This window comes from Rhododendron vialii, chromosome 4a, assembly GCF_030253575.1.
Source record: "Rhododendron vialii isolate Sample 1 chromosome 4a, ASM3025357v1".
Lineage (NCBI taxonomy): Eukaryota > Viridiplantae > Streptophyta > Magnoliopsida > Ericales > Ericaceae > Rhododendron > Rhododendron vialii.
In genome coordinates, this window is record NC_080560.1 from 31,941,749 (window position 1) to 32,012,873 (window position 71,125).

At 38.3% G+C, this 71,125-nt stretch overlaps 5 protein-coding genes and 2 long non-coding RNA genes across 13 annotated transcripts; 3 read left to right on the forward strand and 4 right to left on the reverse strand.

Moving 5' to 3' along the window:
• Positions 1–1,396: 1,396 nt before the first annotated feature.
• LOC131322262 (thiosulfate/3-mercaptopyruvate sulfurtransferase 1, mitochondrial-like) lies at positions 1,397–15,566 on the reverse strand. Of its 6 annotated transcripts, XM_058353507.1 has the most exons (16): positions 15,437–15,566; positions 15,273–15,329; positions 14,156–14,385; positions 13,806–14,036; positions 12,808–12,857; positions 12,634–12,709; positions 10,744–10,807; positions 6,970–7,718; positions 6,727–6,884; positions 5,822–5,899; positions 5,627–5,668; positions 5,570–5,589; positions 2,920–3,103; positions 2,115–2,174; positions 1,882–1,944; positions 1,397–1,739 (listed from the first exon to the last, which is right to left on the reverse strand). In XM_058353507.1, exons 9-16 carry the CDS (start codon positions 6,814–6,816, stop codon positions 1,644–1,646), a joined length of 633 nt encoding a protein of 210 aa, XP_058209490.1. In that variant the 5' UTR covers positions 6,817–6,884; positions 6,970–7,718; positions 10,744–10,807; positions 12,634–12,709; positions 12,808–12,857; positions 13,806–14,036; positions 14,156–14,385; positions 15,273–15,329; positions 15,437–15,566; the 3' UTR covers positions 1,397–1,643. The 6 variants fall into 6 exon arrangements, with proteins under 6 accessions (XP_058209490.1, XP_058209491.1, XP_058209492.1 ...); XM_058353508.1 differs by lacking the exons at positions 10,744–10,807; positions 12,634–12,709; positions 12,808–12,857; ... (2 more) ...; positions 15,273–15,329; positions 15,437–15,566 and adding an exon at positions 8,154–8,488 and having other exon boundaries at positions 6,970–7,854; XM_058353509.1 differs by lacking the exons at positions 10,744–10,807; positions 12,634–12,709; positions 12,808–12,857; ... (2 more) ...; positions 15,273–15,329; positions 15,437–15,566 and adding an exon at positions 6,007–6,127 and having other exon boundaries at positions 6,727–6,843; positions 6,970–6,985.
• LOC131322263 (uncharacterized) lies at positions 9,226–10,059 on the reverse strand. Its single transcript, XM_058353513.1, has 2 exons — positions 9,590–10,059; positions 9,226–9,496 (listed from the first exon to the last, which is right to left on the reverse strand). Exons 1-2 carry the CDS (start codon positions 9,731–9,733, stop codon positions 9,323–9,325), a joined length of 318 nt encoding a protein of 105 aa, XP_058209496.1. The 5' UTR covers positions 9,734–10,059; the 3' UTR covers positions 9,226–9,322.
• A 2,437-nt stretch (positions 15,567–18,003) lies between the features above and the next one.
• Positions 18,004–21,549, forward strand: LOC131322265 (uncharacterized). The gene is made up of 2 exons (XR_009198792.1): positions 18,004–18,203; positions 20,072–21,549. It is a non-coding gene; the product is annotated as an uncharacterized LOC131322265 (long non-coding RNA).
• A 5,716-nt stretch (positions 21,550–27,265) lies between these two features.
• LOC131323115 (uncharacterized) lies at positions 27,266–28,870 on the reverse strand. The gene has a single exon (XM_058354745.1). It carries the CDS (start codon positions 28,854–28,856, stop codon positions 27,663–27,665), a length of 1,194 nt encoding a protein of 397 aa, XP_058210728.1. The 5' UTR covers positions 28,857–28,870; the 3' UTR covers positions 27,266–27,662.
• A 2,728-nt stretch (positions 28,871–31,598) lies between these two features.
• LOC131322624 (uncharacterized) lies at positions 31,599–32,568 on the forward strand. The gene is made up of 2 exons (XR_009198903.1): positions 31,599–32,144; positions 32,284–32,568. It is a non-coding gene; the product is annotated as an uncharacterized LOC131322624 (long non-coding RNA).
• Positions 32,569–35,000: 2,432 nt separating this feature from the next.
• Positions 35,001–37,094, reverse strand: LOC131322703 (uncharacterized). Of its 2 annotated transcripts, XR_009198924.1 has the most exons (3): positions 36,640–37,094; positions 35,764–36,269; positions 35,001–35,634 (listed from the first exon to the last, which is right to left on the reverse strand). XR_009198924.1 is itself a non-coding variant. In XM_058354126.1 (2 exons), exons 1-2 carry the CDS (start codon positions 36,836–36,838, stop codon positions 35,525–35,527), a joined length of 309 nt encoding a protein of 102 aa, XP_058210109.1. In that variant the 5' UTR covers positions 36,839–37,094; the 3' UTR covers positions 35,003–35,524. The 2 variants fall into 2 exon arrangements, 1 of the variants encoding a protein (XP_058210109.1); XM_058354126.1 differs by lacking the exon at positions 35,764–36,269 and having other exon boundaries at positions 35,003–35,634.
• A 3,224-nt stretch (positions 37,095–40,318) lies between these two features.
• On the forward strand, positions 40,319–45,688 carry LOC131321998 (large ribosomal subunit protein uL23-like). Its single transcript, XM_058353076.1, has 4 exons — positions 40,319–40,444; positions 40,535–40,595; positions 44,021–44,399; positions 45,347–45,688. The coding sequence occupies exons 2-4, from the start codon at positions 40,580–40,582 to the stop codon at positions 45,429–45,431; spliced, it is 480 nt and encodes a 159-aa protein (XP_058209059.1). The 5' UTR covers positions 40,319–40,444; positions 40,535–40,579; the 3' UTR covers positions 45,432–45,688.
• The last annotated feature ends 25,437 nt before the right edge of the window (positions 45,689–71,125 follow it).

The following is a 71,125-nucleotide window of genomic DNA, read 5'->3' on the forward strand; positions in this document are numbered from 1 at the left end:
TTATCTACTTTCAGGGGCAAAATGGAAAATGTACCTACTTTTACCCATTAACTTTACAAAATAGACATTTATTAAGGGACAGCCCAAAATGGAATACTGGACTTTAAAAAATGGACGGAGGGAGTACCTTCTATGGAATCCAACATATTTCGTATTTATGAGGTTTCAACCTCACTGAGCCCGCCCACTTCTCATCTTAAACTAATGGTTATGCTTCATACCATGTCTCAAATTATTTCTTTGACATAAGGTTCATCCACTTACGTGTGTGAAATGTAGAACAACTCAAAAAATACTTCATTAGAAGTTAATCCAACAAAGCAGTATATCAACGTGCCCAAATGCACTAAAGCACTCCAAAGTTTAGAATATTAAATGCACATGATAAAATTCTTCAGAGTTCAAAATATTAAATGCACACGAGAAAACAACCCCAAATCATTCTCACGACCATAGGGTAACACGAAGAAAAGAAGAGAACAATGATACCTATATTGATTTAACCTTTTTAAGTCTTTAGATGATTTGCTTTTGTATATTTTCAACACACAACGCAAAATCCAGCATCAATGCACATTCACAATTTCAGCACAATATGAAAATGTACTTGCGCAAACCCGTCTTTCTTATTTAGTCAACCTTCCAACTATGAGTATGGTTATCAAGAATGTAAAGCAACTACAGCAACTACAATAAGCAACTAAATTCCTATACTAAAGACAATCTTGATGGAACCTTTTTTTTGTAATGTTTTAGGTCGATGAAGATGGTGGTTTGACCAATGCCTGTTGAACCATGGGTTTGATGAAAATACTGGCAGAGATGAAGTTCCAGAGAGAGAGAATGTGGGTTATTTGTGGAAAAGGAAGAAAGACATGGGGTCTGTTGAGAGCGTGAGGAGAGTTCGACTACAGGGGAAGGAGGTAATAGCTTATAATGAAAAAGACCTAGCTAAGAGGCTCGCCCAAAAGCCGTTTAACAACTAAGAACATTCACACAAATAAACCACAGATGGTTAAAACTGGATTAGCCAAAGTAACATTATTTGAGAAAAAGAGGTTAATCAAGGAAGCATACTCACTCAATATTGGCAGTGCCCAAACAGGTGCATTGTTGCTTGTGTATTGCCGTCCAAGTAGACGCGTGTAGCTGCAAAAATTTGAGAGAGAGAGGATGCCAGCCTGTAATTCCAGAAACCAAATAACATTAAACAGCGACAATATCTATGAAAATTTTACCTCCGTCATTTTAACAACTTAACATTCCTAGCCTACTAACTCACTCAATATTAGAGAAAAAGAGGTTAATCGAGACAGCATACTCACTCAAAATTGGCAATGCCCAAACAGGTGCGCATGCATTGTTGCTTGTGTACTAGGGGCAAAGCACGTGCCTCGCACAAAAATATCGTGCCCGTTGGATTAAATTTGCCAAACACTCGGTCTTGCATCTCCAGTGATTAGTTCGACTTTTTTCTTTCCCTACTTTTACAGACATAAACATTGAAGGAGTTTGGTGTTAGTTTTGTGCACATGTAGCACGACATATTACAGATAAACATTGGAGGAGTTTGATGCTATATAACACTTGGAACCAAGATTACACAAAATAATTTCTGCTTCAATGGCATCAACTGCGACCATTTAGCCCCAAGAAAATTCACCACCGAACTCGAGCTGCGCTGCAAATTCCCTTTCCATCATAAACAACCACGCCGTCTTTATTCTGAATACCAAGGGCTGAAAATTTAATCATATAATGTGTAAACAAAGATGACAGTAATGTCTTATGTTTAACAATGCAGATGCGTAATAGCACCACTTTTTTTGGCAAATGTCATTTCCGAAACAAATGAACATCTGTCTCCAAGAAACCTCTTACTTTAGTGGGTTGGTCTGATATTCCATCTACGTCAAAGAAAAGGGCACCTGGAATGTGCGCAACCTATTCAAGCAACACCAAAACAAGACCAAAAGAAACAACAGAAACGAAAATGAATTAGAGGAAAAAAGTAATTAAAGTCATAAAAAACCTTAAACAAGTAATCTTAAGTTACACTACCAAAGACGAATGAAAGCTCAGAAATAGATTAAGAGTATCATCGCATACAATACCTTATACTCTTGAAGTGGATTCTTTTGTTCATCTGTCATGTACCAGGATGCATCCAGCACCTTAAAAAGGAAATAAAATGATCTCATCATTCTGATTAAATGCATTAAAACACAAAAATAAGGGTGCTGTAAACTTGTTCATTTCATATGTAAGGGTACTTTAAACTATTACAGATGTTCCAAGTAAAAAGTAACTACCACAGGCACACGAATGAGGTAAACTTTCAAAATCTAATTTCCTTGTGGCACCAAATGGGGAAAGTATCACAACCAAACGGGGCAAGTATCAAAATCTAATTTCCTTGTGCCAAGAGTACGCAACTACACTCACTAAAATCCACTGAGGGATCCTATCACTCTTTCGTAACGTTGCATCTACTGGGTATCATTGTATATGACTAAAGTCACCAAACTATCTTTGTGTTAGCTCAACTAATCCTCAATTGGTTTTACTCTTTCATTCCCCATTGTTATTTCTAACCATATTTCCTGGTTAGCGATAGGAGTAGCGGCTAAGGGAAAGGTATTGGTACTTTGTTAGCCCTTTAAGGCGATGGAAAACAATGCATTAAGAGGCTGCATTCTTCAATGGATCTTTGTTGACGTTTAGGTCCTGGGTTCAAACATGAAGGCAGCCAATTAGTGCATATAATGGCAATGATTGGGCCACCACAAAATGTACCTGGGGTGAGTGGGGAAGTAGGCATTAAAATGGCCAAACTTCGGAAATCATACTAAACTACTTACAATACGTTGAGACTTCTACCCTCCTAAAGATACAATAAAAACAAGCTCAATCGCATACCTTCATATCAGGCTCTTTGAGGTTAGCATGGAGCCAGTCAACAGAAACAACAGGTTCATTAGATGACATAGATTGAGTTGAAATAGAAGCTTTTGACCCAACAAATAATGTAGTGCAAGATGCAAGACCAGGAGGTCCTATACACCAAGTAGGCAGAGGAAGCACAAAAGTGAGACGGTCTATTCTGCAAGGAATAGTCAAGAATTATAGCAATGGTTGAAAGTAACTGATAGTCAAAGACCATCTCAAAATAGATACTAGATTTCACAAATCTATTTCTATTCCAGAATTGGATTCAAATGTTAAACCTCCATTGGATCAACTGAAGAAAACGCTATAAAATATAGATTCCTAGAAACAAAAGACTTATGATTAGATCACTACTAAGATATGAAATGAAGGTCGTCCTGATTATCTATGGTAGAGAGAAAAGAGAAATGAAGAACAAAAACACATCGAACTTTATATCTTCTCAGACTTTAAAAAAGGTGACACAATGCAACAAGGCTCCCACTAAAGCTTCCGGATTGGGCAAGATGTATCAGCCTAACCCATTGCTGAAGAGGCTGCTCTGTGACGGGAACCCACACCAACAATGACGCTAATGGACAGCCTTAGGGTTGAGCCAAGGTTCCCTTTGAAATGGTTATATACAATTTGACCATACGAGTTGGTTAACAAAACAGAACTTGCCTATCAAAAAACAAAAACAAAACAGAGCTTACTCTTGTGTGCCATTTCACTTGTGGGACGGACAACTAATAGGTGACCTTGTTTTTGAAAATGATGATGAGTGCAGAAACAACACAACCAAAAAGTAATAATTTCTGTAGTGCTTAGGCTGACCTATTTGAAGCCATCAGTTCATTAATTTACTCATCTGACGATGGATTCAAAAACCTTAAGGTGCTGCTTGTTTACCTGATATACAGTTTGTCAATGTCAATCTGGCATTGTCTGTTTTGTATTTTTATAGTTTTTGCTCTTTATGTATCAAACTAGATTACTGGACACAGTATACATATAAGGAACAATAAAATTGGACCACTATTATCCATGCTAAATTCCTCAGAACACATCCAATAAAAATACATCTTTAGTGTTCTTATTCTAAATGAAATGATACTTTAGTCTTTGTATATTAATCTGGGAGAGCCTAATGTTGGGATTTGTCCCACATTGGTTAATTATCTCCTCCAAAACTAGTATATGAGCTTGGACGGCCTCTCCACTCTTTGCCAATTGGTTTGGAGTTGGATGCTTTAACATGGTATCAAAGGTAGGGTTTCGGAGAATTTGTTCCCCCTTGTTTGTGCCATAAGTGCACCATTGTTTGTTGTGATCCAAGTGTTATGGATCCTTTGTTTACCTCTCCACGTGTGAGTCAGGGGTCGCATGTGCGGGAGAGTGTTGGATTTGTCCCACATTGGTTAATTATCTCCTCCAAAACTAGTATATGAGCTTGGGCGGCCTCTCCACTTTTTGCCAATTGGTTTGGAGTTGGATGCTTTAACACCTAAAACCTGCAAAATATGACAAACAATTATAACAATCAGACAATAACAGCACCAAAGAAAATGAAAGCAAACCTAGTTACTCCCCCAGCTACAACTTGTATTTTGTCTAATTAATGGGATTTTTAACTCCCCTTGATATTCCAGTGGGCAAACCCAAAAAAATGTCATAATAATTGAAAAAGAGTACAGGAGCAGAAAATGAAAGCAAACCTAGTTAGGCATGATCAACAATGCAAACAGAAAAAGCAAAATCTTGGTTAAGGCCTAGGCTCAGATTAGTGTATGATCAGAAAAGAGTTCAAATCGCCATGGCTGCAACCACAGTTACTCTTGTGAGAATAAGAAGAAAGAAACCCCTCAATCTCCCACAGCTGTACATGCCCCGTCAAGAGATGATCAGGTCAAAAATTCCTCAAACACGGACCAATTTACACTGCATACAAACAGAAACTAACCATAATCCACAACAATAAAGATTTAAAACAAGAAACAGCAATGCTTCGGAGAGTTTACCAAGAATAATCTAACTACAAGTACCAAAATAAGAGCGAGAAGCCCTAAACACAACCCATATTTTCAGTTCACATTCAATGAAAAAGGGTGAATGAGGCCCACATATAAGGTACCTGAAACGTGTGAGCAGGTAGCTCCCACTCGTGACGCCTAGCCATGTCAAAAACCCAGTCTAAGCTTGTCAATCAATAGAGTCTTATACAATAAACCATCCAAAGAATGAAAGAACTCTTTTTGCTAACTAAACCCAGGCTTGCTTTCTACCTAATCAGATCATGGGGGAAAAAAGCTGCTAATGGGTTTAGTGAGACTTCCATCTTGACCCAGATATTCAAAGTCAATCATTGTGGGTACGTTCATCAGGATACATTCAGATCATGAACACATTGGGAACATTGGTTTTAGTTCAATGTCAGCTGAGATTCAAGATAAAACATTTGCACATTCCACATTTCCAAACATGAGGCCATTTGAAGACAAGCTTTGTTTTTGACCTTTTGTGTATGCCATGTACCAGCTAAGCAAGACTTAATAGTGAGGCATGCGAAGATCTAAAAAATGTATATTTGATAAACAAGATCAAATAAGAAGAAAGAGGCCAATAAAATAAAATTGCTCACCTCCATCTGTCCCTTCTTAACAAATCTTGCCCTTCCCAGCAACACCAGATTTCAAATCAAATCTTGTCCCTCGCAACAACCCCAGAACGTCATCACCGACTTGTGATCAGCGTGTCCAAAAACAAGCCATTTATTTTTTTTGGTAAGTTACATGGGCCAATCTCCATGCAAAAACTTCTTTTTTTGTTACTGGCATTTTGCAATCAAACGACGATCAACAAGTAGAATAGGGAGATGTTGACGATAAATTACCTGCATTACTACATTGAGAACATGTTCACAAGACCTTGAAGAGGCTCCTGTGAGACTTGAGTCAAGTATCTCGGCTAGCTGCCACAAATCTTTTTGAAGTTAATGAGATTTTTGGCAAGCCAAAATATGACTGAACAGAGGTTTAAGCATGAGACGAGCTGATCAGCATCTTGGAACAGTGTTACCTTATTTACTAAGCATGATAAACCTATCAGCATTTTTCACAATTTTACGCGTAGCACTGCCTTCAAGGTCGCTAGTTGCCTGATCCAACTCAACGAATACAAGTTTCATTCCTTCAACAGACTGCAGCAAAAACATTTTACTTAGAACTGGATGTTGGTTGAGAGAGAGAGAGAGAGTAAAAAAGGGGGGGAAATGTCAATGAGACCATAAAACAAAAACCAAAAATTAATGGCTCTAAACTCAATCTAGCAACAGATTCTACACAGCACATATCTGAAAAATAAATGACACCAAAGGAGTACACCATTTATAAATTAAAAAAACCTGTTCAGGGGAGCCATATTCAATAATATTTAGTACTTCATTCCAATCTCTATTCTGTGAATAAAATGTCTCTCCATGTGCTTCTCAAAATATCCTAAAGGTAGAGATTGTTATAAACCTTGAGCTTGGAATATTTCACATCTCTGCTTCCCATACTAGTTTCAGTGTGAGTTTGGCAAATCTTTCATTACAAAAATGGTTTCTATTTGGGGAATTCCATCCAACTTTTTTCCCTCCAACACCTTTTCCACTAATTCCGACTTTTGATGCTTGTAAAAAACTCCACTGGCAAAAACATTGGGAGGAACTCCGCTCCTCTTCTTTCCCCTAGCATGCTTTAACTTTCTTTTGATTTTAGTAAAAGAAAATTGGGAAGCAATTCTTTCAGTGCGCACCTTGTGATGAGAAGATTGCCCTGACGAATGCTTCACTTCAGGTTGAGAAATACGATCATTTGCCGGTCCAGGCTTCAAAAAGACAACCATATTTGATGTTTGGCAATTTCCATGTCCCTTCAACAATAATCATCATGTCCACTCCTTCCTACCCACATCTCCACGGGAAAAAAAAAAAAAAAACTATTATTCTGATTTGCAAGGGAGGATTACAATCCACTACAGATTCAAGTTACCACTTACCAGCACTTACAAAAAAAACTCGAGAGGACCCATTTGGGTTTGTCAGCTTCTGCAGTTTACACCAGTAATATCCCAGACCTGTGGAAATGGAAAAGTATATATTAGATGTGGAAAGACGACGTGGAAAAAAGCTCAAACTCCTTAAGATATGAATCCATCTCTTTTGATTCAAAGGGAAGGAAATCAGCTATGGAAAATAAATGAATCAATTGCATTAAAACAAAACTATTAGTGGCAAATGAGGACTGCTACAATTCAAGAGGAATGAAACACGGTGAGAGTAAGTGTAGCAAGTGAACAGTTTGAAAAAAAAGAAGAGAGTGAGAGATGTGATATGAGGAGACTGGAGTAGGTGTACTTCTCTTCTCGTGCCCCACACGACAAAAAAGTAAAGATTATGTAAGAGTGGTAGAAAAACTATGCTTTTGGATTTCGTAATCCAAACAAAGTTAACCGACGATTAGTTTAAAACCGATGTGCTAGAAAAATAAATAAACAAAAATCAAAGAAAACCCTTATTGTATATGAGTCCATGCTTTCGACCAGAGGAAAACAAAAACAACTAACAAAATAGGGGAATACAATTGAGAAACAATAACTGGTTTCTGGAGAGTGGTTACTAACTTTGAGCAGGAGGATTCAATTGAGAGCTTGAAAGAAGTGAGATTTAGAGGAAATGGAAGCATATCTACAGACAAATAGAGTGACGTAACCTCTTACTGATTGAAAGGCACCAATGCCCAATACAGCTGAAAAATCAGTAAGGAGCACTGGAGCAACCTTTGGTTCTTCAAAGTAATGGCAAAAAAACATTAGAAACCAAACGACGGAGGAGCACGAAACCAATCCACTTGAAGATCCTATCCATCTCAATGACCAGGGTTGCTACATCATATGTAAAGCAAAATGATGGTCTAATTAAAGTCAGATATGCCATTTCAATAAGATTTTCAAAATTGGAGCAAAACCCGAATTGTAAAAATTTTCTAGATATCCGGGTCTATTTGGCGCACATGGCATTACATGGACTGTACATCAATTAGCACAGGGATGGAGTGCTATGACGTGTAATGGAGCCGATTTCAATCCTGATTTGAATGCTTTAAGGGAGACAGGAGAACAGAGCGACACTTGAATGTTACAAAAATGATAAGCCAAATAATGTCAAAAGGTCGGGAAAATACCTAGTATGAAAGAGCAGCCTGGTTTGACAATGGACAAGACCGTAGAGACGATGTCGTCAGAGAAAAATGAGATCAATGGATTGCAGATGAACTTCTACAAACGGAATAGGCAGGATGCCTATTAATCATTTCTTCTTTTCGGAAAACATAATGATCAGTAAATCATTTCCCCTCATTTAACAAGCAAAATCCTCTCTTTTTAATTGATGACTTGGCTATCTCAATGCCACATCATTCTGCTCATATATTCTATGTGGATGGCATTTCCCTGGATAATATTGGAGAATGCTGGATAGGAACCAAAGAAACACACTTAGCTTCTCACTTCCATATCTTCATATGGTAGCTTGCTTACTCGCTAGCATCCCATTAACTCAGCGATCTTCCATCGCTTCATTCTTCTCTTTTAGCGATGGAAGGGGCAGTGCATTCGGCTGCTCTTTCTCTCTTCTATCCTTATGGACGAGGGGCCCTAAAGCTAGCTAGAACAAGGGCGCGAAGGGCCTCTAAGCTACACTTTCTTTATTCTTTGGAAAGAATGAATAACTACCCCAAAAAGCTATAGCAATAGAGCAGATGGACCAAATGAGCTAGAGAAAAAGGCATGTTGAAAGAGTGCCAGAAGCAAAAACGAAAATCTTTCGTTGAAAGTTTGAACGAATGTATGTTGATGGGCTTGGAGTTCTAGTCTAGCCGCTTGAGATGGGATCTTTCTTCCATTGCAAGGGTTAGGCTTTGAAATCGATGTTGAGGCCCTTTGAGTGATGGGACGACCACCAACCCGCGTCCTTTATATATAAACATAGCCAACAATAAAATATGGCGAAAATAGCCCAAGGGTGGAAGTTGAGGATTCCAATTCCAATCAGTGAAACCAGAGAAATGGGGGACCGGAGTTCACATAGGTCGCTTCTATAGCTCAATCCAAGAGTAATCAATGGAGATAGAGTCCAACGGTTCAACCAATGCTTACCTCCATACAAATCCTTGATCCCAAGTAGCATTCAAGAAGTTTCTTCCGTTCAAAAAAAAGTACAGCATTCGCAAAACCCGTCACAGATCCATGATCCTTGATCCCAAGTAGCATTCGAGAAGTTTCTTCCATTCAAAAAAAATACAGCATTCGCAAAACCCGTCACAGATCCATGATCCGAACACAACCTCAATGGTCAAATACACGCAATCAGAGTCCCAATCAGCAATCCAGAAGTATGTGGAGGGTCTAACCACTGCTGAATGTGGACTCCAGTGGCATCCAAGTACATGCCAATACTCCCATGGAAGCCGACCACCTCCCAAGTTGAAATTATGGTACGTAATAGTTTGTTTAGAGAACGATGCCGCTTCCGCCAGAATAAGGAGAGAATGAGAAAAATATACAGGAAAGAAATGGAAGTAGGGAAGAAAACAATCCCAAAGTGATCAAAGAATAATACGTTTAGAGTTTCAGAAAGCTTATCAAGAGCAACATATTGGGATTCTGAAAATAGTCCTGTCACTTGTCCCACAATGTTGCAAACCATACCAGTCTGCTGCTGAGATACAGGACGATGGTGAAAGAACAACGTAGGATCCATCATGTTTACATTTCAGAGCATGATTGTCATCAGACATACCCATGCCAAGGAATATCTATGTACAAGGGCATCACTCAAACAAACAAATTCAGATAGCAATCTTAATTTCAAGAAAGTACATGAAACAGACACCTAGACCTTACCCTGAGTCAAGGTAATGTAGCCTACAGAAGGCATATATTTGATATGACACAAAATACCAAGAATGTACAACTACCAAATAGTCAATATGTAAATAAAGTAGAAATATCTCAAAGCCCTTGACAATTTGAGTAACACTGAAATAGAAAATCCTTCACCGAGTTGATGTTTTCCTTAACTGCTCGAAAACTACACGTCAGTCTCTGTGAATACCAATTATCAATTTTCAAATCCGAAAATCAGTATATATAGTGTTTTCGTGTCTAATTGTTTGAGTGGTGGTGTTTTTTCCTTCGGTCACTTTACTCCTCAGATATTAAACTTCCCTACTATCTAAAACAATGTTGGAAATTACTTTGACATACCTTTCAACAATACAAATCCAAGACGACTACACCTACATAATTAGCATTTTATTAAAATGGTCTAAATAGCATCATAATGCTTATCATTCCAATGTCAAGGGTAACATTTGCTTTACATTCCAACGTTGCTTGATGCCAATAAAAACAAAATCCCAAAGGGAAGAAAAGTCTTAGCATACAACAATTCAAAGAACCACAATGTTGGGACAACAATAATCAAACTGTACCCTCCTAGACTGAACAATTAAAAGAACTAAACAATAGAAAGAAACAAAAATCAAGCTGAACATAACATATCACCTCCAATTTGTCTAATAAGATCATATACACCAATTAGTCCCACATTACTTTTTTTTCATAAGTCCAATTAGTCCCAGATTACCTTAACTTGGCAAAGGGGAGTCCAACAATTCATAGGACTATCACATATCATTAGATCAATTCTACCATTAAAACATGAAAATAAAGGTTGGATAGGCAATAAGTAAGGCCATTTCACTTACTCACCAACCACTTGGGTTCTACTGCAGGCATTCTTGTTCTCCAGTACTAAATCCACAATGGTCTTGTCCTAAAATAACATACCAAGAGCAAGTTTTGAGTTGAAAGAGTACAGCACAAAGCGGCACTTTTTTGGGCAAATCTAACATGTGGCACTATGAATTCAAACCAAACACTTGACTTTTTAATTAAAGTGCATGAACAGAATATTGACAAAACAGGAGGGAAAAATAGAACAATAAACCTTCATGAAAAAAGAGGGAAAAATATATTCAAACCCCTTCTTTGATACCCTATTTAAAAAAAGTTGTATTAACATCCATCCGAAACTACTAAAATTATAACGAGCAACAATGGGGATAATGACTCGAACAGAAGTTATCTTAGTTGCACATTGTTAAGTAGTATTATTTACCTAGTCTCTACTTTTGAGTGCAGAGGTGAGTAACGAAAAATATTAAAACTCTAATTGCAAAGAGAATTTGAATAGACCAAACAGCATTCCATCGATTCAACTTTGAAAGGAGCATCCAACCCAAAACTTTTTTCCTGACTATGGGCCCTCTCTTATTTCATGGAACCCAATTTATTAGCACAAAATTTGATAAATAAAGAAGTTGTAAAACAATTAGGTTGATTATGAACATAGACACATTCTGGAAAACAAAATTCGGAGTGAACCTACAATATTCAAAAAAATTAAATCGTCAAAAGACTCAAAACTCAACTTTAAGTGACAGACAAAAAAAAAAAACTCAAAACTCCATGTTGTTTATTGGAGTGGGTAAAAATTGGTATTGATAGTCGGCAATAAAGAAAATAGTCATACCCCATCAAATAGCAATGCTCACTGCTAGAAAGTCATAAAAGCAATTCTCTGTGAACACAACTTAGTACATAAAAGCATTATGTGATAGTCGGCACCTTTTTGGGCAAATTTTTTGCCCAGTTCGATGACAGTTTTGTTTTTGTTGGTGTATAGGTGATGGATGTTATACAAGTATAGTGTGTGAGTGGTTTCCTTTTCTTTTGTTGGGAATTTTTTTCCTTCGAAGGCAACGTATAGCGGAGGTATGCCCCTAAGAGATTGTATTGTGTTTGAGCTTTTGTGAAAGAAAGTACTTATCCAAAAAACAAACTTAGTATTGCCAAACATCTAACCGTAATCACTAAATTAGACCTTACAAATTTACACTTGGACATTTCATGAGAAAGGTCTACAGAATATATGCTTCAATTAGCAGCTTGATTTTGATCGGAATAAACTAATATATTGTATTTCTTACTGAAATTTTTTATGGTTTTGTGGGCACTTATTTTCTCTTCCTACAACCGATGGGCTGGTTCTTAATAACATCAATATTTGTTACATGAATTACATCCACCCACCAAGACATCCATCCTAATTTCTAAAAGGCTTAGTTGACTGGATATAGCTATTGCATCCTAATGTAGTGTAATATCAAAATTCATCGACTACTCAACTTGTACATGAATTGGGCACCAGACCTTTTTTTCCCCGCATGACTCAAGTATGTCGAAGAGATGACCTTTGTTTTCCCATGTTGGATGTAGGAACTCATGGCTTCATTATCCTACAATGCATAATTGGAAGACGCCTTTCGTAGCTCCCATTTTTTACAAAATCGGCATATTTCGAAGAGAGACAGGAAAATGTTCTATAGTACTCGAGTTCGAGCCTTTTCAATGAAATTAAACAAAGTCTTCCATTTGAAATCAGATACTCAACTAAATATGAGAATCAATCTATTCTTTTATCCCTTGCCAATTTTTTCACTTTAAATATAGTGTACCAATTCCATAGACATGTCGTTATCTGGTATGAGATGAAGAGAATCGAATAATAATAGAAAAATTAATGTATATTATATATACGTCCCCCATGTCTGAGAGGATGCACCGAATCAAGTTGCAATGAGCATAACCCAAGGGAAGGTAGCACCTACAGCAACTGAATTTTGCAAACAGTCAACAGACACTGAAAATGGAAAGGAAATAACAGGAAACACAAAAGGGGGATATCGAAATACAGTACTTCTTAGTTCTTACCGAAAGGGAAAATATACTCTTCCAATCTCGAAACAAACCAAGAAATAACCCTACAAATTCAGCGCAACAATTGTTGGGTTGGTTCAAATTCCCAATAAATGAAAATTCTCAAAGTCTTGCACATGGTTGAGTTTCTGTTTTTCCCAGAGTGCTAGCTGTTGTGCTAGCTGGCTCATTTTGCCGTGTGACCTTCCATTCACTCATGGGAACATGTATTATGCTTTTAATGCATGGGTCAATAGATGTATATACAATGTCATGAGGGAATTCCTTTTCGGTAGAGAGAGAGCGAGGTGAGGTGAAAAACAGTGAGTGCAAGTGTCAAGTCTTGTGCTTGGTGTGAGAGTGGGTTCTTGGTGAGAGTGGGTGTATAAGGGGTTGGGTTTGGGTTTTCAAACTCGGGTGTTCTCTTGTACTAATTCTCTCATAGTGAAAGAACGGGATCCTCTCCGTGGAGTAGGCGTGTTTTGCCGAACCACGTAATTCTTGCGTCTCTCTCTATTTTACTTTTCATCGTACTTCCATTGGTTGTGATTGTGGTTGTGTTTCGAATCTCGGTTCTTGGGTGCTTCCGCGTTTAATCCCAACAACAATGAAAATTAACATAAACATAGCAAAACAACTAAACTCTATTTTACCTAAAAATGTAACTAACAGTCACATAAACTCACTTTTTTTTGCATCAAAACTCAAGAAATTAGAAAACCCTAGGCTGAAAAGTTTTATAAACTAAGAGCCATACTCCCAGCCATACGTATTTTTTGGTACCCTCTTCCATTTTCAGCCCCATAACAGCCGGACAAAACGCCCTGCCAATTTTGGTCCCAGCCATTTCTTTGGCCAAATTTGGGGGGAGAAAATGGTTGTGGCCATTACTGACACTTCATATCTCCCCCCCCTCTTTTCACAACCACCGAATCAGACTACCCAAAAAAAAAAAATCATCAGATTCATCGGAAAAAGTCATCCTGAAAAACCCTAAAAATTGGAAATCCTACCTAATCGGAAAATTTTGAACTTCATTCACTAGATCGTGTGGCAATTGAAGTCACCAAAGACATTAACAACGGCAGCCGTTGCTGTCGCCGGAGCGATTGACAGCTCTAGCCACCTGAGATGGATGGGTCACCACGACACGCCGACTTCGAACGGCAAAAAAGCACAAACCGCTGAGCCTTGTAAATCAAGCTGTGCGTGAATTTGTTTCAAATACCAGCAGTGAGCAACACCTAGAAGCAAGGAAGAAGCCAATGTAGAGAAGGAGTAAATGCCAATTTTTTTTTTTTGATAACCAAGTAAATGCCAACCTGAACGATATTAAGTGTAAAACCAAATAGTAATGCATCACCTATACTGCTATAGCGCATGAACGAGTTATGAACCAGAGCATCTAACCACACTACCACCTGACTTTCCAGATTCCAGGTCAGATTATCAGCAAGACCAAGATGTTCGTATAGTCACGCTAGAAGTCATGGCAGGCTTGGTAAATCACATGATCCGTTCCTTGGTGCTCTGCTTGGGCAGCAATCCTTATAGAACCAAAGGATGAAGGGAGCATGAATCACCATAAGAATACTGCAGCACCAAAAGAACACGGACATAAAACACAGAACCAAAAAACTATCTGGGCTTATTAATCTGATTATCTTGACTATTGGATTTAAAAATAAACTTAAGCACAGATGTGAACATTATCAGGTATATAAATAACAAATTATAAACGGAGAGAATGCTACATTCATAGGGATATAAAAACTAATGCAATGGACGGTCTAATGCATAATTATTTTATTCCCACAGAGCATTCATATATCCACTTCTACATTTGTAATTAGCAACAGACTTTGTTAATAAAAGAATCAATATACAAAGATAAGAGAGATAGTAGCACATGGTGAGAACCATATATGTTACTGATCCAAATTTGGGGAGGAAGAATCTACAGAATTCTTCAGCAACAAAAAACATAGGGTTGTGTGCGTGGTTCATTCTTCACAAAATAATCATAACTCTTAAACTCCACCACAACGCATCCATCAGGGAAATCTGGTATGATAAACTTACAAACTAATTACAGGCCACAAACAAAACAAATCAGAAAGCACAGTGATAATAAATCCATGAAACTCTTTCTCTATGTGTGTGTGTTTGAGAAACACCACAAACAGGTCTATAACACGATCAATTGAAACTATATTACTAGGCCCAGAGTCACAACAATAACTTTCAAAATTTCACATTTCATAACTCTTAAACTCCACCACAACACATGCATCAGGGAAATCCAGTACAATAAACTTACAAACTAAGTATGCGCCACAGATAAAACAAATCAGAGGGCATAAAAATAATAAATCCACGAAACTCTGTGTGTGTGTATATATCTATATATTTGTTTTTCCTTGTAAATATATATATCGAAGAGAGAACCCTAGCAACAGAAGAGATGTCTAAATATTTACCGGATGAAGAACTATAGCCTCCGTCGAAGTCGGATATCAACGATCTACAGTGTACAACTGCGACAACTGCGACAACCAACAGAGGAGATGCGTAAATATACAAACCAATCATTCGGGAGAACGTTTTCTCCGAGAAGTCAAGAGAGAAGAGACGTAGGGAGTACCTGTCGAATAAAGAGCACAAACCCTGAGATTTCAACCGGCAGAGATCCCAATCACCAAGAACATGGGTAAATATCGTTCACCGGCTGAGGGGCTCTAGAAACATCTGGTCTCCTACTTGAAGCGTGTATATTTAGAAATAGCGGTGCAGGTTGTGGATGGGGAACCGTGCACAATACAATCACAGTGACATCAGCATATGATGGATTTGGAAAGACAAAATTGCCCCTAGAGTTATAAGGATACCCCGGCCTATTGACTATTGAGGGGTTCAATTGGAAAATTCGGACAAAAATTGGGCGAGCCATCAATTTAGCTTCAAGGTTCTTAGACTTAAGAGGTTAGATGAAGAGAGAAGATTGCAAACATCACATCCTTGAGGATAAATTAGAATATTCCTGCCGCAATAAGAAGCTTACACTAGAACAGACAGAGTGCAGCAGTTTGCACATGATCGCAATTCACCGACACCTCTCCTATGCCAAAACAAACCAAAATGAGCCTTAAGTCTCAATCAAATTGGGGTCGGCTAACACCTCTCCTATGCCTCCTAAAGAAAAATACAAGTAAATTTTTCCAGCCTCTAACTATAGAGATTTTTTACTTTTTTGATAACCAATAAATTTATAGAAAAGGCCTCAAGGGGATGCCCGCCATTTACAAAAGAAGGCCAAGAGATCTAACGATGAGAGAGAGAGCATCTACATCATTTTCTTTTTGGTGCTTCGGAAAATTAGAGCATCTATGCCATTAAACAAAAGTTTTATAAGTTAAAATAACATGTTGATCACTCCATTAATGCCAGCTATTAATAGTAAGAAGAAAGAAAAGACCGTTTTGCTGGAAACAATTTACTCATCAGAAGTCCAATTATGAACAAGCATAGAATATCGGAATTATTATCCACTCCCCTAAATATCCATTGCAGTAAACTCTATTTTGGAGGTTACAGAAAATATTGATTAAGGAAATTTATACCACAAACGTCACTCCATTCAAAACATTTTCAATGAATTAGGCAAAAGAATATCTCCAGAAAGGAAAAGAGAATTGCACTTCATATGTCCACATCTATGCAGTCAAAATGAACATAAGAGCCTCTTTTCAAACCTTTATGTCAAAGGACTTTGCTAACCCAAGCATCATTTATAGATGACATCACTGACCTAACAATGAACAGAATCAGCAACTACTTTTCTTTGTGGTTTATGTTTCTTTCAATGGTGGAAGAAACCAATTTCACATACGTGCATATCTCAGGGGAATATTAGAAGATTTCTTACCAATTGATGCCAAACTCTGCGGCCCAACACTTCATATCATCAACATACAATACAGAGACATAAATATGTTTAAATTTATGAGCCTATATGATACATATTACATACCTGAGAGGATCGCATTGGCTAAACACTTGCTGATTGGAGATCTACGCGAACTTGCCAGTCTTTTTATCAGCAGTCTGCTTCCAATAAAGAGCCCATACAGCCTTCATGCATAGTTGAAGATCCTCACAGAATGCTGCAAGCATGTCTGCCTCGAACTCCCATTCCACATTGAGGCCTTTCCTTGTTCAAATTCTAGATAGAAGTTCACTAAAGTTCACTCCAAGTATAACTGAAAATTTGAGCTGCTTGTAAGCTGGATTCTGAAAAGAATTTGGACTCCAAATATCAATGAATTTGTAACATTTTACGAGCTTAGTCATGTCTGATTTCTCCCATGCATTTGCCTTGGCTTCTACACTTCTCCTTTTTGTTGAATTACCCCTTCGGCTTTCGTCTCCACCATTGCGCCTTGCAAATGATGCATGGCTTCCTCTCCTATCCTGTTCCATCCTCTTTCTCATCAAATCTTCAAATGCTCACAAACATCATATTGATCATGAAATGATTTTGAAAAGTTTCATTAGTCGATCCAAGTAGATTGTAGGGAAAGTGGACGAATTTGAAATATAAATTGTACTTTTTCTCCCAATTTTCTTTTATTTTTGCAAGAAAATGAAAGTTGGAAATGGGTAGGAATTCCTATTTCTTCATGGATGAGACTCATAATGACACCTTATGAATGGAAAATTCTGACGTCAATTCTTGTACTATTTACTCTTTTTTTCCCGCCAAGCGCCTAGTATCAATCTAGCCTACTCCTAAGAGTTGGGCTATGGCCCGCTTTGCTAAGCCAAGGCCAACCAACTATTTTGGGCATTAGAAGCCTCCGCATCAAAGGCTCAACTTAGCAAAGACTCGAAAGCAAGAACTCTCATATTTCTATAAAATTCTTTAATTGAAAATATAATTTTCCCCTTTGGTTTTTTTTTTTTTTGCCATTCCCCTACTTAAAGGAGCCTAGTAACACCATACATACATACATAATGGGGTTATATGTACATATACCTTAGTGATGAAAAGACAATGTGCCAGCATATTCAAGAGTACTTATACCTGAGTGATGAATAGAGGAAGAATCGAAGATAAAGCTCGAAAAATAGGCGAATACCTCCTGTATTGGATTCTCTAACACTGGGGTGTTATTCTTTCGAATTCTTTATGGAATCACTCCCTCAATTTTCTTGTTCTACTACAGAAAATATCACCAAAATGAATTAGCCATTTGTGATCTAGTTTCAACCAAGAGCAACGATGAAGGAGAAGTCATAAGTCAAAGTATACCTTGTTTGTTTAGCTGAATCTCCATTCATTGATTCCATTTACTGCAAATGCACGATCAAAAAGAATTGCTGCAAATTTTGTTCTGATCTTCCAATTTTGTGTAAGGGAAAAACTGTTGGAGAGGGTGAAGAAAGAGAAGAAAATTCTTGCTAGAGCAAATATCAGAGCCACAAATAGGTTATTATTTTAAAAACTGTACAGATAGGCTATTTACTAAACAACCACTGCTGCAGTTAAGTTTGAACATGACATTCTTCATGTCTATTGCAAACAGAGCCTAGTCAAATTAGATCCAATGAAATTTAATATCAAATTCACAAATCAATCAACGTGTAAGAAACAAACCAACAACCAAATCTATGGAGCATCATCTAATCCACAACTACTAACCAGAGAACAATTCATGTAAGCAAGACACGCCATATTAAATGCACTAGAGCAGTTGAATGTGTACAAGTATTTAGTGCTCAAAGTAAGAGAGAATAGCATATACTACAACTATGTTCGACTCAATTTGAGAATAGATTACGTGCAAAAAATCGGTAAAAGTACGATACAAATGGATGTATATATATTGTGTCAGACCATAAGTCATATAATCAGCGACGGAAACCAACCATCAAAACCATAATTTCATCGATTGAACCGAAACACATAAAACCCTAATTTCACCCCCCAAATTTTGATTCAAACAAAGACTCCACCAAACCTATCGATTCCGCAGAAACCTTTCCCAAATTTGAACCAATATCTATCGTCAGTAAATAGTAAGAGAGAGAGAGAGAGAGAGAGAGAGAGAGAGAGAGAGAGAGAGAGAGACAGACAGAGAGAGAGAGAGAGACAGAGAGAGAGAGATTACTCGCATATGCTTGTAAACATGCATTGCGAAGCCCAATGTCACAGGCATTCACAATCATGAGGCTGTTGAAGACATAAATATCTAAGAAATTAAATGTAATGGCAGCATAAATATCTAAGAACACCTTCATGAACCAATCAAAATGCTAGTCAAGTATCTTTTGTGTAGATTGTCACAAGAGAATGGCATATTGTGGGGTCAATTAATTTAAATTAATGAAATCACTGTCACATATTAAAGTAAACAATTCAAAAGATCATACGTTGTTAGGATTTTATATGGTGGCATAAAAGTAGTTCTGCATGAATTAACATGAATAGTTATGCAGAGTAAATAAAAGCCTGGAATGGCTCCATTGTGCCCAATTTTTCATTAGGCTTCGGTCCCTCCTTTGTAATCTGCATGTAAGACCTACCTCCTATTCAGTTATGTTGATCTTGTCAATATCGTAACCAAACACTACTTTAAATTAATCAGCTCTTGATGTTCTATATAGCTAGAAGATTGGGACTAAAACAAAAAAATTATCTTCCAAACTACACAAACAACTTTGAAAGAACAACTAAAGGTGTACATCTGGATCTCTGCTGCTAATGGTTGCAGAAAGAGCTCATGCTCACATCCTATGATTAGTTAACTTATGCACATGGACTGACAATGTTTGTGCATCAAAGCATATAAATAAATGTCAAGCGTCATCACGATTCATGACAAATTTTCTATTTGGTAAGTTTGTCAGAACAACAATGTGAGGAAAGCCACCCTAAACCCACAATAGTATTGATAGGCAGTTGGCACCTACATAAACACAATGCAATCACTCTACAGAACACGAGGGACCAAACCGTACTGATCATCATCATTAAGAAACTCTACAATGTGATTGTGAACCAAAATTTGCCTAAGGCCAAATAATTTAGGAGTCAAAAATGACAAAGACTGCAAAAGCAGCAATACAAGGACCATAGCCAATTGAAACATCAAATTTCCACATACCAATTACTACACTTACACAGTAGTACATGGATCAACAAATTGCAGATAATGCCCAAAAGGAACCCGAAAAATAAATTTTGCCAATGAAATTAATTTTTCGGAAGATTATCAAGCGAGTACATCAAAGATGGACCTAGATTTGAGGTAGTCCCCACAAAGACCACAAACATCAATTATTGTGCGGTAAGCATACATATTAGGACCACTCAACTTCTGCTTGGAGGCTTCAAATACAGTCAATGCAGACATCATATCCCCTTTCTTCCCAAACTCATGAATAATGGTATAGAAAACTCTATGACCATGAGGATGAATACACGCATACCTACAAAATATGACAAAACACATTAAAGAATGATTAAAATAGTAACTCGAGCTATTGCTCAACAGTTAACACCTTCCTGCAAAAAATAAGCATATTTAAACAGGTTATAATGAAAGAAAATAGCCTACATTTTAATGAACACCCAACCCTACATTTCTACTACGTACTTTAACAACACCTATTAAGCTTTCAAAAAAATACACAATTAGAATAGCAATCCAACAGTGCTTTTGCAGGGGCCAATACAATTCATGAACAGAACAAAATATTTCACTCCATGGATATATGACAGAGACATAGCAAAATCATGCGGGCCGGGGATGATTGGTGGTTCAGTAGCTGCACCTCATTGTCCTAAGTCTACAGTTGCCTTGACACAGTACGCCACGCCGCTCTTTAAGAAAAAGGAACTACACTCTTACTTTCTTAGTTTATTTCAGCTTTCAAACAATGACTCAGAGTCTCAAACGTACTCTGTTTAAAATTATGGTACATGATATTCATCTAACTTTGATCAAAACTCCGTCCTGCAAAATATTGGTTCTACTCAAACAGTGTGTAGCCAGTGAAACCTCCACAAACCTGAAGGACATCAGCACAAGTTGGTACTTCGAACTAGTTGAAGAAAAGGAGTATTCCCAAAGCTATAACCTAATATTTAAAACTTGTGATGTTGACTCGAAAGACTAAGAACAATGAGATTGGGGAAGACATTTGACAAAATCTAGCAGCCTCAATAAGCTAATAACATGAGGGAAGAGTTAACAAGCATGCTTGATAGGACTATTAGAAATAAGCCAGGTGGTTTATATTGAAAGCTCTAGTAGGAAGAGCTTGTCAAAAGATAAGAATGACAACTGAATTTGGAACATATGGCACACTGTGATAGGCCAGATAAAGAGAAAAATTGAAAGCATTTATGAAGGTGATGGCGAATACTATCCTAGATTGTGTGATCTTATATACCATAGCTGTCTGCAAAATAGCTTGTCCTAGATTCCGTGCTCTTACATAACCAAATCTGTCTGCAAAATAGCTTGTCCTAGATCGTGTGCTCTTACATAACCAAATCACTCTGCAAAATAGCTTCTAAATCCTGATTATCATATCTATTGCTGCATACATTTGATAAAGCCTTTGACATAGTAATATATATGATGAACATCTGAAAGAAGTTGATGCGCATCTCTATGAACTTACCAAAAAGTCAAGTGCAGTCAAGTTAATGCATTTATCTCATGGCTACAAATTCAATAAACCAAGGAGAAAAACTAACATGAACAATAAGATTATCTAGTTATGCACACCGGAACCAGGAATTGCACCAAAGTAGTTGAATGTGTACAAGTATTTAGTGCTCAAAGTAAGAGAGAATAGCCAGATAAAAAGTTCAAGTACATGTGAAACAGTCAAAGTAGAAAACAAAATACTTGTATAGACATGGCGTTCTTCTTGGATTCGAACCGACTTCTAGCGCACATGGATCAAATCGTTGATCAAAGTCGCATAAACCACAACTACGTTTGACTCAATTTGAGAATAGATTACATACAAAAAAAAATCTGTAAAAGTACGATAGAAATAGATGTATATATATTGTATCAGACCATAAGTCATATAAACCCTAATTTCATCGACCGAAACACATAAAACCCTAATTTCACCCCCAAATTTTGATTCAAATAAAGACTCCACCAAACCTATTGATTCTGCAGAAACCTTTCCCAAATTTGAACCGAAAACTATCTATCCTCTGTAAACAGTAAGAGAGAGAGAGAGGAGAGCCGAGCGCTCCTGCCCTTTCTTCGATGACACGCTTCAAATACAAAGGGAATATTCCCCACTCCTGAATGAAGAGTCCGACAATTGTCGACCTGTTGCCCGAAACCCCCTATAACGAGCAGGTGGCCAATTGCTGCAAGGGATGAGTAATTAGCGTTGGGGCGGAAGGAACATCGAACTCCCCAAGAACTTTACGCTGAGAACGCCGGGGCCTAGTTACACATGCGGTGCAGCAAGCGTTGTGACACCTACGGTCTTCAAAATTGTGAAGAGAACACTACACATAAAAAATAATGCATAAATCAAATCTAAAAAGCACTAGAAATCAGATCCACTAACTCAACCAACATAGAGAGAGGGAGAGAGAAAGATGGGTTTGTCAACAGGACTTTCCTGGGCTTTCTTCGTCGTCGAAATACGGCACTCCGTCGTGACAAGAACCCACGAGGCCGCAGTTGCCTACTCTGTCGTGTATTTGATCGAAGCTCCTTACCCATCATTCCTCTTCCTCTCCTCTTCTTCTGAGTAGTCAATACCCTTCCACACCACCTTGTTGCGCTGCTCGAGGTTCGTCGAAATAAGCCATCTAATCAGCGACGGAAACCAACCATCAAAACCATAATTTCATGGACTGAACCGAAACACGTAAAACCCTAATTTCACCCCCAACTTTCGATTCAAACAGAGACTCTACCAAAACCTCTCGATTCCACAGAAACCTTTCCCGAATTTGAACCAAAATCTATCCTCTGAGAACAGAGAGAGGGAGGGAGAGAAAGAGAGGAGGCGGATGCTCCTATGCTTTCTTCGATGAGAGAGAGAAAGAGAGGCCGATCGAAAAAAACAGAGAGAGAGAGAGAGCTGAGAGAGAAGAGGCGGACGCCTACGCTCCTATGCTTTCTTCGACGAAACTCGTCTTTGATCCCGCTCATAATTATTTAAGAACCGTTTGCAGTGTCTAAGCTGCTGCCTGTTTTGGCCCTCCATTGATCCAACGGCTGAAATTTAAGAGCCGTTTACCCTATTAAATGGGCTCAGATCTGGAGTATCTACACTCACAACTGACAATGGGATCGCATAATTCAAGTTCAAGCTCATTGCTAAACTACTACAAAAATGGATTTCTTCCTAATCTTTTGCTCTAGTATTTTTTTAGGTATTCCTTTATTTTTAATAATATTGTGTATTTAATTTATTATCGTAATTTTTGGAGTTAAGCATTTTTCTTGACGAGAAGAATCAGACAAGAATAAAAATGTAGACCTGAGTTGAAAAAAATCATATCGGATGATACTAAAAATGACATTTGTGCTGGTAGTCTTTAGTGAAGTCTTTTTTTCTTTAGGTCACATTTTTGTTAATTTTAAACTCCCTTTCTTGAGACGAATGACCAACTATAAAAAATTTACCACGAACCTACTAAAAATTAAAAACAAAATTAATACCAAAATCAAAATTTAGTAACTACTGGGCCTTAGTACTAATCATTGTATTGGATGACATTCAATAAGTAGACATTTTGTTTTCTTCTTCATTACTATTTCTTTATCACTAATGTTAATTTATTTTCTTGTAAAAAGAAAATAGATTGAAGGAGAATAAGAAAAAAACCTCAGACCAAATGCATCAATAAAGAATAGTAGTTTAGTTCTTGATAATAGAAGAGAGATTATTTTAGTTCTCCCAAAAGGGAAAAAATACTTTAGTGAGTGACTCTCAGCATCTAACAAATTAATTGACAACTTATGTCAAGAATGCTTTTTTTTTTTTTTAGGAGAAATTGATTAGGAGATTTATACGGACCAACCTTCTAGATTATGTTTAAATGTTAAAGAAAGAAGATCTTTACTAACTTAAGCAGGCATTTTATTTTTATTTTTTAACCAGCACCCTGTATACATATGAACAAGTATGAAGTAGTCAAGTACAGGTCTTTGAGTTCAGTAGAACGCACAGAAACGGCAGCGAGTAACATCCGCAATGTAACATAAATCTAATGCGACATTACCTTTGATGAAGAGTTTCTTTATTTTTTTTATTTGATTCGTTAATCTTAATCTACTCTATTCAAGGGGATTTCGAAAGGAGAATGGATGCTTGCGGGAATCGAACACTGCCCATGTACATGGGAGTATAATTGTATAAGGAAGACACCAACTGCACTCCACTCCACTTGTTGATGAACAGCTATTTGAGGAGTATTTTTTATGGGAAGGCATACGAGTTGTGAAGAAATTTGCAACAGTAATAGCTACATAAAGCAAAACGGAAGCAAACATCACGGCAGCAATGCTACGTAAAATTCTAAAATCATCTAATCCGTCATGTTTTTTTCTGGTCAATCAAAATCAGATACGCTTCGTATCTCAGAAAAACAAGGGCTTACAAAACAGATTCCAAAGCCGTAAAGAACATTGGGAAGTACTGTGTTATCTTGCCACAAAGTTATACTAGTAATTAGTAACATTACCTTCCTTGTCTTTTCCACAGTCTGCCTGCTGGAAGTGAAGTCTTACACGTTCTTATAAATTCGCAACTTAGCAAGAGAGTGGTCAACAAAGACAACTCTCCAACTCCGACGAATCAAATGCTGAATATAAACTGCAGTTTTCAAGGTTACTAAGTTTTATTTGATGTCCTTGAAGGGAGGACAAACTTCATAGCCATTCACTTTAAGTATGTCCAATCGCAGCAGTTGGGCTTCCAATGTTACCGTTTCAGTTAATATAAGAACATTTAGCAGACAAAACAATCTAATTCGATAGCATATATAACATAAATCTGCATTCCAGATAAACCCAAATAGAAACTCAAGGATCAGCATTCTACATATGCTGAGAACTTTTTAACATCCTTTCTGAAGAATGGCTATAAATGCAGTAAAAGTTTTGCATGCACTCAAGGTTGCATCCCTAATCATAGCAAGCATAACAAATCACACTTAAAAGCAATATATTGGCAGCATTTACATAGTTTGTGTAAAAACTGGGTGACTCATCTCAAGAGATTTTTGGAAACTCTTCATTATCCAGCAAGATAGACCAGTGACAGGTGACGAAGTCTTTGACTCTAAGTCACACTAATCCTACAGTGTGCACGCCTCCTGGTCGACAACTAACCACAGTTCGCCACAAAAAGGGTATACACCAAACAGGTCAGCTCCAAACTTGAATGATACCATACCAATATATATAATCATACATGCGTGCATGGATTGAATACATACTATATATTTTGCAAAACAAGTGCAAGAGAGAAAGAGGGAATGAACTGAATTTTAAATTCTTCTCACGGGTTTTCATTTTCTAGGAAGTACTTCATATTTTAGCACTGGTCAACGTTTAGTTGATGCCAATTTGAAGCCCATGGACATCATACAGTCACAGTAAAAACACATGGAAGCCCAATATGAACCTTACCATTGCAAAACATGCGATTAAAATGCAAAGATCAGAAAGGAGAAATCACCAAATACTAAAAGGCAAACAAGAAACTCTCAGTTTTATCCCCGAGTGCATGTGCATACATTTCCCTACAATACAAGTTCAGTTGGACTATGCTACACAGTGCGTCATTACTTTTGGGGGAAACCATGCGACTTCTAGGTCATGTCAAAAGTGAAGATGCATTGAGATCACTAATACAGATTACAAAGTGAAGGCAGAACAGAATGAAAGCGTAAGAAAGTCCCATCTATTCTGGAGATCTAATGAGCCAAGTCCCATGATCAATCATTCTCAGGGCATCACTTTCAACCATGTAAGGAAATTAGTTACTTAGAGAGAGAATACATAGCTCCAATCATCCTAGTCTTCACTCGATTTGTTACGTCAACTGGTCTGGTGGTTTGTGCTGCTTCAATCATTCATGTGGATGAATTCTCCTTCAACTCAATATACTGATCCTCCCATGTCCCATATTCAAATGGGGAAACTCAATGACCCTTCAATGTTATCAGGTTTTCATTCTTCACATAACTACAAAAATTAGCATCAATATTGGCATGGTCGGATGACAGCAAAAAATGAAAAGCCGTTAGAACTTTCTACATTGTGTGCTACTTACAAGCCTGCAAAGCTTCAGTCGCTCATACCTGACAATGCACTAAAAGATAAGTACAAACCACAAACATAAATCAAGTCCGTAGCAGGGGAACACACTTGTTTTATGTCTTTCAGCAGTCCGCAACACTAGTAAGAAATCTCACTATCAAGCATAGCAAGAGAAATGGCACAATTCCATGTGATATTGATGAGATTCACAAAACGAAAAAAATAGGCTTTGGTGCAAGATAGCTTAACTACCTTTTCGTTTTTGTACATGGCAAGAGCAAGCTTTGATGCCAGATAGCTGTAAAGGACATCACTAATTTCCTAACGCAAAAATATTACAAATTGAGATCCAAAAGCAGTGCTGGAAGGGCTTCATAATACTATCTTGACGGGTAAGATAACTTCGACGAAACAAACAATAGTAGCTAAGTGAATTTAACAAACCTCAACTTTCCCCGAGGATTTTATGGGCTAATTGTCAGAGAGAATGTACATATTATCATAGAATCCTCCCTCTCTCATAATCACACGTAGTGAGATGTCCAACTATATAGGCCAACTAGAGGAGAGAGGATTTTCTACTGACTTAAAAGGAGAGCAGGCAATAATGGAAGGCCATAGGAGAAAGGATAAGAACCGCAAGCCAACAAATCAAGGATGCTTGTTAATCAAGTTTGAGAAGTAGTGTGTCAGGATTGAGATAGAGATCATGCAAAAAGTTGTCACTTAGCTTTAGCCTACCAATTACTACAAAAGAAAAGAATATCTAGGCAGCTGTTTCTGTTCATTCAACGGTAATATCTTCCAGCACGAGTGAAACCAAAGGAAACACAAGGCTACTCAGCCCCAAAGAAGGCCGGAAGCTCAGTATATGTCATGCGCCTAACTTTGTAAACATGGGATCTTTCAACAGATCCCAATGAAGCAGTCTTGTTAAATACAGATGTCAAATTAAATTACATGCTTACACCATCCAACATATAAACTCCATAAAACCAACTTTCGGAGTATCAGTATATGATGCAGCTACCACACAAATAATTGCCAGCTTATGTAAAGCAGACCTTCATGACAGACTAACACAAACAAAAGTGTAATTCATTCTCAGCATATCGGTCCAGAAGTGAAAACAAAATTGAAGCATGCCATTAGAGGAAAGCACGAAAGCTGTCATATTAAATCTTTTCTCATTGGAAAGACAACTAGTGTATATTCCCTTCCTATACTAGTTTCAGACCCATATAGGCATAAAGCCACTTTAACCAACCACAAAAACTTTCATTGACCATGATGAGAACTTTCCTACTCTATGGACGGTTATTGGAACCAGTACTTCCTTGGGCACACAGCTTGGGCGGGGGATATTGTCTTCGCCTTAGACTGTCCAGCTACACTTTCAAGAGAAAAAAGACCTAACATCCAATACTCGATCAGAGTAATGTCGTAAGAAAGAAGCTCAGTTTTACTTCACCCACCACAAACAATGAACTCCCAAGCAGCTATCTATCCACCATTTCTCAAACAGAATTTGATTACCCCTATCCCTCAAGCTTTCGAAGCCGCTCTCTCCTTTTCCATCGTCTGCGCCAAAACCTTAGTTGCAATCATATTATCATCGAAATATTGCGCATACGGGTGCCCCTTAGGAACCAATCTCCTGTACTTCTGAAAATGCTTCTCTGCCTCATCTTGTTTCTTCAACAAAGTATATATGATTCCCTGACACAAATAAGGCCGGAAATCGCTCGGCTCCTCCTTCACAAGCTCCTGATAGACACTCAATGCATCATTGTAATTGCCCTCAATAACCCTCATTTGCGCAATCAAAAGCTTAAAGTCCCTCAATTTGTCCGTCTTCTTGTCTCTCTTGCACAAATCCATGACTTCCCTAACCCTCTCCTCAATCTCCTTCGACTCAAATTCCGAATCGGACTGAGACGCCGCCATTACCAGCCCGTGATAGGCCTCCACGAGAGACGGGTCTTTCTCTAGTATCTCATTAAACCCTACTTTCGCCTTTTCAAGCTCATCATTATCCAAATGCAAGTAGGATTTCAACAATGCCCATTCTATATCAGAGGGTTCTAATCTTATCAGCTTCTCTACAATCGAAATCGCTTCTTTGAGCTTACCTCTCTTGATCTTCAACTCCATTAAGCTCCGGAGGGTTTTGATGTCATCCGGATTTGAGCTCAAGTACTTTTTTAGGCCTCTCTCTTTCTCGCCATCAGAAATTGGTTCTTTCATTGCTTCAGTTTCCACTGTGGGCGGAGCGGAAAAGGCGGCGGCCGCAACAAGAGGTTTTTGGAGGTTGAAACGGGCGAAGAAGACGGCGGTGGCTGCGACTGCGGCGAGGGTGATGGTTTTGACGAGAGAGAAAGGGAGGGGGTTTGGGGTTTCTGCGAAGTAGGGTTTATGGGTTTTAGGGTTTGACAAGAGGGGGGCTAGTAATGAGGAGGAGGGTTTTGCTCTGACTGATGATCTGAGGGACGATGGAGGTGGCGGCGGGGTTCTTGCGAAGAGAAGTGAAATGGGGGTTGAGAATGGTGGACGGTGGTGGCGGAGTGGCTGGTGGCGGTGGTGGATTTTGGAGACAGCTTCCATGGTGGCTCCAGAGAGAATCCTAAAACCCTGGTTTACATAGGGTGCGGGACAAGGAGAAGAACGGGGAGAGAGTGATGAGCATGTGATTTGAACCCTGAGATGGCCCGAAGGTTTTGGGCCTGCGAGGCCGGACATACAGAGAGAATCGGGAAAATGACGGGAAAGTGGAGAAGACCAGGTTTTATTACCACCAGATGGTCTCCAATATTGAAATCACTCCTCTCATGACAATAGCAAAAATATTCACCAAGACATGATGTGGTAAGTTGAATAGACAATTATACCCTTATATACAAGTACATAACCCTCATTTTTTTTTCTCAAACGTTTTTCTCTGCTCCTCTCATCGTCTCTCCTCTCTCCCTCTCTATCTCCCTGGTCGATTAGTACTAGTATTCTCTCTCTCTCTCTCTCTCTCTCTCTCTCTCTCTCTCTCTCTCTCTCTCTCTCTCTCTCTCTCTCCATTACTGCAATAATCGAACGTACGTCGGTCCTCAAACCGTATTGTTTCGAAGCCACGCAAATAACCCTAAACCGAATTTTCTCACAACGCCGCAACAATTCAGGATCCAAGGTTTGTTGGGATTGTTTTTTTCGGAGGCAACCAAGGTCAAAGCCTCTTAGATACATCTATACTCACATTGTTAAATAGTACTTTTGGGGTTTGTCTTCTAATTTTGGGTTTTTTCATATCTCTGCTTCTTTTTTCATCTTGTATGTTTCTAGTCTGCTAAAAAATTGATAATCTCAAATTGGTAATGAAATGGGTTTCTCTTTTTGCTTAGCCATTTGTTTATGAGTTTTTTTTTTTTTTTTTTTGAGTCAACAAATCTGCGAATGTGGTGACGGTAGCATTGCTTGTGCCTGGATTTTGGTTTTGTTTTCGGTTTGTGGTGCTTACTGATGACTAATGTTGCGTTCCCTTGTAGCATTGAGTTTTGATGGATAAGTTTGATTTTGCCATTTTTTTAAAGTATTATTCAATGTTTGGGCTTCGCATCCCTTTCAATTTGGTGAAATGAACAAATATCACCTATCCAATGTTTGTTGAAATGCTCAACCTAAAAATCAGTTTCAAAAAGTATTTGTTTGCACAAGTTGGAATCATATCTCTTTTATAATCCTAGGTTTCTTATTTTCTTTCTTGAATTGGTTAAATGAATCTACAATTGATCTTTGGTATAATAGTTGAGAGTATTTGTTTATCTTTCTATTTAACAAAAGCCTAACCACATAAATCACAGCTTGATCGATTTGTTTGGATTCTGATAGTGTCGTAGATAGGGAAATCTGGTGAATTTTAGCAGCTTGAGTGATGTCTGAATTTTCAGGAAGCTGAGTTGATGAGCAAGTATGGAGTAAAATTGTTTTGATATGGGGGAGGGTTTGATCTGTATTATATATATTATAGAAAGACGATTTCACACTCACTTTGTTACTTCTACTCGCGCTCACACATGCACATTATGTGACTAAGGTTGCAGTAACTCCCTAGCAAATTAGCATGATTCACGAGTCCAAATTAGTTTCCATTTTCTTTTCTTTCTATACGATGTATAATCTTGATCTATGACCAATTTTCTTTCTAGTTTTTACAGAATTGATGCTTTTGGGATTTATCTCCCTTCTTTTAAATGTGTCCCAAAGTCTTATAAGCCACATATGCATCCCTAGTCATCTTGCAACCTACATGCTTCCATGCAAAGTGGAAACTAGTGCATCTGAGATGCACCAAGAACATCATTTTCAGCCAACAATGACAAATGGACGTCGGCTTTTTACCACAGATATTGAACCGAACCATTGTAAGCATAAGGGATCTTCTATTGATTTGTTCAATTTGCCCGTTCTCACTACGAAGTAGAAAAGATTGGAAAATTTATATTTTTCTCTCATCATCTCTTGTAACATGCAACAACATTGGTTGATTGGTTTGATTGTGTAATGAACATAACTAGTGCCTTTCTATTCCTTTGAGCTACAGATGTACCAAAAAAGGAAGCTAAGGCCATTTTTTTAATATGTGACTACTGAGTACCCCAAAGAGAGAACGGATTGTATTTTTCAAGAGTTATATGCATTGAGAAAGATATGTAGATTGTCAGACAAAATAATTGCAAAGTAATAGTCCTTTGACAAATTCCACTAATTGTTCTAAAACTTGAGCTACTTTGAGACATTGATGTAGTGGGGTTTTCCCGAGTAAAGGAAAATACACTAGAACACGTGTGGAGTAAAATACCATGTAGAGGTGCACCGCAGAGGATAGAAGCCGGCCACAAGGTAAGCACGGGAGCACTACATAAGGAACATCCCAAATGGAATACGTGGCGTATGTAGCACCACGGCAGGGAGCATAAGGCCGAACAAGGCAGTTGCATGGGAGTGACATGTAGTCGCAAGTGGCATGAATGTCGTGCAAGGGGTGACCACGAGGATGTTACCCGAGTTAAGCCAACCAACAGGAAGGGTGTCTAGACTATTCTGGAGTATTATGTGATAAGGACTGAACCCGCGAATAAGGAGTAGTATATTTTGTTGTGTTAAACAAGGAAAAAACCCTAATATGGAACGAATTCCATATAGAGGGGTATCCTAGCAAGAATGGAATCTGGGCTTATTGGGGAAGAGAATCCCAGAAAGGCTAAGTTTCCTATGCAAGACAGGAAACTTAGGGCAACGAGGGTGCTTGAAGGGCAAGTTACGAAGAGTCTATACCAGAATTTATGCATAGCTTGTTTTAGTTTTGTCCATTTTTGGCTAGTTTAGTATTGGCCTGTGTTGTTAGTAAAATGTTCATTTGAGTCTGGTAAACAATGATAAGAATTGCCACTTGCAAATAAATCAGCAAAGTAGCCGTAATAGTCTGTCATCCTTTTCATTTCGTACACACTCGCTTCCTTCCCAAACCCAATAGTGTCCTTTATTTCCTTCAAGATGAGCTCATTTCTTTGTCTAATAGCTGAAGAAGTTATATAAGCACCACGATCATGAACTTCAAAGTTCAGAAACTAGTAAGCAAACTTTGGATATTCCTCGCTGAAACTAGAATATAGAGTTTTTTGGTAGATTGTTGATATTCTAAAATGGAAACCTGAAACTATGATAATTAGGTTCACGAAATTGACGATAGAGGCTGAAATTTTATTTTATTTGCTGAAAAGTGCATGAACAATCATGTTGGATGCTGAAAGCGTTGAAAAAACCTTAGTTAGATTTCCAAATCTTGCTATGGTATGTACGGGGTTTATATACATGATGCATGCTAGATTAGGCTATACATTTGTAATCTTTGTGGTTTGGATAGTTTTAGCCTGAAGTGTTTTTGTGAAGGTCTACAAGTGATATGCTTTACATTGATGAAGTTGTTGGAAGTACTATTGCATGGCCTGCTGACAAGGTTCTTATGGACTCTAAGCCAGGGTAATGCTTTTTTTTTTTTTCCCGCTTATATACATATCAAAAAGGAATATGATTTGTTCTATTCCTTTGTCTATAAATTTTATTTAGTTGAAATTTTTATGGCTCCATCAAATTACATATTTGCTTCTACCAAATGTAGGTTCATGGGCTGATAAAGAAGAAAAGTTCTTTTGTGACTTTTTGCTGAAGATGTAGATATCATCTAGCTAGTGTGCTAGTTGTCATGATCTCTTGGTTGAAGCCTCTTTGTTGATATTTTGGTGGCAAGGCTTATACTCCACTTTTGGGATACATAGTTGTTTTGGTTGAAGCCTTTTTGTTGGTATTTTTTGACTAGGCTTGTACTCGACTTTTGGGATAGACGAATGTTTTGGAAGGATGTAGTACTCTAATTTTCTTCTATGTAATGCTAGTCATTTTGTTCTACTCATTGGTTTTCGTAGCCTTGGTTGTATGTGTTAATAAGGTGGTTTTGTAGTGGATTCTGAAGGCTATCCCGTTGAGCCTTCCGTTTGGTTGATAATGTTGGTTATACAAGAAAACTTTGTTTTTCTTGGCTATTCAATTCAATTTTGGGAAATATAGTGCTATATGGATTTAAGTAACACCAAAGCCATCAATTCAGGTCAAAAGTAATTATTTCAAATCAATTCTAATAGTTTTGACTTGGTCTTTTATACCTCAAAGAAGGTTGAGGTTGAATGTAGATGCCTCCCCAACATTCCACAATCCGATGTAGACTGATCTTTATGCAAATTTATATTGGTCTTCATTTATATTAAGTGTAGTTATAATTTTGACTTGTTTATAAATGCATGTTAAATAGATGGTTCAACTAACTTTTCACACTTATCACTTGCCAAAAAATATGACGTGGTCTTTTTACAACAAAGATATGGTCCACAAAGGCATACAGTGTAGTCTTTTAGCAATATGGACTTTGTCTTAAAAGAACCTCCACGTAACTTTGAACGCTTATCACTTGCTAAAAAATATGACGTGCTCTTTATACAATAAACATATGGTCCACAAAGACTTAGAGTGTTGTCTTTTTGCAATATGGACTTGGTCTTTGTCTTCAAAGAACCATTTCCTAATTTTTCACCCCTTCACACTTATCACTTGTCAAAAAATATGACATGCACTTTATACAATAAACATGTGGTCCATACAGAAATAGGGTGTAGTCTTTTAGCAATATAGACTTGGTCTTGGTCTTGAAAGAACCACCAACTTTCCACGCTTACCACTTGCCCAAAAATTTGACGTGTTTTTTATACAATAAACATGTGGTCCATACAGACATAGAGTGTAGTTTTTTACCAATATGGACTTGGTATTAAAACAACCTCCGCCTAACTTTGAACGCTTACCACTTGTCAAAAAATATGACGTGCTCTTTATACAATAAACATGTGGTCCATACAGACATAGTGTGTAGTCTTTTAGCAATATATACTTGGTCTTGGTTTTGAAAGAACCACCAACTTTCCACGCTTACCACTTGCCCAAAAATATGATGTGCTCTTTATACAATAAACATGTGGTCCATAGAGACATAGGGTGTAGTCTTTTAGTAATATAGACTTGGTCTTAGTGTTGAAAGAACCATCAACTTTCCACGCTTACCACTTGCCCAAAAAATATGTCGTGCTCTTTATACAATAAACATGTGGTTCTTACAGACATAGGGTGTAGTCTTTTATCAATATAGACTTGGTATTGGGTAAATTAAAATTTGGTCGTTAAAGATAAAAAGTGTAGTATTTAGAAACCCATAGACTGTCTTTCATGATGGTGTAATAGAAAGTCTTTTGTATCTTTTTAGTTGCCCTTTTTGGCCCAAATAAACTTGGTTGAGATTGAATGGAGGGTAGGTCTCATTAGGGAGACGTAAAAAGCCGACAAAATACATAATCCCTGCATAATAATTTAAACCAAATAGGCCAACAAACTACATAATCCGTACATAATAATTTAAACCAAATGGCCCAACAAAATACATAATCCCTACTTCATTGCCTATTCGATTATGATGAAGCATGGACAATTGAAGGACTCGAGCTAGTGAGGGAGACAATTAGGGGATGAAATTTGGAGAGCAAGGTCAGGGCGTCGTCGTAGGGGTAACTCCTACGCGGATGGGGAGCACAGAAACCCTAGAGAGAGGAAGGAGAGAGTTACGTTGTACTGGAGAGGGAGAAGGAGGGGGGGTGGCGTTGAAGGATACGACGTTGTCTAATAAGGGTAGAATGGTCCATTCCGGACATGGTTACCATGTAGGGGTGTGCACGGGTCGGACGGGCCAGGTTCGACCACGAACCCGACCCGACTGGTCGGTTATCCAATTTTTGGGCCCCGAACCCGAACCGAAGGAGGGGGAATAACCGTCCACGTAACCGATTTTTTTGGTCGGGTCGGGTCGGGTTTTTGTTGGGTCCGACCAAAACCGAAGTAATCTATAAGAATTGGTCAGGTTTGGTCGGGTAGGGTAAAAAAACAGCACCCCGAACCGAAAATTGATTTTTTTCAAAAAAATGGACCCGTACCCGACCGAACCACATGTTCGGCCCCGTTTGAAACCCTTCGGGTCGGGTCGGTCGGGGCTCGATTTTTTTGCACACCCCTATAATACCATGTATTGGTGAATAAAATAGAAGATACCATGTATTTGTAATTTGAAGAGTGGAGACCATGAAAGTGGTGATAAAGCCTTGCCTGCTCCGCCTGCCGATAATTTTCCCTACGAATAAAGGACTACCTTCATTTAGTCTGACAGACCATCAAGTTTCTTTACAGAGAGAGAGAGGATGGGGGGTGGGGGGGACAATAGAAGTTTAATACATTACTTTCAAATTATAATATGAATAGGTCCCAATTCATTACATTCAACAAAAGCAAAAGTATGAAATAACGATACACATAATAGTACTAGTTAAATTTAACTTCAAATACAAAGTAACGCTTAGAGTGCATATCATGAATAAAGCGAAAGATTAAACCAAAGTAGCATGGAAATCAATAAAACATTGTTTGAGTCATTTGAGCAAGCTATTGCTCCCATGCTCACCCAGGCAAGGCAGACTTGCACGTGCCTCGATTGCGTCCGAGCTCGCAAAAACGGTAGCAAAAAACAGTTTGCTTATCTTGAAATTGCGACTCAATCCTCTTTTTTCTTCGGGCGCCCGACTAGTCGCTTTGTAGCATGAGGCAGAAATGGCGGCATGGGTGAGGAAGAAGAGGGAGCTATATCAAGTAGATCGCAACCAAATTGGATCTCGTTAACGTTTGGTACCATGTCAGAAGAAGGCGGCATGTTATATATTGTATTGGTAACCCTTTATCGCGCGTACGACATGGTTGCAAGCGATTCATTTCATCTACCACTCCAAGCAGCTGGAATTTGGAAGGAAGAGCTTCATCGCGTGAGATTTCCAGGCAACGTCAAACACGATGAACTCCGTTGGAAAAGTGGCCCGATTAGTCAAACCTGCATGAACAAGAAAAAAATATTTCAAATTGAAAGAACAGTTTAAAATTTCAACTCATACACTTTATAGACAGAGTATACAAAATTAGATTCCTCTTCAATATGTAGAGGTAAACAAAAATGAATTACCAGGGTGAAGAGTCCACAATAACTTTGGTAGTAGGCCAAGCAACAGAACGTAATTCCAAACAACAATATTTGTAGATACTTTTCGGTTAAATGAAAATTCATTAAAACAACATCTGTAGATACGGCAATGAAAATCACATATCCCAACAGGTTGGTCCACTTTTTAAGTAAACCAGATGATTTACAACAAAAGAACATTAAATTCGTGAACTTTTTCATAGTTCCACTGCCCTGATTCACAGTTTCAGCATATTTCAATAGTAGCAATTCAATATTCAGTGAATTCAATACGTGAACTTCCAATTCCGACAATCATAGACTGCAATCTCAAAAGAAATACCTCATAATTGGAAAAGTAAAAGCAAGATTCATCACATTAAACATTTCAGATGCAAGAATATGAAACTATGCAATCCTTTCCAAAGCCCAAAAATAAATAACATTCATACCAAGGGAGGATCAAAGGGTGTAGATGCTGGTCCTTCATTATTCCCTGAATTTTGACTCTAGAAAGTTACAGAACAAATACAATATGGGACAGGACCAAGTCATTCTACAATACAGGTAAGCATATGGAAATGGACTGTGAAGTACTGTCGATTATGAACAGATATAAATATGGTACCTAAACGAGAAACTGACAAATCAATATTTTATATACTTGAATGATTCATAATCGAAATCTCAAAAAAAAAAAATCCTAATTTACTTTTTGCATTCGATAGAATGATTCGATGCCGTTGGGAATTAGAACTGAATGGAAAATCTATATTTATATAAAGATATCAAGTGGAATATCAAATAGGGTAAGCACAATACCCTAAGTTGCTAACAGTTGACTCATCACTAAAGTTTTGAAGATTAAGAAAACTTTACCTGATGATGAATGAGCCATATAATGATGGAGGGCGCAGTCTTCTCCGACTCCAATCACCAGAAACAAATTAGGGGAAATTGTCGTAGGCGTATGCGATTTGCTTCGAGGTATGAGGGTGAGGGAACCGATTAGCAGGTGGAGTTGGAGATATGATACGACGTCGGGGTATGAGGCAAGTCTCGCAAGGATGGGGAGCATGGAGGAAAAGCAAGGGAGGGGCAAACCCTAAACAGAGGAAACGGAGATATCATTCGAGAGGAGGAAGAGAAGACCATAAAATGGGTTTGGGGGACATGAATCAAAACTACGTCGTTTAAATATAAGGGCAAAACGGTCCTGCCTAGATATTTTTACCATGTATTGGTCATTAAGATAGGAGCTACCATGTACCGGTGATTTCTAAACTCGGTACCATGTATTGGTGATTAATCCCAGTCAACTCCCCTGTCCGGTAATTCTCCCGAGAATATGCCTCATACTTCCTACCAACTTTTTGGGGGTTTGGATTTCGTAATTTTTATTTTTTTAGTTTTTCATGGTATTTTTTGGGATTCTAATGTGTTCTTTCGATGAGAGAAATTAAAAATAAAAATAAAAATATGGGTCGAAGTTAAAATAAAATTCATATAAGACAACACTTTGGCAAAAGATATCAACTGTTTGTTATTTTTTCGTTTTTAGTGAACTTTTTTATTTATATTTTGGTCATAATTTATACTTTTTAATTTTTCACGTCGAAACGAATAGTTAATTCAAAAATATTACGCAAATGTAACAATAGTTCAGAAAAGACGAAGGAAGATATGCCCTGTTCAAATGTCAAGAAAAGACAAAAAATGGTGAAAAGGTAAATTTTGCATCATATTCAGTATTTTGTTTTTTTGGAAGTATTTTTTAGGGTAAAATCAGAAATACCCCTCATCATCTATGCACAAGACCGGCCCAAAATATTTGGGGATCTAAGCCAAATTGTTAAGTTGGGCCCTATGTCTGAACACCAATAACGGATAATTTGTTTGTATAACAATTTTAGTGTACATAGAATAGGCTTTGGTTCTAGCGGCTTTGGTGTTTCGTTGTGTTCTCTTAGATGCAAGTTCAAAACACAACAACTACGTACAAATTTCCACATGAAATCCTTTTTCGAAATGGAAACACGAAAAAAAAAAAAGACTTAGAGCAGGACTTGAACTCGACCATCGAGTGTGCACTGAGATCAATCTTACAACTGAATCAACAAAGGTTAATACAATTACAGTATGTTGCAAACTACTAATACTTATGCATATTCCTAACGGGGGGCCCATATTGGGCTGCCAAAATTTTAGTGCCCTAGGCGGCAGCATCTTGGGCCTTGCCCTAGGGCCGGCTCTGTCTATGCATCGGCCTTGCTATCACTTAACATCTTTTATCCTTAAAAAACTGGCTGAAGGAGACCCTTCCATCTATCATCCACTCTCACTTAAAACCCTTCTCTCGCTATTCCGATCGAAAGCGGTCACATGACCATGCGACTTAATAATGCACACAATTAACACATATATAATGAAGCAACACATTTTGTATGTTTTCACTTTGCCTGTTTCAGAACCTTGTTTGGTCTTCCAATCTCTTTCATATTTCAAAACCAGGTTCTGGCTTTCTATTTAGAGTGACTCATTCTTGGCCTCTCTTTTTTCTCAAGGACTGGGTGAATCCAGTAGAAATAATTGCATGCACCTTGCTTCTGCCAAAATTTTACTACATCATTGTGCATGTACTAGGTAAGGAAAATGGAGGATAGTTTAGGTGAGATTAAGGTAGTGTTTCGATTTACCTCCTTAAAAAACAAGTACTTATTTGTAATTTTCAAGCTTAAAAATAATAGGTTTACTAAAATAAAAAAATATACAATATGGATATTGTTTTCAAACCCTGCAAAAAAAAAATGAAAAATTATTTTCGTAAATTCATTATTTTTAAACTTAAAAATATGTCTTTATTTTTTAAGCACTTATTTTGAAATGTGAAACGTAGCCTAAGTGATTACCTTGTAGTTCAGAGAACCTAGGAATCTTCTTCTAGGATTTGCTTCGGTTCCTGATTTCCTTATGGATGCTGGCTTCCCAACGAGACAAAAGGAGAACATCAATTCTACAGTACTGGTTAAGGAGCAGATGGAGGCCATTAATGGAGGCGAGCTCTGGTTTTAAGTTTCTCAGAGGCGAGGGATAGTGTGTTTTTTTTTTCATCAATCGATAGAAGAGATTATTTCAATCATGTATAAATCACAAAGTACAAACCGGACACTATATCAATCGGATGAGAATTCCCAAGATAACTAAGTCCAACAACTAAACCAAAAAAACAAGCTCATCACAAAAAAGAAAAAAGAAGGGAAGAGTCACTCTAAGGGGATAAATTACCGATTCTTGCCTTTGACAAGATTCGATCCCTTGATCACCCAATTAGAAGTGTACAAGAGTGGTCGAATGAGCTAGACCTAATTGGCGTTTAAGGGATAATGCAATGGGTGGGGTGTCCATGGTATCACATGGTGATCGATCACAATACTTTGTAATCTTCTTTTTTAAACGATTGATTTTAGAGTTGCATGATTATTCTCGAGTATCATTTTGCATGTATTAATTAATTTTCTGAAAACATGGTGACGAAATATTTAGTTCCCAAAATAGTTATCAAAGAAGTTTTTCATAAGTTTCTTTTTCTTGGCGAATAAACAACTACATTTCAAAATTTTTTTTTTTTTTTTTTTTTTACAGAATTCTCTTATCAAATGAATACTCAATTTTCTTTTTCTTTACTTTACTTCAATTCATTTGTTCAGATTAATTTTCTTACACAATATTTCTGACAACTGAACGAAGCTATTGGAAAAAATATGGGCAGTGAGGGGAGAAAAATTCCGACCTAAAAAAAAAAGGAGTGTTTCTATTTGAACAATACATTTTGTTTCTAATTTCCGTTTGACCCAAAAAAAAAAAAATTACATTTTGTTTCTAGCCCCGTGTTCGATTCCTTACACTTACACACCCAACTAAAAATAAAAATTTGTTTTTACACCCAAAATTATGATGTTAGTTACCTTTCATTCACTTAATCATAATCTTTTAACCTTGAATACTCTTTCTAGCCACATTATTTCGCTTAGCCCCCAAATATTCCCCAATGTAAAGTGAATGAAAACAACAGGTAAACAATTCCTACTCAAAATCATTTGAGCGTGAAGCTTTAATCCTGAACAATGAAGAAAGCAACAGATAAGCAATACATAAGATCCCAAGGTTCTTTGTCTTTTAGGGTTCCACTTCTTCATCCAATTCACGTTTCATTTATATTTTTTAAGTTTCTGCCAAAAAAAATATTTGAAGAAAAAAATTTACAAACCTCAAATAATTCATTATCTCGACTTTGACTTGATAAGCTCATGTTTTGAGCTCCCCAGGACCCCATCTAAGCTCAATTGAAGCATGTTCAAGTCTAATGAACAATGAATGAATTTAAGTTTGAACAAAATTTCATGCTCATTAAAATTTTAAACAAAACTTGGAACAGTCATGAGAAGTTTTCGCTAGTGAATTAAACAACAGTTGCAACCGTCACCAAATTGATAAAATCAATAGATTAAGGACCGACTTACAAAAGAAATACCAAATCTTCCAGGGTGCAAAACATAATTTTCTTATCAAAATATAAAATGTCTTCACGTGAATGGCACGTGCTCGACCTTCATATTAGGGCTCCGGTTTCTCACCTTTCTTTTCTTCTTCTCCTCGTAAACCCTAGGGCGGCAGCTTGCAGCCGGTACTCTCTCTCTCTCTCTCTCTCTCTCTCTCTCTACATCTTTGTTTACGTGATTCACCTTCTGATGCCATTTTTGATTGTTTTGTACAGGAAATTACATATACGTATTAGGGCTTAGGGTTAGTTTGCTCAACAATGGCTCCTGCTAAAGGTATGCACTCCATTTCGTATTATATATTCATTTACCCATTTATGTTTTTATAGCTTGCGAGTTGTGTAGGTCGATTTCATTTTTAATCGTCCCAATTTTCAGGTTCCATTATCTTAGTTTTCTCTGAATTAGCTGAAGGTGTTTAATCTGATTGAGTATGATATTGAAAATGCTTTATCTCACCACTATTTTATTACTGTATCATGCCCACTATAATACTGCTTGTTACTATAATACTGCTACTAGAGTTTGCAATTCTGTCCACTTGAAAAATCAAGTGGACTGCGTTCGGGTTTGTGTTTCTTAAAACCGATTTTTGAGGCCAAAGTTCTCGAAAGCCCAATCTTGTATTTCGTAAAACACACCAATTTTGGGGGCCAAAGTTCTCAAAACCACAAAATCATAAAGGGAAGTGATTTTCTCACTCCCCTTTTTATGATCCACACTGCCTTTTTTTTTTAATCTTCATTCATGTGAATTTACTATGTTGCCCTTTTGCCAATACACTTTTTCACACATTTGAGGGCAACATTGTAAATTCACGTGGATAAAGACAAAAAACGGAGTGTGGATTGTAAAAGGGGGAGTGTGAAAATCATTTCCCGATGGACAATCCCAAGTTGGTAATTATATTCTCTGTGGCAAGGGAAATAAATTCTGCTTTCCCACAAAAAGAAATGATAATAATAAAAAGATTCAGTAAAAATTGCAGCGTACCCATTTTTCTTCACTAGTTGAATTCAGTTTTTCGAGATCAAAATTGAATTATATGTTGCTTCAAGATCTACACTTTTCCTTCTTTGCTTGTAGTTCTTCAAATCATAACCATTTGTTTTCCTTGTTAAGAATGCGAGAACAGGAGTGGGAGAATGGGGTTTGAGGGAAGCATATGCTCTGAGATTTGGTAACTGAAACGGTTAAACAAATTTTGAGGATTTTGACTTCTTTACCCATTGCAGTTATTTAGAAGAGAAGGCAGGCAAGTGGTAAAAACAATTTTAGAATGGGTGATTTTGGAAACTAAAAGTGTGAACCAACTTCATTTTTTAGTCCACACCAAAGGGTGCTCTCCCTTTATAATTAATATATATATATATATATATATATATATATATATATATATATCATGTCATCGTTTAGTAGGATGGTCGTGTTTGTTTGGTTTGTGTTAGATGCATTTCTAAAGATGGTAATTGAAGGCAAGTAACAAAATCCTAAAATTGAACAACTGGTAAGTTTACTATTAATATTAAGAGGAAAGAAACAAAGAAGAAATACAGTGGTCTTGCCTTTGTGTCCTTCCCGTACCCCCCTTTTTTGTTTTCTTTTCTAGTTGAAGGTACTCGTTGCCATTTCAATGCTCACCTAATATTGATAGTAGATTGGTCACCTGCAAAGGTGCAGTGTCAAACGTTAAACTGCTGCGAACGTTAGGCTAGCTGTAAAGTTTTTATAGAGTTTTTAGGTCTTTTTTTTTGCAAGTGCAGATCTTATTAAGCTCAAACAACAATAACCCAAGTCTAGGGATATAGTCCCTTACAACAACCAGCAGAAAACAACTCCAAACTAGCCATCAAAACTAACAAACAAGAACCTAGAAAACTAAACAGGTAAGAAAATCCTACTAGATAAGCCCCAATTCATGCACAAAGATTGATTCTCCAGAGACTGTTTCATCTTTCTCCTTGAGCTAAGGAAGTCCCAAACATCAGCTACAATGCTTCTCATCACCTGATCATGCCTCATCACTTTCCCTTGGAAAATTCGACAATTTCTCTCTCTCCATAGACCATAGACAGTTGCTGCTAAGGAACATTGAAGACTAATAGATTTCAAACTTTTACCATTGACCTGCCCACAATACTAGTCAAGAACCTCCACCAAGCTACCTGGCATATCCAGAATCATATTTTTGGTAGCAATATGCTGCCACACAACAGTGGAAAAAGAACATTCAAAGAATTAGTGTTGGTGAGTTTCATCAGCAGACTTACAAAGAGGGCAGATGCCATCCAACTGCATACCCCAGCTTTTCAACCGATCTTTGGGGCTAAGTCTTTGAAGGACAGCCAACCAAAGAATAAAAGACCATCTAGGGACAGTATTACCACCCCAGACAATCTTGTGCCAAGGCTGAATTGGATACCTTTTCTTAATAGCATTACAACCTGACTTAACAGTAAACATGCCACTTGGATGAGGTAACCAACAAACAGAATCTTCAGTGTTAGGATTTGGTCTCAAGCTTGGGGAAGTATGAGCCAGAATAGTTTGAATGGACTGATTTCTCAATCTAGACTAGCACCAATCACCTTGTTCTATAATAGTATCAACTTTAGCCCATAAGGCTTTGCCCAAATTAGTCACAACCCTCTCACCAAACTTAGCATGCAAAGGACCCAAGTTGTGCCAATTATCCAGCCAAAGAAAAGTATTTGCCCCATTACCAACAAGACATCTGATAAGGGGTTGGCACAGTTTCCTTAAGCCAAGGATTTTCCTCATAGTCCAAGAAGAATCACAAGGAATATCCATGGTCCAAAGACAGTTCTCTTTAATGAAATATGTGTATATCCACTTAACCCAAAGAGTGTCAGCCTTCTTACACAAAGCCCATAAATGCCTTAGCATAGAAGCCCTATTCCACTCCGGTCTTCTCTAGATATGTTGGTGGAAGTCCCAAAAAATAATTAGTAAGGATGGTTTTCTATTTTTAGTTTTTAGTTTATAAGTGCCAAAGAAGGTGAAACAGAGTAGATGAACAAGATGCAGATGAGGAGGTTTTTGTTTTGAATTTTGACTTTGTTTGAAGTACTAAGTGGAGCAACTGATGATATGCCCCTGCTTGTTTTTGCTAGAAATAAATTCAAGTTAATCAACCATCAAGTCTTTTTGGATTGGGAATAATGTAGCTCAAGAAGTTATTATGATTTGTCTCAATGAATAGATTGAGATACTGCTGAAAGTACCTAGGTGAACTCGTGTGAGCCTGTGAGTGTTCACCATGACAAAGACTGTTCAAGTTAATCAACCATGAAGTCTTTGTGGATTGGAAATAATGTAGCCCAAGAAGTTATTTAGATTGGTCTCAAAGTGAATAGATTGATATACTGCTGATACCTGAAAGTACCTAGGTGAACTCGTGTGAGCCTGTGAGTGTTCACCATGACATAGAGTGTTCTTAATGACAAAGAAATACACAATTGAGAATCGTGCAGAGTAAAAAAATTTCTCAAAACTTGTAGAAGAACAAAGTGTGTATGTTGTTTTGGAGTAAATAATTTATGTTCGTTTTGGCCCTTTGTTTCTTTCCAAGGTATCCATCTCAATGCAGTCTTGCCCTGCTTTTGGAGGAGTTGACATTCTTTGTGTGCTATTTTATTGTTTTACTTTAAAGAGTCCAATTTTTTTTTTCTTGCATGTAGCTGACCCTGCTAAAAAGTCTGACCTTGCTAAAAAGTCTGACCCAAAGGCCCAGGCCCTGAAAGCTGCCAAGGCTATCAAGAAAACTGGTCCCGTCAAGAAGGCCAAGAAGATACGAACATCAGTTACCTTCCATCGACCAAAGACATTGAAGAAAGATAGAAACCCCAAGTACCCTCGCATAAGTGCACCAGCAAGGAACAAGCTTGATCATTACCAAATCCTAAAATATCCACTCACCACTGAATCAGCAATGAAGAAAATCGAAGATAACAACACCTTGGTTTTCATTGTTGATATCCGTGCTGATAAGAAGAAGATCAAGGATGCGGTCAAGAAGATGTATGACATTCAGACCAAGAAGGTCAATACCTTGATTAGGTAAAATGCTTACCTTTACTTCTTGACATTGGTGGTGGTTGTTATGGGTGTCATTCTTGCGTTTGGAAATATTCTGATGTATCTTGCTTGGTGAAAATTATTGATGGTGTTAGATCTTGCGTGGATTATTGTAGTTATTTGCTGCTGCTGCTTTTTTGCTTTACATAGCTCATGAGTTTCAGGCTTTCATATCATGTATATCTAGAAAAGAATCACTGTCGCCTAATTTATTAGATTTACCTTAATGTCTTGCATGTGGACCAATCACTTGTGCAATCGTCACAATTTACAAATCTTCATGCGGTTGTATGATCTCTTAACCAGATACACGACCACATAGGTGTCAATTAATCATTGCAGTGCATTTTGTTTACAAATGTAAAAAGTCATTTTAGTTGTAGCTTTCCTGCTCTTTATAGACTCCACAGCTTACGGTTCTGGGATTTAAGAGATCATCCCACAAGTATCTGTTTCGGGATTGCTTCTAGTTTTGATGAAGTGGTAGTTACTTGTAAGTCTTGTTATTGGGGGATGGCAGATGCAAATGCTTTTGGGGTTCTTCTGACATGTTATGCAATTGATGGACACCTTTAACATCGAGAAATATTTTACTAGAACGATTGTGTTGCCACAGATGCTATACGAGACAACATGTGGGGTAACTAAGAGAGAACACAGAGACAAAATGGGGTGCAGCTGAAGTGAGATTAAGATAGATGACTAGGAGAGACTCGAGAGAGAGATTTAGAACCAAGAACATTATTGAATGGGTCATGGAGTTCACTTTTTGAAGATAAAGTGGAAGGATATAACTATGCCCTTTGAATTGCCATTTCTTATAAAACAGAAGCATTTCATTTTCCATTTCTTGTATCCATTACTGATAGCGTTGCTCCTTGATTCTGCACATTGTGTGAAATTTACTCACATTTGTATCATCGTTTCAGGCCTGATGGGACTAAGAAAGCGTATGTGAGGTTGACACCGGACTTTGACGCTTTGGATGTGGCAAACAAGATTGGGATAATCTAATACTGTAGTTGAGCTTTCGTATGCCAGTTGTATGATTTTACTTAATTAGTATTTGCTTTATAATTTTGACATTCTGCAAGGATTTTGGATTCAGATGGGTTTCAATCCTATCTCCTGTTGAGACCTGGTATGTGGAGGATCTGGTCTCTTTGAATCTGTAGGACTTGGATGCTGTTTGAGTTTTAGTTTGATGCAAGGATTTCTGGCTTCTTTTGTGCCAACAATGGTATATTTACTATCAAGAGAGATTAAGCTAAGCGCACTCTGGTGGTCCATATAATTATTCACTTGAACCATTATCAATCGGAAAAGTAGTAGTTTGCAAAGATGGTGAACCTAATTGATATTGATGGTTACTTGTTAATTTTATCGGATGTTGATAATCACGTGAACCTAATTGGTATTGATTCTGGGTTCTTTTGTATGTCGTTGTTTAAGATGGACGGTTCAAGTTCGCATTGTAGTTCTTGACTCTAGAAAACAAATTTCAATTTGTTCACATACCTATCGATATGTCCGATCAAACTGATTTATTTGTGTACGATTTTTTATTTGTGAATTTTATGGGATAATCGAATTTGGTCATTGTTACTAACTCGGTATGCGTTCACACAATGAGAGTTTTGGAGGGGGCATGGAGAGGGACTAGATCCACTCCGTCGTTGCAATCCTTCATCCCACAGCCTACCCTTCAATCTGCCATCCCAACACTTTCGGGCAGGATCTGCCAGACGTCTAATTTGACTTGTAATGGGTGCTTAAATGCACCTATTTAATCTCCTTAACTTATACTACAGAAATCCTATGTGTACCGACCAAAAGTGTAGGGAAACCGTACCGACCGCCGCGCGCGGCCGTCTCCGGCCACTGGACGGCCGATCCGAGCCGTCCAAAAATTTTAAAAAAAAAAACCGAGAGGCCTAATGCGGGAATCAAAGGCATCCGAGGCGTATAAGGTGCTTGATCCGAGCACCCTTTTTTCGTGATCGGCCGTCCGGTGACCGTCGGTACGGTTTCCCTACGAAAACCGTCGGTGCAGCTAGCAGTACTCCTTATACTATGCTTGCCAATTTATATAGTTACTTGGTACTCCTTCCGTCCCTAAATAAGTATTCGGCGCGAAAAACTAGGCTTTCAAAAAAATGCATTTCTTTTGTTAAAAAAATTAATTTTTTTTTACAAATTAATAGATAGCAATGAGTTCTATTAGATTGTGAAAAAAAATTAAATTTTTTAATAAAAAATATGCATATTTTGTAAAGCCTAGTTTTGCGCGCCGGACACTTATTTAGGGACGGAAGGAGTACTTTTTATGTGATTTCCATGATTGCAGGTCACTCAGGTCGTTTGCATAGAATTTGGCTTTAAATTAAAGATTTAAAGATTCAAAGACGTGATTGGATTGCGATTCAGGAAAGCCCAACATATTATTTGGAGGCTTAACGCGCTAATGGGCTTTACATGAGTTTGATTAGTACAAAAGTGGGTGATATTAGAAATACTCTTGGTCTTCATGAAAGCTGTGCACGTAGGAGCAAGGCTAGAGACCATATGACTTGGTAGTGGGCCAGATCAATGAATTGCAATTGAGAGTTAATTCTTTTGGGAATTTTATCGCTGTCAAGTAATTGGTAGCACTATAAAAAGAAGAGAGGAAACAGAGAAGAAAGGAACGGGGCTGCCGAGATCAAAAGGAACGGGGGCTGCCATTCTTTGGTTTCAATATTGTTTAGTTTCTTCGGAGTTTTTTTTCCTTCAAGTTATTTTAAGTCTTGTTCAACTACTCGCACTTCGGTAATTCGTTTTAATTTTTATTCTTAATAAAAGTTATTTGCTGATATTTGATTTGCTGATATTTCTTGTTTGCTTTTCATCTCGTTGTAGGGAGGTATTCCCGAGCAGATACATTTAGTTACCAAACACGTGATGTTTGGGAACACGAGGTAAATACGACTGGACTTATCGCCGGGCAGTTCGGTGAACAGCGATATGGACCAGTGATATGAGAAGTCATGGCTTCAAGCAGACTGTTCGGTTATGATACAGCCGAACAGATGATGTAAAAAACCTAGCACGTGATACGAGTGATCACGGGTTGAAAACAATGCAATCGATATCCGAATAAATGGTACGTAGGACCATAGTTTGAATATAGACAGGACAGTCATCATGCTAAACAAGTGTTCGGCAATATGGACCAGTGACATGAGAAGTCAATGGTCCAGGAAGGTTGTACGGGCTCAAGGACCAGTTACATGTGAGGTAACTGGTCCAAGCCGTCTGTTCGGCTATGAGACGGCCGAACAAAGATGGAACTCCAATCGAGAGTAGGAGCAGAGAGAATACTCTGGAAGATTCCAGAATAGTCATGTCTCATATAGGGATAAAGATCCCAAGAATATAGGATCTGAGAAAGATACCCAACGAGTATGGGATGTTCGGCTCTTAAAGGAAAAGAATCCTAAAAGGACTCTTTTCCATAAACTGATAAAGGAAACGAGACTCCTTGATATCCTGGGTTTCCTATACGAGTTAGGAATCCTATGGCAATAAGGATGCTTGGACAGCAAGCATCCATGAATCTATAAATATGAGGAAAACCTAGAGGTGAGAGGTACGCAATACGTTGCATTATTATTGCTTTCCTACTGATAATTAGGGTTTAACTGCTAGTACGTGATACTAACAAAGGCATCGGAGGGCCTTTGCCACGAGAGGCAAAGGTGCACTCACCCCCTGTCTATTTTGCAGATTAGGGTTCAGACGTCGAGCTAGGGTTCCGGTGAAGAGGCACGAATAAGCCGTTGCAATCCAGTTGATCCGAAGCGTCAATTGTTTTCATCCCCCTACAATTGGCGCCGTCTGTGGGAAACGAAGGAATTCCCTTTTGAAATACGACCATGGTGGAAGTAACTCCAGCAACGCCGCATGAACCAAAAGATGTGTTAGACGAGGGAAGGGACAAATCACCACCCGGGGCTCCGAGAAAGCCCCAGGGTGGGCACAGAAGGAACACGAGTAAGGACCGCCCCCTTACCGTGCATCATAACTCCAAAAATAGAGGAGATGGAGAGACGGCTTCGAGATCCACGAGAAGGAGTAAATCCCATCAAAGGGATGAATCGATCGCGCACTCCAGGAGTGTGCACCATAGTGACAACGTTCTTGATAGGAAGAGGCAAGAAGTCGAGGAGTATGCTCGTCTGATTAAAAAACGAGAGCATGAGATCAGAGAATTGGAAAGAATTAGGGATCATCCGGAGGATTCTGGCCTGTCTCGAAGAAATTCTAGAGGCAATAGGTATGCTGTGGTACCATACAGAAAAGCTCCTTCACGAGGAAGAAGGAGCAGAAGCGGGAGCAGAAGTCCTGTTAGAGGGCGTCATGAAGTTTCTCCACGAAAAAGGGGAAGAACAAGTAGAAGCCGAACACCGGAGAGAAAGACTTCTTCACGAAAAAGGAGGAGCAGAGACCGGAGTTCTACCCCCGAGGAAGAGGACACGAGAAAGCATCATCGAGACAGGTACGAGAGACCTGATGCTGATTGGGTCAAGGCTTCGGCCCACAAGTCAAAGGAGCAAGAGGATGGGACAGTGACCGCACGAGAAGCAGCACGCAAGGCCCTGAGTAATATTGCAGCCTCTCCCTTTACAAAGAGGCTGCAAGAAGCAAAGTTGCCGAGCAGAGTGAAGCACGGTGCGTTCGTACTTTACGAGACAAATACGGATCCCGTAGCTCACATACAGCATTACCAACAGGCCATGTTTATGCATGAGGGGGATGATTCCATCTTGTGCAAGATGTTTCCCTCCAGTCTTGGCAAGGTGGCTTTATCTTGGTTTCATAAGTTGGCCCCACGATCCATACGAGGATGGAGGCAGTTGGCAGAAGAATTCACTGCTCGGTTCTTAACGAGCAGAAAGGCCCCAAAGACTTTTGAGAGTCTTTCCACCATGAAGCAGGAGGAGAACGAGCAGATCAGGGATTATGCAAAGAAGTACTGGGAAACTTTTAACGAAATTGAAAGTTGCAGTGAAGAGTATGCAATTGCTACGTTCAAAACTGGTCTGCCTGTTCGGGGAGAGCTGCGCCGTTCATTGAATAAACATCCAGTAGCCACCTTGGCTAAATTGATGGAACGGATAGAGCAACATGCCAGAATGGAGGATGACATACTCCGTGAGGATGGCAGGACGGTTGCCGAACAGCAGAAGGCACCTGCCAAAAAGGTGGATAAGCCTGAACCCAAGTCTTACAAAGACAGAAGGGAGTACGGGCAGGCTAAGAAAGAGCCATACAAGGACAAGCAAGCTCCTGACCCCAAGTCCTTCTTCTCTATCACTACGGTTTGGAAGGAGCCAATATACAGGATTCTTTATCGAATAAAGAATCAGCCATATTTCAAATGGCCCCCAAGTCTAGGCGGAGACAAAGATGCAAAGCGTGCTACGAATCAGCACTGCAGTTATCACAAAGATTGGGGCCATATGACCGAGGATTGTGAGGTATACAAGAGGCACCTTGATGATTTGGTCTCTCGGGGCTATCTCAAAGAGTTTATCCAGGAGGACCCTAAAGAGAAAGGGAAGGCCATGGAACTGGGTTACGAGCAACACCCTAAAGGCGTGATCCATATGATACATGGGTTGGCTGCACCTTATACGAGGAGTGAGGTGAGGCTGTTGCAAAGACAGGTCAAGCATGATCAGCACGTGATGCGGTTGGGAAACAAGAGAGGGCGAGAGACTAATGCATGCAACGAGAGCATGGCATTCAGTGACGATGATTTGGCGGAGGTCCAAATACCCCACAATGATGCGTTGGTCGTAACCCTACGAGTTGGGGAATACGACATCGAAAGAATTCTAGTGGACTCGGGGAGCTGTACAGAGGTGTTGTACTATGATGCATTCAAGAAGCTGGGCCTGGCCCAATCGGACTTGGAACAATCAACAACACCTCTAATTGGGTTCGGTGCAGGAGCAGTTTGGCCCCTGGGAAGGGTGACTCTACCTGTTCGGGCTGGATCAGTAGTGTTAAGAACAGACTTTTTGGTAGTCGATGTCCCATCTTCCTATAACGCGATTATAGGGAGGACGTGGTTGCACAAAATGAGAGCAGTCTCCTCGACTTATCACCAGATGGTGAAATTTCCAGGATCAAATGGGATTGAAGTCCTTAAAGGAAACCAGAAGGTGGCACAGCAATGCTTGATTTCCATCATCAAAACAACCCCAAAGGTCCACCATGTTCTCACACTAGAAGTACCAGATCAACCAACCATCGAGGATGTTGGGAGAAGCCCGGCTGAAAAAGTGGTTGAGGGCCTGGAGAAGATTCAGATCAACGAGATTGATCCTGAAAGATATTTTTTGATTGGGAAATCATTATCAGCAAACGAAAAAGCTGAGTCAATAAGATTTCTAAAGGAATATATTGATGTTTTTGCATGGGTGCCAGAGGAAATGCCCGGGGTGGATGCAGACGTGATCTGTCATCATTTAAACATTGACCCTCAACACAAGCCGATCATTCAGAAGAAACGAAGGGCAGCCGTGCAGCATGTAGATGCAGTGATTGAGGAGGTCGATCGTTTATTAGAGGCCAAGGCAATACGTGAAGTCTATTACCCAGAGTGGTTATCCAACACTGTTGTGGTAAAGAAGAAGAACGGAAAGTGGCGTGTCTGCGTGGACTTCACAGACTTGAACAAAGCATGTCCTAAGGACAGTTTTCCTTTGCCTAGGATTGACCAATTGGTTGATGCAACATCTGGCTACGAGCGAATGAGTTTTCTCGATGCATATCGAGGATATCATCAGATTGCTATGTTCAAACCTGATCAAGAGAAGACTTCGTTCATCACACCACGAGGGTTATACTGTTACAGTGTCATGCCGTTTGGGCTGAGGAATGCTGGGGCTACATACCAAAGACTTGCAACCATTATGTTCAAGAAGCTCATCGGGAAGACTTTGGAAGTTTACATAGATGATATGGTGGTAAAGAGTCGAGAAAAGGGAGGGCATATTTCTGATCTAAAGGAAGTGTTCGAAATCCTGAGGAAGTATAAATTAAAGCTCAACGCCTCGAAGTGTGCGTTTGGAGTTGGCTCAGGAAAATTCCTGGGTCATTTGGTAACTTTGAGAGGGATAGAGGCAAATCCCGATCAGATTGATGCCTTACAAAGATTACAGAGTCCCAAAACAACCAAGGAAGTCCAAAGGCTGACTGGGATGGCAGCAGCACTTAACAGATTCATCAGCAGGTCAAGCGACAAATGCAGACCCTTTTTTCAGTTGTTGAAAAAAAGGGAGGGATTTGAATGGGGAGCAGAATGTGAACAAGCTTTCCAGGACCTGAAGAAGTACCTGGCTGAGCCCCCACTGTTGTCAACTCCACAGCCTGGTGAGTCTTTAATTCTGTACTTAGCTGTTTCCGAGCATGCAGTAAGTGCAGTCTTGTTGAAGGACTTGGGGATCGAACAAATCCCCATCTATTATGTTAGCAAGACGTTGTTGAATGCAGAGACGAGATATCTGCCTTTAGAAAAACTTGTCCTGGCACTTAGGACAGCAACCAGGAAATTGCCACACTACTTCCAAAGCCATAAGGTTGTGGTTTATACTGAGTATCCATTAAAATCATTGCTTCGAAAGGCGGATTTCTCAGGACGGATCTCGACATGGTCCGTAGAGTTAAGTCAGTATGATCTCGAGTATCAGCCACGCACAGCAATTAAAGGCCAAGTGTTGGCCGATTTTGTGGCAGAGTTTTCCCCCACTGTTGCTCCTTTGCCTCCTACGAGAAAGGAACAGGCAGCTAAGACATCATCCTTGAAGGATCAACCCGTAGCCGAACAGGATCCCAAAGAATGGAAGTTATTCGTTGATGGATCAGCGTGCAATACTGGTTCTGGAATTGGAGTTGTCCTCTTTCCTCCTCAAGGAGTTCTCATTGAACTCTCTGTTCGGCTTGGATTCAGTGCATCGAATAATGTGGCTGAATATGAAGCACTCTTGGCTGGGTTAAGAAGTGCAAAGACCCTTAAAGCAGAACGGGTCAGGGTGTATTGTGATTCCCAGCTTGTTGTGAATCAGCTGTCCGGAGAGTACGAGACTCGGAATGAAAAGATGGTAGCCTACGTGCAGGCAGCAAAAGACTTGCTTGATACTTTCGAGAGGGTATATATTGAGCAAATAAGTTCTGGACAGAATGCTCATGCAGATTCTTTAGCTTGGTTGGCTGCAGCAGTACCAACAGAGTTTAAAAGAAGGGTGGCAGTAGAATACCTCAACGAGCCGAGCATTGGGAGGAGTGTAGACTTGGTCTTGGACGTGAACCAAGGACCAAGTTGGATGGACCCAATAATGGAGTTCTTACGAGACGAGATACTCCCTTCTGATAAAAAGGAGGCCCACAAGATAAGAGTCAAATCTGCTAGGTTTTGGCTGTCCCCAGAGGGTAAGTTGTATAGGAAATCCTTTACGGGTCCCTATTTGCTATGTGTACATCCTGAGATGGTACAGAAGTTCCTTCATGAAATCCACGAGGGAACATGTGGGAGCCATGCTGGAGGCAGATCTATTGCCCACCGAGCAATTACTCAAGGCTACTGGTGGCCACACATGCAAGAAGATGCAAAGGTGTATGTAAAGATTTGTGAGAAGTGTCAAAAGTTCTCACCAATGATTCGAACACCCGCTGAAGATCTGGTGCCATTAACAAGTCCCTGGCCTTTTGCTCAATGGGGGATGGATATCGTGGGTCCATTGCACAAAGCAACTGGGAATCGAAAATTCCTGCTTGTTGCAACTGACTATTTTACAAAGTGGATTGAGGCAGAACCACTGGCCAAAATCACTGAGCCTATGATAGAAAGGTTCGTGTGGAAAAACATCATCACTCGTTTTGGGGTCCCTTATTCATTGATTACAGACAATGGATCCCAATTCCAGAAGAAATTCAAGGCTTTTTGTGCCCAATATGGAATAAGAAATTTTTATTCCACCCCAGCCTACCCTCAGAGTAATGGGCAAGCAGAGGCATCTAATAAAACTATCCTAGATGGGATAAAGAAGAGGCTGGACAAAGCTAAGGGAAAGTGGCCTGACGAGTTACCATTGGTCCTGTGGGCTCATCGAACAACGCCTAGGAGGTCTACGGGAGAGACCCCCTATTCATTGGCCTATGGAACAGAGGCTGTCATACCTCTGGAGGTAGGCCTGCCGACCAACAGGACCGTTTTGGTTGAAAGTGGAGGCAATGACAGGGCCCTTCAAATCGAGCTTGACCTTGCCGAGGAGAGGAGAGAAAAAGCCTTGGTACATCTTGCTTCTTACCAAGAACAGCTGATGAAAAGCTACAACAAGCATGTTCACCCTCGAGAATTTGGTGTTGGGGACCTTGTGCTACGAAAAGTGCTCGGCAACACCAAGGTGGCTAACGAAGGCAAGCTGGGGGCCAACTGGGAAGGCCCGTATAGAGTAACTGAGATCGTGGGCATCGGAGCCTATCGATTGGCTGATCTGGATGGTGATCCAATTCCGAGGCCTTGGAATGTTCATAATTTACGAAAGTTCTTTGTTTAGAAGTATTAAATTCTGTTTTGGATTTACACTACGTGATTGTGTGGGAATTACGAATATAATTCCTTTGTTCTAGTTTTGATTGTTTTTGCAAAGGGTACGAGTAACGCTCTCTTGCGTTTTACAGATTATGAATACAATCACTTCTTTCGAAAAACTGTTGTGGTATTTAAATACGAACTACGAGTTTGGTTCTCCTTATTCGTATTGGGGAGCAGGGTATACCTTTTGAGTATGTGAAACTTAAAAGCATTATACATTTTTAAGTACGTGACACTTAACGAATACAAGTACGAAACACTTGTATAGAATTTCAAGTATGTGAAACTTGGGTATACATTTAAACACAAGTATGAAAACACTTGTATGTTTTCTTTTAAAAAGTACAAGTACGAAATACTTGTATGGACGTTCAAAGTACGAGATACTTATATGGTATTTTAAGTACGTGATACTTGAGAAACTATATTGGCTTGACTTATATGTAAGCCACATTTAAGTACGTGAAACTGATGTTCCTAAGTATGTGAAACTTGAGGAAAACCTTTATGTTCAAGTACGAGAAACTTAAAAACATTAAGTACGTGATACTTAAACACAAGTATGAAACACTTGTGTGATTTCCAAACGGTTGAGTACGTGACACTTAAACACAAGTATGAAACACTTGTGTGATTAAGTGCGAGCACACTTATATGCCTTAAAAACCATTCAAGGTGGAACGCTTTTAGTACGTGAAACTTAGAATTCAGAACAGCAAATCTTGTGTGAAAGATTTTCTAAAAGTACGAAATACTTATGCAATCAAATGATGCTTAAACAGTACGAACTACTTAGATTGAAAATTGCATACGAACAGATGCAGCAAACATGGACGCCGAGCAAAACATAAAAGTTATGCCACGAAGGGCCGAATACCTGTTTTAAAAGTAAAGTATTGATAGTACTGGTACCACGTAGGGTGAAAAAGGCTATGGTCATGCAAGACCAGCCAGATGATTTTTAAAAAAAAAACTACCTGTTTACTATCTTAATCCAGGTTCTGAACCTCAGAAGGGACATCAGCCTCAGCAACAGCAGTAGCAGTTTGTACCTCTGGGATAACGATCTCAGTGGTCACTTCCAGAACGTGAGTAACTTTTTTCTTAAAACTTATAAAGATGAAGCTTTAAAGAAGAGAAGTTTCTATTACCTTGATTCCACTGACGAGACCAGTGGACACAAGCCGATCAGGGGGAGACGAAGACTCTTTCTGTAAGTCAACAGGGAGTAACAATCCTTGGGCCAGAGCAAGTGCTGTTTCCGACGAACTAGCACTGTCCCCGACGTGAACGGGACGGTCTCCTCTAGTGAATAGAGGAGTCCATGTTTGAGGAAGTACTTGGGTAGTTGGTGAAACGGGGTGATGTGTTTCGGTATCTGCTTGAGACGCAGTACCAGTTGGGTCTTCTGATCTAGGCCGTTTGTCTCTGTGAGCATCACTGGCCTCTATGGTAGTCTCCACTTCACGAGATGAAGTCGAGCGGTTCGAACCTCCTCTGTTGCGACGGGGTGCAGGGGGGGCGTTCCCTGTGGAAGCTACCCGACCAGATCCCCGTCCCCGAGAAGAGACGGTGAGGAGGGAGCTGAGGTTTAAAGGCTGACGTGTCATGGTGCTTGAGTTAGGAGAAAATTGAGAATAACCTGAAGAGGATGATTGACTGGTGTCAAGATTCAATACTGGCTGTTCGGGTTGAAGAGGAATGACCTGTCTGGATCTTCGAACTCTAACTCGAGGTAATGGAACACCTTCGGAAATAGGGATTTCACCCAATTGACCAGCTACAGTTACTCCTGCGTTAGCTCTTGTGCTCCTAGGCTGAGGAGCAGTCGATGTAAAGGCAGCGCTGGTGCTAGGATGAGCGAGCCTCCTGTCGATGACACCTCTGTATGCAGGATCGTATCCCAGAAGTACGTCAGCGTCACGACCCCGACCAGCTGTTCGGGTACCAGGCACGCCTTTATATTTCAGAACTTTGTTAATGTCCTCTGTTCGGATGTTGCTTGGTATACGTCTGGGACGATGATTAACGTTTTCAGCTGCAAAATTCAAATTGAAAAACCAAATTTAGTCCATGCGAAAAGCTACGAGAAAGCAGTAAATGAAGAATTGTAAAAGAGGAAAATCAAGAGCATACGTGGATAGCCCCATATGTGGGGGCAATGGAGCCCCAGCACTTGGCCATCTTCCCCTAAAGGCTCGAATGCACCAGTTACATAGAGGAAGTCGATCTCATGGTCACGAGCAGAATCTGGCAGATTGAGCACGAAGCGCTTCTCTGCCCTCCTAACTTTGAAGTAGTAAGTATTGTACTCAGGGTTTAGTACTATACTATACCACCACTGGATGTCCCAGATTCCTAAATTGGTTTCTAGAATCCCATTTAGGGCTATAGTCCCCATTATCAGTCTAAAAACGTTCGTAGAAACTTGCATGGGTGTAAGACGGTACCAGCTTAAAATCTGGCGGAGGAGTGGATGAAGGGGGAAACGGACCCCGCCTTCGACAATGGACACGATTGGGATACACATTCTATCCCACGATCCAGCATCCTTATCCGCTCCTAATGGAGCGAGTTCAAGCCCTACGTTTTCAGGGATATTGTATTTTTCTCTAAATGCCGCCATGGCAGCAGGGGTATCACAAAGCTTCCTAAACTTACTGGGTCTAGGAGGGTTGTCATCCGCCATGAGTATATTCAGAAAAGAAGAAAAGATGGAAATGGGTACGAATTGAAACCCTAGAAATGACCCACCAAATCTGAGAATGAGATCTCAGATAGAAACCTAAGAAGAAGAAGGGGAATGAGAGCAAGAATCTTACGAGAATATTGTGACGATTCCCTGGAGTGCAATCGAGTTTGCAGGCGGCGGTAATGGCGGAAAGCTTTAAAGAGAAAAACTGAAAGTTTGAATGTTTTGGATGAAAAACCAAAGAGAGCCCTTTCAGGGGTTTAAGGGTAAGAGACGGAGACGAAACGTCTCCTCTCACACCGTTACAGGAAAAAGTAACGGAAAGCAGAAACCGTTCTGACGCCGTTTCATAGAACGTCAGTTCGAAGTTAATGCTAGGCATACGAAAACGTGCCACGTGGAGTCGTTTACCCCGAAATGGTATAATGACATAGGCGCCAAAAGGCATCAATGAAGTATTGAAATTATGACTGCACGGGATCAAAAGAGTTTGGTCTTGATAGAATTCTGTTTCTAAGCGTCATATATTACCCCCGAACAGTGGTAAATACATGAAGCTGGGGAGCAATTGTAGGGAGGTATTCCCGAGCAGATACATTTAGTTACCAAACACGTGATGTTTGGGAACACGAGGTAAATACGACTGGACTTATCGCCGGGCAGTTCGGTGAACAGCGATATGGACCAGTGATATGAGAAGTCATGGCTTCAAGCAGACTGTTCGGTTATGATACAGCCGAACAGATGATGTAAAAAACCTAGCACGTGATACGAGTGATCACGGGTTGAAAACAATGCAATCGATATCCGAATAAATGGTACGTAGGACCATAGTTTGAATATAGACAGGACAGTCATCATGCTAAACAAGTGTTCGGCAATATGGACCAGTGACATGAGAAGTCAATGGTCCAGGAAGGTTGTACGGGCTCAAGGACCAGTTACATGTGAGGTAACTGGTCCAAGCCGTCTGTTCGGCTATGAGACGGCCGAACAAAGATGGAACTCCAATCGAGAGTAGGAGCAGAGAGAATACTCTGGAAGATTCCAGAATAGTCATGTCTCATATAGGGATAAAGATCCCAAGAATATAGGATCTGAGAAAGATACCCAACGAGTATGGGATGTTCGGCTCTTAAAGGAAAAGAATCCTAAAAGGACTCTTTTCCATAAACTGATAAAGGAAACGAGACTCCTTGATATCCTGGGTTTCCTATACGAGTTAGGAATCCTATGGCAATAAGGATGCTTGGACAGCAAGCATCCATGAATCTATAAATATGAGGAAAACCTAGAGGTGAGAGGTACGCAATACGTTGCATTATTATTGCTTTCCTACTGATAATTAGGGTTTAACTGCTAGTACGTGATACTAACAAAGGCATCGGAGGGCCTTTGCCACGAGAGGCAAAGGTGCACTCACCCCCTGTCTATTTTGCAGATTAGGGTTCAGACGTCGAGCTAGGGTTCCGGTGAAGAGGCACGAATAAGCCGTTGCAATCCAGTTGATCCGAAGCGTCAATTGTTTTCATCCCCCTACACTCGTGTAATAGAAACATGTTTCAAACTAGAGTTTCTTGTCTTTTTGCTTAATAATGAGTGTAGTCGTATAAATAGGGTCACGGAGTGATTAGCACACCCTGGCCAGATCAGACGCATTCTACTCCTATTTTGAAATAATAATGAAAAAGCAATTTTAGGTTAATAAAGTACGTCCGTTAGACGAGCCCGGGTACGGTCGAGCCCATGTGAACGGGAGAATAGGGGTCCAAAACTTATTCTCCATTGTGCATGGGTAAACGGTGACCATAAAGGTTCTCATCTTTTGGGGTCTCTCTCTAAAGTCAAACGTTTTTAAAAACACCGATTGGAGCAAATAAGTCCGGGACTGGTTGTGAGTGTTATGAACCCTACAACCATACCTCCCATTTAATTATTTGAAAAAGTAAACAATTTTCTAGGTTTTAGTCAACATCAAACGACAAAAGGTACCTAAGAGCCAGTTTAAACTTACCCAAGTTTTTGAGTCAGCACACACCACCGTCTCTGTGGATTCAACTCCGGTCTTACCGGATATTGTGCTACGTCGGTCCCAACCCTACGCTTGGGACAACCCATTATTTTAGGACTAGAAATTCGCTAAGCAACTTGTGAAAGTTACAAAAATGGAATGAAAATAAGGTAAGTAATAGGTACTGATTTTTATACTCATTTTGTGTATTCGCACTTTTTTTTTTTAATCTCTATTCAAGTGAATTTTCATCATCTTAGTTTATTTTGTACACATCGAATGCTAGTGTAGAAAATACACATGAGAAAATAAAAATTGTGTGAAGATGATAAAAAAGGAGAATGTGGAAATCAATTCTCAAAACTAAATACCCCTTATGTTAATGAAGAACAATTCCGAGGCAGAGCTATTTTGGAACTGCAGGATAAATCCTGTAGAGTGATGCTACAGACCAGGACATCGGCGCATGCTCCAACCCATGATCACTATGATTGGTTCAAGTTTTTATCCTGTGTGGTGTAATTTAGTTACACGTGGTGCATCTATATGTACTAATTACTCTTTTTCCCTACTACTTCTTATAATTATAGTTCAATCCTAATTCTGAAATGGTTTTGCTCTACGATACTGACCTTGTGCTTCAGCTAACTGTTGTTCTAAATCTCTAAGCTTATCCTGTTCTTTCCCTATGAATCTAGTAAGAGTGGTACTAGATCTAGGTCTGCTTGTATATAAAGCTGTATTGAGAAGTCTGTTTGTTAAAAGGTTTTGAGTAAATATTTCTTCTTCTAATCTATGAATGTAAATCAGGATATGTTCCTCTTTGTTCATGCATGAAAAAGACAAAAGCTTGTAATCAATTATTTGTAAATCCTACTCGGTACTTACCACATAATCCAGATAAACTGTTTAAAATAATTTAAATATTGTATGTAAAATTATATATCTTATTACCCTTTGATTAATCTTCCTTTTTATCATCCCTCATCTTTTATGTGTTAAAATTTTATCCAAAGAAATTTCTTACTTTCCTTCTCAACCGACCTCCGAATACTATTCCCTCAACGCCACTCTTTGGCAAAAACGGGTTAAAGACTCAAGAAGGCTTTATGGTTCAAAGGCCTGAAGTCACTTCTTCTTTTAAAATTTGAATTCAAAAGTTTTAGTGATATAAAAACTGGATTAAAATTCTTAGAGTAATACAGACATATAATTCATACAATATTTATACTATTTATGATCATGGTGGTGTTCCCTTTCGGGAGTCCCTAAAGAACAATAAAGAACTGAAGAGAAACTTACAATATTATTACTGCAAACCGCTAATTACAAAGATCAAAGGCTCAATTGCTGAAGATTGACTCGACCAATTACAAATGCAACAAATGCATTACAGATAGCAAGTGTTCAAGTGTTAGGAGAGTCGTGAGTACAACTGAAAGGCTCAACCCTATTTATAGACTTAAAATGACTGGTAACCTATTAGGAAAAGAGATCCGGTTTTCAAAGAGAATAGTGGATGCCGCGTGATCACTGGCCCGCATCGTCACATCCTTCAACTTTTCTTTTGAAAAAGAAGACCTTCTATTATTGTTGCAAAGAAAGATGTCCAAAAGTAACTGAACTCATTATTTCTCTGGCTGGTGAAGAGTGGTTGAAACAGTAAAAATGGTTGATTTGCTGGTAAAGAGTGGTTGAAACAGTAAAAGTGGTTGATTTGCTGGTGAAGAGTGGTTGATTATTTTTCTGCTTTCGGTGAATACTTCCAAATCTCTTAAAGTATCGACCCATGTGATGACAGAGTTGCTGTCCATCATGGTGGGAAACTTTGACCTTTCTTTTTATCCTTCCATGGTATTGTTGAGATTATGGATGGCTTCATCATCGAAATCATAATCTTCATCTTCTCCATGATCAGATGGATTGGATAAATCTTCTCCTGTTAGCATGGCTCTTTGCTGGTCTTTCTGCTTCAAATAATACTTGACTAAATTATCATATCCTGTTTCAAATTGAAATTTTAATTCTGGAATGTGATCATTGGACCTAATTTTTTGAAATAGGTCTTCACATACTAAAGGTGCCTTCCCGTAATCATATAAACTATCATAATGAAAACCCTCAGCTATGGTGAAAGCGATGGCATGCCTGATCTGCTTTCTTATAGAATTTGCCTCGCAAACCCATGGATTATCATTATCACAGTGATAAATTCTTCTGAGGATCGTATTTGTTGGATTGGTGTTGATGTGAATATTCTGGTAGGCAGGAATGATTTGTCTCGTAGACGTCCATTCTTGAAGTTTTGATTCCACCACAACTTCAACTGCTGTACCTTGATCTGCCATAGAGTTGAGAACACATGTTGCAATTTTTCTTCCAAATCTGTTAGTGTCTTATGGATCATGGAATATAATTTGTTGAATATATCCAAAATCCAAAAGAGTTACTTCTGTAATTTCCACCTCTTTATCTTTGAAATTAAGATAAAAGGGTTTGAAATGCTTCATGTCTATGTTGGCCATAGGGATGCTGTAGACCAGTTGACATGTACAAGCCATCCGTTCCAAAGGAGTCTGAATACAAGTTGGTTTAATCTTTGGACATGGAACAACATCTTTTTCTTGTAAATAAAGGGTTTTCCAAGAAATAGTGAGTCCTGGAATACAACCTTCATTCTGGTTGATCTTGACTAGTTCTGAGAATAAAAACTCTTGAAAATGAACTCTACTTGTCTGGCTAAGTACTGAATATGATGGATAACATCTGGGGGAAATTTTGAAAGAAAAGTGGTTGCGTTTGGTTGCAAAAGCTCTATTGGATCATATTCCTTACTCCACTCACTCTTTTCTTCATCTTCCAGTGGGGAAGACTGCTTTCTCACTTTTACCAGTGGGGTAAAAGGGCTTCTAATTTTCTTGAGCTCTTTCTCTGATTCTAACAACTTCTTTTTGAGAGTTGTTATCTCTTCTTCAAGCTTTTGTTGATTATTGATCAACTGTTGATTGGCCTGTTCAAAATCTTGGTTTCTTCTATTTAAAAGTCTGAAATTTCTAGTCATTGTTTCGCAATGACCACAAAATCTTATTTGCTGAGAAAATGGCTGGTTAGAAGATGGTTGGTTGAAAACCTGGTTATTTTCAAAACCTGCAGTCTCAAGGGTTGCCTGAGTATTTAATCTTCTAGAAGACTCCGAAATGTAAAAATTGTTTCCAATGGTGCAATTTGCCCATTGATTTGCTTCTGCAAAGGTATGAAAACCTTTCCATGTTAAGGAAGGGATTCCATCTACCTGTTTTAAAACTTCTGGCCAATAGGAATAGATTCCTGGAACACGGCCTATGGCTACACAATAAAATGAAAATCTTTTTGTTGGGTTTGACCCATTTTGTTGATTAAAGAAAATATTTAAAGTATTTAAACAAGCTAAAAATTTAGGAACATCTTTGTGAGAATCCCAGAGATTATCTAAAAGACATTTCTGTTCCGCACTGATATTGTGGATGAGGTACCTGAATTTGGATCTGGATTGTTCAGGGAAAACTCTAAGAGTCACACTCCCAAAGGTTAAGAACTTCTGATCTGTTCTGGTTGAACAGATTATATTGCTAGAAGATGCCATCTGAGAAATTGAAAATGTTAGTATTTATTTCTCTGGATAAATAATCTGCTAAAGTGTTTTCTTTTCCTTTAATATGTTCAAATTCTACTGTATAACCATTTCCGGTTATTGTATCTACAAAATTAAGCCATCTACGATTACTGATCTTTTTCTCATTAAGAAGCTTATGAAACCTAACAATTGCTTCGCAGTCTGTTCTAACTGTAAAGGGTTTAAACAACCATAACTTGAAGTTATTAATGGCGTTAATAACTCCAAGTATTTCACAATCTATGCTGGCTAAATTTCCTTTTTCTCTATATTTTCCACTAGAATATCTACAAATCTTTTCTGTGGATTTTGCTGAGTATTTGGTGGGTTTGCTAAGGAGTATTGCTTCCCATTCTTTTTCACTAGCATCTACTTCTATTACTATGTGATCAGATTCTAATGGCAACTTTAGTACTGGTAAATCTCTACAAATTTTTTTAATTTTTCTGACAAGATCTATATCTTGCTGGTTGAAATATTTTTGACCTGTTGGGGTCGTTTTACTATACAGAGGACCTATGATTTTACTAAGAGCTTTTATATATGGTCTAGCATAATTCAAAGTTTATAAAAATGACTGAAGTTTCTTTTTATCCTCTATTCTGTCGGGAAACTCTAGTATCTTCTGTGCAATGTGTGGCTGTAACTGAATTTTTCCTTTCCCTATTCTGGCTCCTAAATATTCTATGTATTCTTTGCATAATTCCATCTTCTTTTTGCTAATGATTAAACCATTATCTATAAATAATTGAAACGTTATCCTGAGATGTTTGTAATGTTCTTCCTGTGTTCTACTAAAAACAAGAATATCATCAATATAGACAAGAATAAATGAATGGTATTCTTTCAATATATTATCCATTTTTTTCTGGAAAATACTGGGTGCTGTTTTTAAACCAAACGGCATGACAATCCATTCATAACATCCTTGAGGACATGTGAATGCTGTCCATGGTCTACTGGATTGGTCTAACATGATCTGCCAAAATCCTGATTTGCAATCAAATTTACTAAAAATTATTGCATCCTGAATGCTATTAATAAGCTGTTCTTTACTGGGTATGTCATAACTATCTAACTGAATATTATCATTGAGACGTTTATAGTTTATGACCATTCGCGCTTTTCCTCTTTTGATTTCTACATGATTTCTTACCATAAAGGCTGCACTTCTGTGTGGGCTAGTACTTTCTTTTATAACTTTAAGATCTAGCAATTCCTGGATTTGTTTCTTAAATTCTTCTATATCTAATGGGCTGTATTCAATTTTCTGGGTACTAATCTTAAAATCTGGGTTAATTATTTCTAAATGCGCTAAGGTCTTATTTTTATTCTAATGTTTGATTGGATTTTCTCCTAGAATCTGGGTCTCTTCTGCTAACCTAATTAATTCTTCTAATCGTTCTTTATCTGTCTTCTTCTTTTTGCGATCAAAAACTGACAAAGAATATTCTATTTGATTAAAATTTATTGGATCATGATCTATCTGGATTAACTGTTCATCTTCTTCCATTAACCATTCTGTTTCAATATCATCCTCTACTGTTTCTTCATATGAATTTAAATGTTTTTCTGGAATATCTTTTAATATTTCATGTATCTTATCTTTTACTATCCTATTTTCTTCTACTATTTTTCTGTTTTCGTCAGTAGGTCCACCACGCTTAGCTGACAACTCTGATTCTAAATGTTGGGCATGTAGGGTTTCGACCTGTAAACTACGCTTATGAAAGGTGACAAAATGTCTACTAAATGTAATACTGCCATTCATGCTGTCGATAAAGTTTAATCCTAAGATAAACTTATAGCTGTGATTGATTTCTCCTATCCATACCATAGGTAACGGGTAGGTATGCTACTGGTGGATTCTGTTGGTAAATCTGATGCTACTATTCATGAGACATGTATCATAAATAATGCAGGTATTATTCATGAGGTCTGCTCTGGCTATGTATCCTAGTTTTGTAAAATATTCAACTGGTATTAGATCACGGCTAATGTGACTTTTACTGGCTCCTGTGTCTACCATAGCTTTAGTTTCTATGATCTTTCCTAGATTCTTTCCTCTAGCTGGTAATAAAATCTCATAATTTATTTCTATAAGACTGTTTTCTCCTATTCTGTTAACCGATTCAACTATATTGCAGTGATCTTCTATAGTTTCAATTAAAGGCTGATTTTTCTCATGTAACTGATTTCTTAATCTACTATTTTCTATTCTATATGTTTCTATTTCTATAGACAAAATTTCTATTTTCTTTTTTAATTCACTTACCTGTTTTTCAAACTGAAATTTTGTTCTATCCAAATCTAACCTAGCTGTGGCTGCTTCTAATTTAGCTTCTTGGAGAGCTAGTCTTGAGTTCTGGTTTAACACTGGTTGCTGTATACTACCACTTAAATCTATCGAATCTCTATCTATCTGATGGTTCTTTTTGAGATAAAATTTACAAATATTTTTCTTACAATGTTCACATATACTTCTAAATAATCTAAAAGGATAACCATTGCATTCTGAGCAAGGTTCACTATCTTGTCCTATATTATGCTGTCACTGGTGTATACATTCTATACTAGAACTGTTAATCATAAAAGTATATTCTGGTATGTAGCTGGAAAGTTCATCTTCTGAGCTACTACTGCTACTGCTATCATTATCCTCTAAAAAATTTATTTCTTCTAGTTCTGCACTGATTAAACTGTATATTGATTCAGTATCACTTTCTTCTAATTTTATTTCTATAAACTCAATATTATCAAAATCTTCTAATTCTGCTATAAGATTTGCTTTCTCTGTGTATTTCTGGTTTTTTCCTTTATTAGGGCATCTGTTTGCTAGATGATCTTCTGAATCACATATAAAGCATTTACACTTACGGTTCTGAGTTGGTTGAACTCTTTTCCTAAAATGTCTCTTAGGTCTAGGTCTAAACTGTTGTTTGCTGGGTGCTTGTCTATAAGACTGGCTTTTCCTATATCTTTTCCTAGGATAATAGCTATGTTTTTTATATCCATAACTATACTTTCCTGTCTGTGCTATTTTCTTATAGTATTTACTGGCCTTCTTCTGATATTTATAGAATTTATTTTTCTTTCTCTTTTCTTTGCCGTATCCATATTGCTGTGGAGTATATATGACTTGGCTACAAAAGTTTAATTTATTTTTCTTTATTCCTTTCTGGATCTCAAGTGTAGTGCACTTGTCTCTTAATACTGCAAAAACAAACTGAATTCTATGGCCTATTCCTAGATGCTGGTTTTCATCTCCATTAGTAACTTTCCATTTTTCCCATATTTCTTCTTCTAAAGGTCCTGGAAGTTTCCTAAAGAATTTATTACTAATTTCTGGATCGAGTGCTCTTCCTGTCTGTGATGCAAGGGCTATGAAGTCATTACAAAAACTGACTATATATTTTCATTTATGTAACTTAAGCTGTTCTAACTGTCTGATAGCTACATTCTGATACGTTGTATTACCTCTATTAGGATCTGCTCCTATGATCAAGATTTTGACCAAACTGGTGAAATTGTAAACATTTGGTCCTTGGGCTATTAAAGCCGCATACTGGGTTTCAAAGTCTCTCTTGTAGGCTTCTACAATTCCTTTTGCTGTGTCTCCTATAAATGATTCGCAATATGACCACATCTCTGCTGAAGAGTGCCAATTGGTCATTTCTAAAAGTTTTCTAACTAAGGCTTGTTCCCATCTGTCTATTACTGCTTTGTGAAACTGAGGATCAAATGCTGCAATGTCCAGCATTAATCCTGTTCCTGCTTGTGCCATAAGAGTTATATCTCTATCTACTGGCAACCTTTTTCGCATAGGTTCTGTATTCTAGTTCTTGGGCTGATGGCTCAATTCTAGACCTACTGATTGAAATATTTCCCGTCTCATATACTTGATTTGGGAGTACTGGTGAAGTATTATCATATGTCTCCATTTTGACTTCTACCATATGGCTTTCTGTATTCTTAACTGGTGGTTGATAATATTTGGATCTTGGGTCTGAGTGACAAAACATATCTTCTACTGAAAGATTGTTCTTTCTACTGGAATCATATTCTAGAAAATTTTCTTCTAAGACAAATATATTATTTTGTAATAGATATTGTCTTTGGACCTTTGAACTATCATCTAATTCTGGATGCTCGTACTCAAGCTTTTGGGTGTAGTATCTTTCTAAAATCTGGTAGTTATAATAATCTAAGTCTGACCTATAGACTGGTTCTAAAAGTTCTTTTAATCTGATTATGTCAGATTCACTGAACTTGACTAATTGATCTAGGGTAAACTGAGACTGTTCATATGCCATATAAATATGTTCTGTTTCTACATCTGAATTTCTGGCAATTCTATATGAATAGAACTACTTACATCTGAATGTCTACATGCTGAGATATAATTGCTGAATCTAAGATTAACTTCTCCTAGATTGTTGGTATAAAAACTGTTTGTTACTGGGTCTGAGTTGTTGTTTAGGCACTAAATTCGTGACTTTCCATTCAAGTCCCGATATCATCTCTGAATCTCGTTTTTTGGCTTCTATGACTTGGATACCTCTGGTACCTAAAGCTTTTAAGGCTTGACCTGTTCTAAGCTTGTATCTGGTGCTACTGTGATTGCTCAGTTTTCCTATAAAATTTACACATACTAAAAGGTTATGGACGTCAGGGATCATGTGATATCCCCTTGCCTTAATTCCTATTTTTATATGCTGGTAAAATTCATCAAATCTCATTTGGAAATCTGGTATACAGTAAACAATCTGGCAATTACTGTTCATATCTAATTCCATGCTCCCTATTAGAGCTTGTTCTTGATTTGTAAACCTATTATCGAAAATCATGACTAATACTTTGGTTCCTAAGTCTTGTCTAGCTAAACCTTTTATTCCTATAGTAATTAAACCTAGGTGTATAAGACCTAATCTTAACTGTTTAAGCTCATTGAAACTCTTCTGAGTGATCATTTCTAAAATCTCTAGTTGGTCTTCAGTTATAACACTGACTGGTTTTTCATGGTAGCTAGTATAAGTTCTGACTCCTCTATCGAAGAAATTCTGTGATCTATATAATACCGTTGGGTCTAATAATTCTAAACTATGATTTCTGAATCTGTCTGACTGAACTTCTGGATCTATGATTTCTTCTATTCTATTTTCTTGAATTGGCTGTTTTCCAAATACTTTGTTTAGCAAAAGAATCCCACTAACTTTAGTTTTACTGCTAGACGCCATTACTGGGTTCCTGAAGATTGAGGAATTTCTGGTTTTTTTCCTTTGTTTGGATCTGGAGTGCCAAATATATTATAATAAAAGGTATGGTTCTGCAAAGATCTATTGGATCTTTTTAGGTTCTAGATGTCCGGTTGAGGCTGAAATACTAATCTGATTTATTTTAGAGGTTAAAGCTTCTAAAGCTTTCCCTTCCTGGAGTTTATCTACTTTAATAGACAATTGGTCTAACTTTTCTAATGTCTCCACTAGTCTGTGGCTAAGGCTTATCAAGAGTTCAATAATCGTATTGTTTTGCTTAATGATAGTCTCGTCTGTTTTGCCTGTTGGTTTAAAACTGGATAATCCGATAGGATCTGGTTGAACTTTTCCAGAATTTTCTAATGCTACTTTATAAAATAGACTATCACAACTATTTATTCTCCATTGGCTAATTTTTTAACTTTCTCTAAAAGAATCTCTATTTTCTGGAGTTTACTATCCACTTCTGCTTTAACTTGGACTAAAAACTGTTTTATTCTGTCCACCTCAAATCTAAGACTTTCCACTAATTTTTTGGTTTCTGTTTCTATATCCTTGAGCTGAGTAACATCTAACTTACTGATAAGATCTATTATATCTTGTTTGCAGGGCAGTTTCTCTGATATTATGAGCTGTTTTTCTTCTAACTTACTGATTCTCCTTAATATTTCTGAATGTAAATCTTTAAAGTAATCTAGATTTTCTAACTGCTTACAAGATCTGGATCTGCTAATTCTTTCCAAGATCTGGGTAGTTTGCTCAAGAGATTTTGTTGAAAACTCTTCAAACTGATTTTTGGTTACTATATTACCTCTAACTTCTAAGCTAAATTTTTTATTTAGGTTATTGCTAAGTTGCTTTATTAGCTGGAAACCTGTTTTAATCTGAATATTTTGTTTTGACTGTTGGGATCTAATCTCACTTAAACTAGGACTAATTGCCTTAATTAATTCATTAATCATAACAAACTAAACAAATAAAAGCTAAACCATAACTAAAAATAATAAACTAAACAATAATAATAATTAACAAACTAAAAGATAACAAGGATCTATAATCTGGCTACTTGAATTAACAAATAGTACTGTAGGCTCTGATACCAATTTTAGTCTGGGGTCTAAAAGATTAAAAACGCGGAAATGTAAGTACAAAATACAAAAGAGGCAAGAGGGGTCTTAACTGTGAATATCTAGAAATTCTGGTAAAGCATATAAAGGTACTGTAATTTGTCTTAAAACTTCTGAAACTATTGGTCTGCACTGTAATTATCCTAATGTCTTACACGTAGTTGTTCCTACAACACCCAATTATTTTCTGGCCTGTCCTGTTTTGGGTCGTGGGTCAGTGTCCTGCTTCCTAGACTTTCTGAATCCTGTACGCATGCAAGGTTTTTTTTACTGCTAATAAAAGTTTTTTAACGGTTATAAATGCCTTTAAAAGTCTATTCGGGATAATTTAAGGGTATATTTTCTTAGGAAATTTATAGAAATGGTCTTCCTAGTTTCATCCGAGTCTCATTTTCGTCCTCCAAGTATCAATTACAACTCTTTTGACCTTCAAGTTTGGTTTTCGTACCAAGTTGGTCCAATTGATAACATTTGTCAGCCAAATTGGACGGAAAAAATCAAATTGAGGGCAAACATTATCAATTGGACCAACTTGATATGAACTGCAACGTCCAAACTGCAATCAATCTAATTTTTTTCGTCCAGTTTGTCTGATAGAAGTTACCAATTGGACCGATTTGGTACAAAAACCAAACTTGAAGGTCAAAAGAGTTGCAAATGATACTTGAAAGACGAAAATGAGACTCGAATGAACCTAGGAGGACCATTTCTATAAATTTTCCTATTTTCTTTGTACGCAACATTTTCAATTCCTGCCATGCTTTAGTTTCCTTCCTAGCCATCCAAGTCTATTGTACTTTGTCTGATGAGGGTGAGAGAGAGCTAGAGAGAGAGAGGACGGAGACAACGAGAAGAGGGTGTGGAGGGTTATGTTTGTATGTAACCAATGTAGGGTATTTTCATCCAAATGATAACATTTGCCCTATATATCCAACACTATTTAACAGACATTTAACAGAAGGTGTCTGCGAAAATTAGGTATAGATGAGGGGGTCTCCGTATAATTTTACTGAAAATAAATTTTGTTTTTTTTTTTTATCACAAAAATAAAATTTGTGATTGCAATGAAGTATTGTTGGTATCATTGTGTAATTTCAAACCATGTCTTGTTTGCCTTTGTCCTTCTACTCTATGAGATCCACATTTATTAGTGGGTTGTTGTCGAAGGGAAGCAGAATAGGACCTCACGTTTTCATGGACCACTGCGCAGACGCAAATGGCCAAACTCAAATCCGCACTCACAACTGCCATCAGCCATTTGATGCAGAAGTATCGTCAATTCGTTAAGAATACTAAAGGGACCAGTTTGGCAGTTTATGCAATTATTGAGTTTTATTTTTTTGGACCCACCTCGATATTCGGGACCGTTTAGTTTTTAGAGTTAATTGAGAGCATAACCGATGCCAAAATCTCGTAAATCAAATATCATTTGATAGTTGATACGATTTCTGAACACTCATTATATTGCAAATAAAAGGGTTGCAACATTGAAATGAAACCCATTTATATCAGGATTATTGTGTTCCCTTTGAACCAATATCGGATCAACACGATTGTTGATAGGGTTAATGTTTTTGGCGAGTTCTGAAAAAAAAAAAAAAAAGGTTCTGATTTCTTCAAGAAGCCCTCCAAAAGACTCTAATTATATGAACTGGTCCCTCTAGTCCATTGATGGACCGGTGGGAATCCAGTTCCTTTTGAACCCGAAAAAACTGAACCAACAGGATAAATAAATCATCAAAGCGACTACGATTATTACAAGTCCAACTCAACTACAAGGTCCATTAAGAGAAGAAATAACACCAACAAATACAAAAGAAAGAACACCCACACACAGGTGAAAATAATCGAACTCCTAACCTCCTAGTGAAATACAAGAGTTTAGGCCAATTGAGGTAGCCGCAGTTAATTAAACCTTGTTTATATCATACCTAGAGATGCAGAGTAAAGATTTTACAATTGTGGCTACTGCGACCCGAAGCTATGATATGATACAAGAAAAAGACAATCAAAGAGTGAGGAGCCACACATTAGAACTTTTATAGGCATTCCGCACGCATCAAAGATTCAAAAGTAACACTTGAAGGGAAACTTTCAAAATAGCTCTCAACTTTTGCACCAAAATTCAATTAGATTTTCAATCTTTTAAAAACTTCAATTTTACTCCCAACGTTATATTCCGTTAATCAAAACGCTCCATTCCGTCCGAATGACTAACGGATTTCATTAAAGGCTCCGTTAAATATCGTCCTGATCGAATTTTGATGATCCGAGCCGCTCAATATTTTCAAAATGTGATTTTAAGGGTATTATTGAGGAAATCAGCAA

Bases quoted from the DNA above. Each gene is read 5' to 3' on its own strand.
- LOC131322262 (XM_058353507.1), bottom strand. From the start codon at position 6,816: ATGGTTGTCTTTTTGAAGCCTGGACCGGCAAATGATCGTATTTCTCAA. The intron at 3,104-5,569 runs GTGAGCAATTTT...TATTCCTTGCAG, and splicing joins TTAAGAAGGGACAGATGGAG to AATAGACCGTCTCACTTTTG. The intron at 2,175-2,919 runs GTATGCGATTGA...TTCCTTTTTAAG, and splicing joins TCAAAGAGCCTGATATGAAG to GTGCTGGATGCATCCTGGTA.
- LOC131322263 (XM_058353513.1), bottom strand. From the start codon at position 9,733: ATGATGGATCCTACGTTGTTCTTTCACCATCGTCCTGTATCTCAGCAG. The intron at 9,497-9,589 runs GTATTATTCTTT...TTCTGGCGGAAG, and splicing joins AGCTTTCTGAAACTCTAAAC to CGGCATCGTTCTCTAAACAA.
- LOC131323115 (XM_058354745.1), bottom strand. From the start codon at position 28,856: ATGTCCGGCCTCGCAGGCCCAAAACCTTCGGGCCATCTCAGGGTTCAA.
- LOC131322703 (XM_058354126.1), bottom strand. From the start codon at position 36,838: ATGCTCCCCATCCTTGCGAGACTTGCCTCATACCCCGACGTCGTATCA. The intron at 35,635-36,639 runs GTAAAGTTTTCT...TTGTTCATGCAG, and splicing joins TATGGCTCATTCATCATCAG to GTTTGACTAATCGGGCCACT.
- LOC131321998 (XM_058353076.1), top strand. The intron at 44,400-45,346 runs GTAAAATGCTTA...TCATCGTTTCAG, and splicing joins AAGGTCAATACCTTGATTAG to GCCTGATGGGACTAAGAAAG.